Source organism: Neomonachus schauinslandi, chromosome 1 (genome assembly GCF_002201575.2).
Source record: "Neomonachus schauinslandi chromosome 1, ASM220157v2, whole genome shotgun sequence".
Taxonomy (NCBI): Eukaryota; Metazoa; Chordata; class Mammalia; order Carnivora; family Phocidae; genus Neomonachus; species Neomonachus schauinslandi.
The window spans coordinates 209,174,098-209,241,794 of record NC_058403.1 but is presented as its reverse complement, the minus strand read 5'-3'; the positions used below and the strand labels follow the sequence as shown (position 1 = coordinate 209,241,794).

Here is a 67,697-nt window from a genome sequence, read left to right as displayed (position 1 = left end):
GCAAGACTGGAAGCCAGACCAGAGTGGACCCTCCCGGGCCTTGTCAGCACACTCCCAGGCAGTTGGCTTGAAGCCTTGCACATTCCCTTACAAATGCCCTCTCCCCCAACTCCCAGTTCACCATCCTAGCTTCCTGCCCAAATGCTGCAGCCAGGTGGGGCTATTAAATGGTTCCCCAGTGAGCTTTACTTCCTGCCAAGGTCACAAGGGCTCTCACTGTGCGCTCTTCCTGGAATGCCACCCCCCCCCCCCGTCTTCTTTGAAAACTGACTCAAGGGGCGCCTGGGTGGCTCAGTTGGTTAAGCGACTGCCTTCGGCTCGGGTCATGATCCTGGAGTCCCGGGATCGAGTCCCACATCAGGCTCCCTGCTCAGCAGGGAGTCTGCTTCTCCCTCTGACCCTCCTCCCTCTCATGCTCTCTGTCTCTCATTCCCTCTCTCGCAAAAAAAAAAAAAAAAAAACTGACTCAAAAGCCACCTCCACCCTGAAGCCTTTTCTCCAGGATAGCTCATAGTAATATTAGTAATGTTGCCTAATGTTTTTATTGTGTGCTATGAGCCAGACACTGTTTGGAGTGCTTTTCATTTACTGCCACATGAACTCCTCACAGCACCAGGAGAACAGAAAGGGGTCGGGATGGGAGGGTGGGGTACCAGAGGCTCCCCACCCCCCATTTTCCAGGTGCAGGAACTGAAGCCACAGAGCTTTAACAGACTATCTCTAGTCAACCTGGAGAATGATGTGGTTGAAGACTCCGACTCCAGAGTTGGGCGGGTCTGGATTCACATCCTGGCTCTCGTTTGGTTCCCAGTCCTAGTGGTTATTCTTTGTGTTGTTCCCCGGGATGGGAGAGGCCGTGATGACAGGAGATGCGACAGGGTTGGGGAGATAAGCTCTCTTGACAGAGTTTGAGGATTAAGAGGGCAGAGGTGAGGGAACCCCCTACTGCCCCAACCTCCATAGGCAGCACTTCCCACCAGTTCCAGCCACAGTGGGCTCAAGGGAGACTCTGCAAGCCTGCCTGGGACAGGACACCCCCAAACAAGAATTCTGGAGAGGGTCTGGCCTCCGACTGAGGAGTTCATCACCCATACTCAGCCAGGGCCCCAGCGAAGTTACTGTGTCCCCAGCACCAACCAGGAAGAGCCACAGGACCAGAAAAGCACAGACTTTTCCTCTAGCAAAGGAGGCCCCCACCACTTCCCTAAGAACACTTAAAAAGCATATTGGAAAGATAGGTTTTCCTATTAAAACGGCAGCTGGGACCCAGGGCACATGCAGATGTTGTTTTTCCCAAACATGTGTCCTGGAGACAAGGCATCATATTATTCCAGACCACATGATATGAGTGGTAATTTTAGGCAGTGCATTAAATAGCACTGAACCACATGCTGAGAAAGTTGTACCCTTGTCCCATTTCTGACGTATTTTATTACCAAGGAGAGAGACTTACTCTTTCTTGCCCATACCTCTTTTTTTTTAAGATTGTATTTATTTGTATGACAGAGAGAGACACAGCGAGAGAGGGAACACAAGCAGGGGGAGTGGGAGAGGGAGAAGCAGGCCTCCCGCGGAGCAGGGAGCCTGATGTGGGGCTCAGTCCCAGGACCCCGGGACCATAACCTGAGCCGAAGGCAGACGCTTTACCGACTGAGCCACCCAGGTGCCCCTTGCTCATACCTCTTGAACAGTTTTCTCTCCCTCATCTCCCTTTCGTTTTTTAATTTTTAAAAAGATTTTATTTAATTATATGACATGGGGGTGGGGGGGGAGCATGAGCCAGGGGGAGAGGCAGAGGGAGAAGCAGACTCACCACTGAGCAGGGAGTCTGACCCGGGGCCCAATCCAGGAACCTGTGGTCATGACCTGAGCCGAAGGCAGATGCTCAACCAACTGAGCCACCCAGGCACCCCTCATTTTTTGAAAAAAGATTTATTTATTTGAGAGAGAGAGAGAGCAGGGAGGGGAAGGGGCAGAGGGAGAGAGAGAGACTTAAGCAGACTCCTCCATACTGAGTGCAGAGCCCAATGTAGGGCTCGATCTCACCACCCCGAGATCACCACCTGAGCCAAAACCAAGAGTTGGATGCTTGACCGACTCTGCCACCTGGGTGTCCCCCCCATCTCCCTTTCTATACAGAGCTCTGACTGAGAGCCTTCAGAAGGCAACAGGATCTGGCTAGAATTTTTCTTGCCATTTTATTCTGAAATTTTTTTTAACATTTAGAAAAATGAAAAGAATTTTATAGAAAATATCTAGATTTCACTATTAACATTTTATTTTATCACATATCCATCTCTCTAGCCACCCACCCAACCCTTTGATGAATTTCAAAGAAAGTTGAAAATTTGAAGGAATCTAGCATATAGCATGGTGATTATAGTTAGTACTTGAAAGTTGCTAAGAGAATAGAGATTAAATGTTCTCACCACAGAAAAGAAATAACTGTGATGTGATGGAGGTGACAGCTAACACTATGGGGGTAACCATTTCACAATATATACATGTATCAAATCAACACATCGTACACCGTAAACTGACACAATGTCATATGTCCGTTGTATCTCAATATAGCTGGAAAAAATAAAGTTGAAGACATCAGTCTACTTCCCCTCGAAACACTTCAGCATGCATATCATTAACCAGAGTTCAGTATTTGTTTATGGCTCTTTTTTTTTTCCTTCTAAGGTGAAATTTACATACAATGAAATACAAATCTTAAGTGTGCATTTACAGAGACAAAGGCATATGGAGGAGTAACCCACCTCTATCAAGGTTCAGAACACCACCATCACTGGAGAAAGCTGCCTCAAGCCCCTTCTCAGTCAATCCCACCCTTCTTGCCAGTGTGTCAACAGCTATTCATATGTTTTTCCCCCACCCGAAGTGATGGCCTCATTTTGGACCATCAATTATAAGCCAACATATCTGTGATAAGGAGGGACTTTGAAGGTAAGCTTGGTGAGGGTAGGGTAGGAATCTTTTTGTTCACTAGAGTATCCCAAGCACTTAGTACAACGGCTTGGGAGGTGGTAGGAGCTCAGTAAATATTAGTTGAATTTATAGACATATTTTCATGTCCAACTTAAAGGATAACTTATGCAGATGTGGTTAAAATGTGAAGAATTTACCCAAAACACTGCATGAATGTATATACTAGAGTTGGCTGTCCAGTATGGTGGTTATTACCCCCTGTGGTTGTTGAGCTCATGAAATATGGCCCGTCCTGGGGCGCCTGGGTGGCTCGGTCCGTTAAGTGTCTGCCTTCCTCTCCGGTCATGATCCCAGGGTCCTGGGACCGAGTCCTGCATTGGACTCCCTGCTCAGTGGGTAGCCTGCTTCTCTCTCTCCCTGCCGCTTCCCCTGCTCATGCTCTCTGACAAATAAATAAAATCTTTAAAAAAATGTTAAAAAAAAAAAAAGAAATATGGCCGGTCCCAACTGAGATGTGCCCTAAGCATAAAACAAACACTGGGTTCCAAAGACTTAGTACAAAAAAAGCAGTGTATATGCTTTAATATAATACTAATATTAATATCCTGCATTAATACATTAATAACCTGTATATCACTCACATGTTGAAATGGTAATATTTTGGTTACTGGGTTTGATAAAAATACATTTATTTTATTTATTTATTTTTTGAGAGAGAGAAAGAGAGGGAAAGAGAACAAGCATGTGGGGGGATGGGGAGGGCAGAGGGAGAGGGATAGAGAGAACCCCAAGCAGGCACCATGCTCAGCGTGGAGCCAACAAGGGGCTCAATCCCATGACCCTGGGATTATGACCTGAGCTGAACTCAAGAGCCAGGTGCTCAACCAACTGAGCTACTGAGCCACCCCGATAAAAATACATTTCTAAAATTCTTTTCATATGTTTCTTTTATTTTTTTTGGAGAGGGACGGAAGGAAGGGCAGAGAGAGAGAAAGAATCTTTTAGGCAGGCTCCATGCCCAGCTTGGCCCACTGTGGGGCTCGATTTTACAACCCTGAGATCATAACCTGAGCTGAAATCAAGAGTCTGACCCTTAACTGACTGAGCCACCCAGGTGCCCCTCTTTTTACCTTTTTTTTTTTTTTTTTTAGATTTTATTCATTTATTTGACAGAGAGAGAGCACAAGCAGGGGAAGGGGCAGAGGGAGAGGGAGAAGCAGACTCCCTACTGAGCTAGGAGCCTGACTCAGGGATCAATCCCAGGACCCCCAGGATCATAACCTGAGCCGAAGGCAGATACTTTACCCACTGAGCCACCCAAGCGCCCTTTTTTTAACTTTATTTTTGTGCGTATGTTTATTTTTCCTTTTTGTTTAACATGACTATTAGAAAAAAAAATTAAATTAAACATGTGACGCACATTATATTTCTATCAGCTGTCCGGATGCTAAAAAGTTCACTGTGATTCATGTGTGTAAGTATGATCAAGAAGGGTTCTCATTGTCTCCATTATCTGCTTCCAGAAGGATTGAATGAGGGTTTCGGTTTTTTGAAAATAAAAATTGAGACACACATTGTGAAATCATGAAGGAAATTAAAATCAGTTGTCAGGTGGTAGGACTAACCAGTGTTCTCAAAAGATCTGGGAGTGTTCACCCTCCACCCTGGGAACATATTTCTGTGGACTTTGAAACTGCCCCCTCTTTTATTTATTTATTTATTTATTTATATATTTTTTTTAAAGATTTTATTTATTTATTTGAGAGAGAGAGAGAATGAGAGAGAGCACATGAGAGGGGGGAGGGTCAGAGGGAGAAGCAGACTCCCTGCCGAGCAGGGAGCCCGATGCGGGACTTGATCCAGGGACTCCAGGATCATGACCTGAGCCGAAGGCAGTCGCTTAACCAACTGAGCCACCCAGGCGCCCCTGAAACTGCCCACTCTTTTAAAAACAAACTGAAGAACAAAGAAGAATGAAATGTTCTGAGGTTGCTTTTATTGCAAGGATTCTGCAAGCTCCTCCCGGGCGCCACTGGCGCCAGCTCATCCCACAGCACCCACACACCAGAGCACTGTGAGGGTACTGGGGGCCCACGGGAGCCCTGGTCCCCCAGCCAGTCAATGTGACTGAATCCGCCATCGAGGGCTGGCCTGGCTGCCCCCAAATGGTCCCCCTCTGTCCCTGACACCTCAGGCGGGCAAGGAGTGGGTCTCAACGCCTCTCAGTCTCATGCTTCCAGGAGTCTGTGCCCTGCAGCTCTGTCCTCAGAGGGCATCACCTGCAGCCCCCCACTCGGAAAGGGGGGCATCTCCGGTTGTGAGCGTCTTCTCTGTCCATGAGGCTCCAGATGGCCCCTGTTTTGAGCCCCTGCCGAGGCCGGGAGTGGCCACATGCTGGGCCAGAGTCAGAGTCACTGTCCTCTACGAGCCTGGGACCAGGCCCCAGGGAGGAGGCTAGGAGGCTGCTTCAGTCTCTGTGGGCTGGATCAGCATTGTGGTGGCCTGCAGTGGGTAGTAACGGCCCCGCCAGGTCTTCCAGAAGATGCCCTTCTTACGCTGCTGCCGCTGGGGTGGGACGGAACGGAAGTACTGGCCGTTGAGGTTGGAATGGCTGCAAGTGCCAAACCACCAGCCACCTACCGGGGTCGGAAAAAACAGAACCTGGTCTGGCTGGGGTCCCTGTGCCTCCGCTGGGACTGGGATGGGAAGGAGGCGAAGTGTCGGACCTTACAAACTTTAGAGGGGACGATGTTTCTAGTGATTGTCACACTGCGTCCTGAAGAACCCCGGGTTGTGACAAAGGAGTCTCAGGGGCTCTGGGCCCCCTCCCCTCCCAGTAACTACAGCTTTCACGTCTGTGACTGTGGCACATTCCTTCTCTGTACCTGGCACATGGCGACTATGTATTAAAGACTTGATATGATCATCCTCTGGTTCATCAATTTATATTAGACTGGCCCAAATGAATTACTGGTTTTCCATCAGTTCTGACCCACCAAAAAGCAGCCTCATAGACTTCACTTCACAGGGCCTAGGCTCTGCCTCGGATTTCATTCGAACAAAACAGGGTTTATCTTGGTGGCTTTGCCACACGCCAGCCCCTCTAGCACAAATGTCATCTCGAAATAATCCTATGGAGTGGGCACTGTGCTTACACCCATTTTAAAGACAGGCAAACTGAAGGTGGGAGAGGGTAAGTCAGTTGCCCAAAGGCACACAGCAAGTAAGGAGAAAAGGAGGCAGAGAAGAGATGGAATTTGGCCTTGAAGGTGGACAGGGATGCAGAAAGGCGGGCAGGGGAGGTCTTGCCCTTGTGGTGCAAGGGAGGGAAGGGACAGAGCTTGCTCACCAGAGAGGCTCTTGGCACAGTTCTTGTCCCCACGGAGGTCGTGGTCCTGATCCCAAGTGGAGAAGGGCAGGGAGAGGCCACTGGGCGCAGCAGTGGTGGCCCCCAGTTCATTGGCCACGGGAGCTGTGAGCTGTAGGCTATAGGCCGTGTCCTCACCGCCCAGGTGGACAGGGAACTGCAGTGACTCGGCATTGCCCTCCCAGTCCTGCAGCTGCACAGCCAGGCGGCTGCCACGGTCCCCCAGGATGCGGTGCACCTTCTCCAAGCCCAGCCAGAACTCACCTACCGGGGAGAGGCCAATCAGTGAGACAGACCCATCTCCAAGCCCCCTCCTTCCCCCAATGCCTCTGGCCCCACTGGAAACACCCACCTTGAGGGTCTCCAAAGCCAGCCTTGTAGGCTTCCCAGGGCTGGTTAAAGTCCACAGAGCCATCCCAGCGCCTCTGAATTACAGTCCAGCCTCCATCTGCCCAGAGAGGTGCAATGTCGTCAGGAGGACCCTTCTTGCAGGGGACCCGGACTCCTCATCTGACTCCCAAACCCCAAACTGCCTCCAAATCCGAAGAGGGCAATGTTCCTCTCATTCATCCCAGCAGGACTGGAGGAAGGTGGTCAAAGGTGGGCTGGCCAGTGGGCAAGGGGCTCAGCCTAGATCATTGTCCCAAGGACCCAGCAGGGAGGGAAGGGGCAGCAGAAATCTAGAGAGCTTCTCTGGGCCCACAGAACCTGGCTCAACCATGGTGGTGGGGAGCTGCATTTGATAGAAAGAGGACAAGGCCCATGGCATGATGCAGGGCTCCCCAGGGGGCCAGCAAATCCTACCTGAGGTCATCTTGCAGTTCACCAGGAAAGGCGGGGACCCCTGAGGCTGGATCTGGAACAGTCCACTTTGCCTCTCTCCATCGTCAAACAGCTCTTGGCAGTCCCTGGGCAGCCCTGAAGGGCAGAAAAAGAGAAGGGCGGAGAGATTGAGGCAGGAGGGTTCTCAGGAAACAGGCATGTTAGGGGCTGGGCAGTGGGTGACAGGAACATGAGGGGGCAATCCTGGGTTCACCAGGGCCCCCTCCTGGATGGCCCCTGTGCCATCCACCATCCTCCCACACTGCATTCCCACCTCCGGCCACACAGCCTTCCCTGCGCCACGCACGCTCCTGCCACAGGGACTTTGCATGTGCCAGTCATGCTGCCCAGGACCTTCCTCCGTCAGACCTTTGTTGCCTCATTCTAAAGATCCCAGCTTCTGGAAGGGACACCTTCCTTGACTCCCAGACCAGGCCAGCCTCCCAAAAGGAGCACGGAGGACTTCCCGCTCCCAACACTGGGGGGGTCATCTGGTGGTCTCTCTGCCACTGAATGAGGATTCCTTGGGGCCAGGGACAGAGTGGCTCTTTGCCCACAGTCTGGCACCAGTGCCCAGGCTGATCCTGACCCACAGCAGGTGTTTAATAAAGACTGGAGGAATGAGTGAGTGAGAAGCTGGGCCAGAGTGGGGAAGGTGGGGGGAAGCTGAGCAGAAGTGGCTCTGCTTCGTCAGGCAGGGGATGCCGAGGGCCTGGATGGGGCTTGCAGGGACAGAAGCCCCCGCTGGGTTCCCAGGAGGGGAAGGATTGATGAACCCAGGAGGAAAAGAAGGAGGGGAGGAGGGAGAGATGGCTTGGGCGGGTCCAGAGGCTGGGAAGTCCCCGCCCCCAGCCCAGCCAGGAAAGTAGGGGAAAGGTTGCCCCAGGGAAGGGAAGTCCATACTGGGGCGAGGGGGGGGCAGCTGGGAGGCTGGGGGCGGGCCCAAAGCGACTGGAGACGTTTTCCGGCCCCTGGAGCAGCTCCCCTTTCCCCTACTTTCCTCTCTTCCAATCTGGACGGCACCGGCCAAACCACCAATGTGGCTTCCATTAACACCAGCTGTTTGTCTCTCTAGCTCTGAACCTTCCCCTACTTGGCAGGGCTAGGCCCCGAGTCTGGGAGTCCCCAAACCCACGCACCCCCCCTCACATCCCCCAGCCCAGACCCATGCCTGCTGGCCTGTTCCAAGACCCCTCATCCCAGGGGGGAGGCTTGGGAGGGTGCACTGGACCCTTACTGGCTGGCACGGAGGAGGAGTGGGGGAGGGAAGTGGGGGGGGGGAGGGAGGAGGAGCCCTAAGACCAGAGGGATGACAACCAGCAACCAGCCTCTGGTGTGAAGGAGGGAATCCGAACTCTCACCCAGTTGGCTGCACATGACCACTGATGCCAGGCTGGGGTGATGGGGTAGGGGGACCATGGGGAAGCCAACCGCATCCGGAGCCCTGAACTTAGCAGGGGAACAGAGACACCAGGAGCTAGGAGCCTGGGTCAGACACACAGAGACAGGCTGCGGGAGACTTGGGGCAATCAGGGAGGCACAATAAAGGACCCAGAACGTGTGACAGTGGAAAAGGCCCATTTTCTTCAGGAATGGGGGCGTGGGAAGGGGGATAATCAGGGACTTTGGGACCAAGAGAGAGGTGAGGGACCAGGTGTGTGGGTCAGGAGACCTGGATTTGTAAGAGATTCAAGAGTGATGGGCGCCTGGGTGGCTCAGTTGGTTAAGCGACTGCCTTCGGCTCAGGTCATGATCCTGGAGTCCCGGGATCGAGTCCCGCATCAGGCTCCCCGCTCGGCGGGGAGTCTGCTTCTCCCTCTGACCCTCCTCCCTCTCATGCTCTCTCTCATTCTCTCTCTCTCAAATAAATAAATAAAATCTTAAAAAAAAAAGAGTGGTATGTCTGGCCAGGGAGATGGGGGTTCCCTGCCTTCACCCCCCATCCTAGATCTACACTCCAAGAGACCATGGGGCGCCCAAGTTCAGAGCCCCCCTCCCAGGCAGCCCTCTCTCTTCACCCAGTCAGAACCCCAGGATCCCTAGCTAGCACCCTCTTGTCCACCATTGTGCCCTCAGAGAAGGTTCCAACCTTCAGGAAGGTGTCCTTGCACTGCAACACCCCCTTCCCCACATTCCTGCAGCTCAAGTTCCTCTTGGACCCTCTTCCCCAAGCCCTGCTGCAGTTAGTGGCCAGCGAGGCTTTGGGGAGAGCCAATGGCTTGCCAGGAAGAAGGATGGGGTGGCCTAGCTGCTCAGGGGCAGGGATGAGGTGGGAGGTACTCCCATCAGCCCTTCACGGGAGAGACAAGTGAGCCCACAGGAACCCAGAGCCAGGGCCTCTCTTCTTCCCGGTAAGGTGGACCAGACCAGGAGGGGACCAGGAATGGCAAGTGTGTGTGTGGTGGTTGGGGGGAGGGGATTGCCAGAGGACAGCAAAAGACTGGGCACTCACTGTGCAGGCGGCTGATGTTGTGAGCAGGGCTTACGAGCTGTGCTATCTTGGGTAGCCTCTTCTTCCTGGCAGGCTTGGCCATCCCGTGGCCCAGGTGCTTGGCGGCCAGGAGGCCCACCTGGACAGGACAGGAGGAGGACATCAGGTCTGGCTGGCTCACGCTGCTTCACCTGGCTCTAAGTCCACACCCACAGGTCGAGCTTCGACCTCCTGCCCCACCCCGGGCAAGCACCAGGCACCTGGCTTTGCAGATCCTGTATTTTCATGTGCTGCTTCTCCAGGTGCCGCTGCTGCTGGGCTACCTTGTGGAAGAGTTGCTCAATCCTGCTGTTCTGAGTCTTGAGCTGGGTCTGGGAGAGCGTGAAAACAGTGGGGAGGACCCGGCCTTGTGCGGCAAGCCTCTCCATTGATCCACTCGTCCCTCCTTCCAATTCTCCCTCCCAGGGAACCCCGGATGCATCCCCGTCCCGCCCACACTGTTCAAGACCCTTAGGGGAGAAGTAGGAGCAGCAGTACCTGCAGACTGCGGAGGGTGTCGGGGGCAGCTTCGCCACTGGGAAGCAGGCCCTCGGGCGCGCGCGGGGGCGCTGCGGACCCCCCAGACTCCCCGCAGGCTGCCCCGCAGGCGCCCAGACGCCGCTCCAACGCGCCCAGCTGTCCCCGGGTGCGCTCCACGTGCTCACGCAGCCCGTGGCCGAGCTGCAGGAGCCCGTGAGCCAGCACGTTCACCTCGTCCCAGGACGCGAAGCGCGGCGGCTCGGGAGGAGGCGCCGGGCGGCCCTGCGCGCTCAGCAGCCCGGCGGTGGCCGCACACAGCATCAGGGCTGCCGAAGCCGTCGGAGCACAGCGCATCCTTCCGGGGGTGGCCTGGACTCGGGGACTCGGGGACGCGGAGGCGCGGGGCGGACGCGGGGGCTCGAGATTCGAGGGCTGCAGACGCGGGGGCCCTGGCGGAGACTCAGTCGCGTGCAGAAGCCGCAAGGAAGCCTCGGAGCACAGCCTCCAGCCCTTTGGGCTTGGCTTGTCCCCGCGACGCCCCCTTTTATAAGGCCGGTGCGAGAGGGAAAGGGGAGCCTCGGAGGCGGGGCGCAGGGAGTGCCGGGGGCGGGGCGTGCGGCCGGGGGTGGGGTTCTGTGCTCTCGAGGCGGCCGGGTAGTTATGGGGGTGGGGGTGCGCCTTGGGGGTGCAAAACTCTAGCTCCTCCCCGCCAGGCCCTGGAGCGTCTTCCCTGCCGACCATGGAAGACGTGACTCCCCGCGGCCCCCTTCCAAGCGCTGGAATCCCAAGCCGTCCACGTCGCACCCGCCGCGCTCAGCGGGGACTCACGGGGCTGGGGGTACTCCGGACCCCGCTCCCCAAGTCAGAAGCTGGGGAGAGGGCGGGGGGAGACGAATAAGCAAGGGCCCTGGTGCGCTGAGTCCAGCAAGGCCGGGCATGGAGCCCGGGACACCTCAAACACCCCCGCCTCCGGAGACTTCCCGGAGAACAGCCCAATACGGGGCTGCACCCCTTGGGAGCCGTCTCTGGGCTCCCACCCTCCTTCCCGCTCAAGGATTCGTCACTGCAGATGTGTTTGTGGGATCGTCTGACGTCTCTCATCCCACTTCCCACAACTGAGTGCCCTAGGGATGGCCCCGGGTCGATCTTGTTCAGACTCCAGCTCGGGGCTCACTCTCCATGTCCACCTTCTACCCCAGGGTCTGCAGTGTCTTCAGTCTCGGCCTGTATCACAGCAGACACATCGGAACAGCAAGAGCTGATACAGGAAAGAAGGGCTCCTCCTCCTCATTCATTCATTCATTCAACAAACAGTCCTCTGTTCTCCGGTAGTAATTCCCAGGCTAGTGGAGAGAGTCCAACACTCAGCCTGGGGTAGGGGCAAGGCTGGGACAAAGGAAGAACTAAGTGAGGCTGTGGGGCTGGACCATGTTCGTTCCAAAAGTCTAAGCATTCATTCAACAAACTTTTTTTTTTTTAAGATTTATTTATTTATGTTGAGAGAGAGAGAGAGAGAGAGAGAGAGAGTGCATGCTCCTGTGCAGGACCCTGCTGAAGTGAGGGGAGGGGCAGAGGGAGGGAGTCTTTCAAGCAGACTCCCTAATGGGCAACGAGCCCAATGGAGGGATCGATCCCACAACCCCTAAGATCATGACCAAGAGTAGGTTGCTTAACCGACTGAGCCACCCAGGCGCCCCTCATTCCACAAATTTTGACTCAAGTCCTCCCCCTCCTTCCCCACCAGCTCCACTGTATATCCTGTCAGGAAATTGAGGCTGGCAAAGAAAAGTCTGCATGCCAGGAAGAACCCTGGGCAGGCTGGCTTGGAGCACAGACAAGAACAGAGTTGACTCAGCAGGGCTCGGAGCCAGCTCAGCCTCTGGAATCTGAAACTTCAAGCCCCGGGGCTGACGTGCAGGTCACCACTCATACACTTGGCCCTGGCCCGGGCCAGATGCCAGGATGGCTGATCCCGGAAGCCGTGACAGGCCGACGGGAAGGGCAGGAAGGAAAGTCTCTTTGCAAGGAGTAGATCCAGACAGCCACCATCTGCCCTGGCAGCCGGCCTGTCCATCCCCCAGGCCCTGGCCTCTCTCCAAGTGGGTGATTTAAGTATCAGGGTGTGCTGTCTTCTTTCCTGGCTTCTGGCACTGAGAGAAATGATCAGTTACTTTCTCAACCTGATGCTGGCCTTTTCTCGATTCACTTTTCAGGGACTTCATCCTCTGTGCCATGTTGTGGAGGGCATAAAACATGCCAAAGCTCTTAGAGGCACCTGCTCGGAACATACTACAAAAGTAGGCTTGGGCGCCTGGGTGGCTCAGTTGGTTAAGCGACTGCCTTCGGCTCAGGTCATGATCCTGGAGTCCCTGGATCGAGTCCCGCGTCGGGCTCCCTGCTCGGCGGGGAGTCTGCTTCTCCCTCTGACCCTCCCCCACTCTCATGTGCTCTCTCTCTCATTCTCTCTCTCTCAAATAAATAAATAAATAAATCTTAAAAAAAAAAAAAGTAGGCTTGCTGACTGACAACTGTGTTCCTGGCAGCCGAGGGATGCCGCCTTTGTGCATAATAGCCCTGTGGTCCTTGCCTCCTGACACCCATGCCCTTCTATAGTTCATCCCCGTGGTATAACCAAGAGGATATTCTTGAAATGATGGTGTGTGCAACTTTTCTAGGTTAGCTCATGAAAAACCATGTGGCTTCTGTCTTGTTCTTGATTAGATCAGTTGTTCTGGGAGAAGCCGGCCTCCATGCTGTGAGGATACTCAAGCAGCCCTTTGGAGAGATCCACACGGTGTGATGAAGAACTGGACCCCTCCCCCGACAACGACCAACATCAGCCTGTCGACTATGCAAGGGAACTATTCTGAAGATTTATTTATTTATTTTTAGAGAAAGATGGGGGAGAGGGGCAAAGCGAGAGGGAATGAAGCAGACTCCCCGCTGAGCTCAGAGCCTGACATGGGGCTCCATCTCATGACCCTGAGATCATGACCTGAGCCAAAATCAAGAGTTGACGCTTGGGTGCCCAGGTGGCTCAGTCATTGGGCATCTGCCTTCGGCTCCGGTCGTGATCCCGGGGTCCTGGGATCGAGTCCCACATTGGGCTCTCTGCTCGGCAGGGGGCCTGCTTCTCCCTCTCCTACTCCCCCTGCTTGTGTTCCTGCTCTCACTATCTCTCTCTCTCTGTCAAATAAATAAATAAAATCTTAAAAAAAAAAGAGAGAGTTGACACTTAACCAACTGAGCCACCCAGGCGCCCCCAAGGGACTATTTTGGAAGCAGATCCTGCAGCCCAAATGATGCAGCCTCAGCTGAGATGTGTTAGCAACCTCATGAGACTCCAAGCCAGAATCAATATGCAGCTAACACTATAGATAACTAATACAATAGCCAATGATTAAATAGTGCCCGCTCTGTGACGGGCACTATTTTAAGTATTTTACATACATTCATTCACTTAGCATGCCTTATGTGGTAGGCACGGTACTGTTTTAATCTCCATTTTAAAAAAGAGGGGGCGCCTGGGTGGCTCAGATGGTTGGGCATCTGCCTTCTGCTCGGGTGATGATTCTGGGGTCCTGGGATCAAGCCCCACATCAGGCTCCTGGCTGGCTCGGCAGGAGGCCTGCTTCTCCCTCTCCCTCTGCCTCTCCCCCTGCTTGTGTGCTCTCTCTGTCTCTCTCTCAAATGAATAAATGAAATCTTTAAAAAAAAAAAAGAGGAGGGGCGCCTGGCTGGCTCAGATGGTAGAGCACGCAACTCTTGATCTCAGGGTTGTGGGCTCAAGTCCCACGTTGGGTGTGGAGTCTACTTAAAAACAATTAAAGCAGGGGCGCCTGGGTGGCTCAGTCGGTTTAGCTTCTGCCTTCAGCTCAGGTCATGATTCCAGGGTCCTGGGATCGAGCCCCGCATCAGGCTCCTTGCTCAGCAGGGAGTCTGCTTCTCCCTCTGCCTGCCGCTCTGTTGGCTTGTGCTCTCTCTCAAATAAATAAAATATTTAAAAATTAAAAAAACAGAAATTTGTTTTAAAGAAATTAAAGCAGAATTTTAAAAAATTAAAGAAAGAAGAGGAAACTGAGGCACAGAGAGGTCACGTGACCTGAAAGAGGCGGTGTGAGGGGGCTAGTCTCCCAGGAAGACTAGGAGCTTTTATTGGGCTTAACCCTGCTGCAACTGTATTCTGTTTTGAGTTCTGCCAGGGGCTGACAACGGGTACAGTTAATGCCACTCTCATGAGTCACAGTCCTGTCACCTGTCCACGTTTGCAGAAGCCAAGCCCCCTCTGCCATTTCTCCTCTGGCACCCACTCCACCCCTTGCCCATGTTTTAGGCACAGACCTTGCATGATCCTATACTGGGCCCCACTGCCAAACCCTGCCTGAAGACAGATATGCTTGCTTTGGTCTGCCCAGAATTTTGAATATCAGGAGCTTTCTAATGAAAATCTAGATTTTTGGTTTCCCTTGCAAAATTGGAAGGACCAGCAAGGGTGGTCTGCAGTCCTGCTTGTTTGCAATGGGCCGGAGCTGATGGGAAGCGGCCTCTTTGGCCAGGGCAAGCCTTCCAACCGTGTCGCAGCCGTGTGACACAGTCCCTTCCGTGCTCTGTCTTTTGCACATCCCTGAGGGCTTTGGTCATTGCCTTTGGGCTGGTGATTTTCCATTGCTAGTGCCAGTCTCAGACCTGGGCAAGAGGGGCTCCTAGGAGGGTACTGCACTTAAAGGGTGACCTCCCCCGACCAGGTGAGGAGTTGTGGGAGCAGGGATGTATTTACTGGAGCTTACAGACTCCCCTCTAGACCAGGGGTACAGAGTTTCCATTTAGTGTGCTGAAAAAGTTCTGGAACTATGTAATGATGCTGGTAATACATCATGAACGTACATAACTGAATTGCATAGTTTAAATGGTTAAAATGGGGACGCCTGGGTGGCTCAGTTGGTTGAGCATCTGCCTTCAGCTCAGGTCAGGATCCCAGGGTCCTGAGACTGAGCCCCACATCGGGCTCCCCGCTTAGCAGGGAGCTGGCTTCTCCCTCTCCTTCTGCCCCTCCCCCCTGCTCGTGCTGTCTCTCGCTCTCTCTCTCTCAAATTAATAAATGAATCTTTATTTAATTTAATTATTTATTTAATTAATTTAATCAGGCCACCCAGGTACCCTAAATAAAATAAAATCTTAAATAAATAAATAAATAAAATGATCAATTTTCCATTATGCATATTTCACCACAATAAAAAAAAATCTAAAAGAAATCTTGATAAGACAAAAAAGAAGTAAGAAACTTGAACCTGGCCTTTCATATGGTTTTGAAGATACATTTAATAAATATATTTAATAACTAGGACAGGTCATATTTTATTATTTGACAGGAGTTAATTAGTTCATTCGTTTCCTTATTATTGCTGTGTAACAAACATTCTCAGAACTTAGGGGCTCAAAACTACATTCAGGGGACTTGGTGGGGCAGTTCGTGTTGCTGGTGTCACTCAAGACTCGCCTGACCTCCACTGGGAACGGATGATCCAAGGTGAACATTTTGTGTCTGGTGGTTAGCTGGGGCTGTCGGACAGGACCCCTGGGTCCTCCTCTATAGAGCCTTTCCAGCAGGATTGACTGAACTTCTTGCATGGACAAGACAGTGTTGCAAGAGAATAAGACCAAAGACCCAACATTTTTTTTTTTTGAAAGATTTATTTATTTGACACAGAGAGAGAGACAGCTAGAGAGGAAACACAAGCAGGGGGAGTGGGAGAGGGAGAAGCAGTCTCCTGGCTGAGCAGGGAGCCCGATGCGGGCCTCGATCCCAGGACCCTGGGATCATGACCTGAGCCGAAGGCAGACGCTCAACGACTGAGCCACCCAGGCGTCCCAACCCAACAGGTTTTAAGCCTCTGCTTGGATCTCCTTTGCTGATGCCCCAACAGCCAAAGCTACACAAGGGTATGGGTATCACTAGGCATGAAGGATTGGGGGCCATTAGTGAACACCCTACCACAGTTAACTTGATGTAGAACTTCACATATTTAGATATATGGTATACAGATCTCCACTAGCACTCTTGCCCTGGCCTTGCAAATGTTGGAGGGGACTTCTCCATTGTACCAGAGACTCAACGCACATCAAGATCCTGTAATGGCCCTCACGGAGATCCCAGCTCTGGGGGCCAGACCCAGCTCTGGCTCGCTTTATACGTTCTGCAAATGTTACTTAATTACCTATCATGTGCCAAGGCCCTGTGCCATCCAGTGGGGATACAACCCAGGGCATGTCAACACAGTCCTGTCCTCAAGACTTCACAAATCGGTGGGGCGACCAGGGCCCTGGGATGAATTATCTACATGGAGTTGAGTTGCAGTCAAGTTGATATCATGTGACATTTTGTAGACATCTAATTAAATGTGTTAACTTTAGTATTGCAGACTTTTTTTTTCTTTCCAAATTTGCAAGAAAGTATGTTTTGTTTTCAAATCTCGAATGTTTTTGTAGGGGTTTGAAAAGAGCTTACGCTTTGGGGCGCCTGGGTGGTTCAGTCGTTAAGCGTCTGCCTTCGGCTCAGGTCATGATCCCAGAGTCCTGGGATTGAGCCCCGCATCGGGCTCTCTGCTCAGCAGGAGGCCTGCTTCTCCCTCTCCCACTCCCCCTGCTTGTGTTCCCTCTCTCGCTGTGTCTCTCTGTCAAATAAATAAAATCTTTGAAAAAAAAAAAAAAAGAAAAGAGCTTACGCTTTAAGCTCTTTTTGGAAAAGCTTGCCCGGGGAGACAGACCACATGACGCTGCAGTTTCTTTTTTTTTTAATCTTTAATTTTGAAATAACTTCAACTTATAGAAATGTTGCAAGAAGAGGTCATAGGCTTCCTGTATAGTCTTCATAGAGATTTGCCAATTGTTAACTTGTTCCACTAGATTTATCATTCTATCTATAAATTCCAAGAAGATGTTCTCTGAGCACCCATGTACCCAGCAGAGGGGACAGCCACTGCAAGGGCCTGGGGATGGGACTGTGCCTGGTGAGCCTTTGGTGAGCTGTGCTTCTATTTTTTTTAAATATTTATTTGGGGGCGCCTGGGTGGCTCAATCATTAAGCGTCTGCCTTCAGCTCAGGTCATGATCCCAGGGTCCTGGGATCGAGCCCCGCATTGGGCTCCCTGGGATCATGACCTGAGCTGAAGGCAGATCCTTAACGACTGAGCCACCAGGGCGCCCCTATACACACAACTATATTGAGAGATGTATATATCAAACATTTATGGAGAAAGACATACGTATCATACACATATTTATATGTAGAGAGCTACATATATAGATAATATACACAGAGATATATAATACACATATATACATAAATATATACATAATACACAAATTGTAGGGACATATTAATATACACAGATATATATGTATAACACAAACTCCACACATATATGGAGAGAGCCACATTTATGTTCAGAGACACACACATATATATACATATATATACACAGAGATATATAATACACATGCCCATAAATAGAAAATACAGATAGAGATATAGATATGGATATAATATGCGCACAGAGGGAAAAAGAAAAATGATATATACTCTTTCACACACATACACACAGGCATTGATTTTTTCTGAACGGTGTGAGTGTACGTTGCCGGCACGATGTGTGCCTTTGACTTCTGCTGAGAACAAGGCCACTCTCCTGGGCACTGCAGCATGGTTCACAACGTCAGGAAATGTGACCCTGACACATTGCCATTATCTAATCTACGGTCCATATTCCACCATGTCCCTTATAGCTGTGTTTTCTCTTGGGATCCCATCCAGGATCACATGCTGAGTTTTGTTTGTGTCTCTTTTGCCTCCCCTTAATCTGGACCAATCTTGTCCTTCATGGCATCGACATTTCTGAAGTCTACACACCAGTTATTTATAGAATGTCCTTCACTTTGCATTTGTCTGATGTTTCCTCCCGATTAGACATTTTTTGGCAGTGATATTTTGTCCTCTGTGCATATCAGGAGGCACGTGATGTCCGTCTGTCCCTTGCCAGCACTGTTCGTTGTGATTTTTAAAAATTTATCTTTTTATTGAGGCATAATTGACGTATAACATTATGTTAGTTTCAGGTATACAATATAATGATTCAATACTTGTATGTGTTGCAAAATGATCACCACCATACGTCTAATCACCATCCGTCACTCTACATAGTTACAAAATGTTTTTGTTTTTGTGATGAGAACTTTTAAGATCTATTCTCTTAGCAGCTTTCAAATGGTCACTACAGTATTATTAACTGTAGTCACCAAGCTGTATGTTACACATCCCCAGGACTTATTTATTTTATAACTGGAAGTTTGATTGAATAGTGATTATTTTAACTTTAAATTTAATCCTGGATGGTCAGTCATGTGAAGCATGTGAATCTAGGAGAGCCCAGGAAAGGGAACAATCCCACAAGATCAACCAGAGGAAGAGGGTAAGGAATGGATGGCCCAGGTTGGAGGGAGAGCATGAAAAATGCACCATAGCCTGGGACATGTGCCCAGTCCATCCCAGGCAAGCCCAGAGGGACAACAGGGGTGTGTATGCGGACACCCCAAGGGAGGCTGCTGGCCTCTGTCCAGGGAATGGCCCTCACCACCTCCAGCCACTGCTCATGCCCTTTCCTACCAGCCTCTGGTCACAGCCAGGTTGACAGGAGAGGTCAGCCATAGGGCAGGAGGCTCAGAGGCTCAGGGAAAAAAGGATGAATCAGATTGTGGGTTGGCCCCTAGAAAAGAATGGGGCAGGTTCCCCATCTGCACCCTGTCTCAGAGTTCCCCCAGCCTGGGAGCTTGTGTGCATGTGAACCTGGCAGCCAACAACTCTCAACTCACTAAGGAAGGAGTAATAACCATAAAGTGCACCTTTATTTAGTCCTCATCTTTGTACCGTCAGGACTGGTCCATATTACGTCAATCTCAAACAAGCCCTGGTAAGGACAGTGTTCCTTTCCCTTTCTGACTGTTGGGAAGACTGAGGTTCAGAGATGTTCAGATACTTAGCCAAAGTCACACAGCTTGGAAGAGCCAAGATTTTAATCTAGTTCTTTCTAGTTCCAAATCATTGAATCTTTTTTTTTTTTTAATCTTGCCATTTTTTTTTGTAAGTGGCAGTTTTGAAAGGGTACTGCATTTACATTGCCCCAAACCCAAAAAGTCTAAAAAGAGATGCTGGAGAAGTCCCTCCTTCCTGATCATGTGTCTACACAAAACTTTGTTTTGAGAATGTTTATCCAGGTTTACTACTCATCACTTTTGAGGGTTTTTTGTATGTTTACATATCCTCATTTAAAAAAATTGTTATGGACATGGACTCCTGGGTGGTTCCGTTGGTTAAGTGTCTACCTTTGGCTCAGGTCATGATCCCAGGGTCCTGGGATCAAGTCCCTAATCAGGCTCCTTGCTCAGCGGGGAGACTGCCTCTCCCTTCTGCCTGCCACTCGCCCTGCTTGTGCTCTCTCTCTGTCTTTAAAAATCTTTAAAAAAATTAAAATAATCAAAAACATATGTTGGCTAACTGAACATAATAAAAATAAATAAATAAATGAAAATGAAATAAAAAATTGTTATGGACAGAATGTTTGTATTCTCTTACAATTCATATGTGGAAAACCTAACCCCCCAATGTGATGGTATTTGGAGATGGGGGCTTTTGCAAGTGATTAGGTTATGAGGGTGGGTTCCCCATGATGGCATTGGTGCCCTTATAAAAAGAGACACAGAGAGACATATATGAGGATGCAGCCGGAACGTGGCTGCCTACAAGCCAGGAAGACAGCTCTCCCCAGGAACCAAATCTACCAGCACCTTGATCTCGGACTTCCCAGCCTCCAGAACTGTGAGAAATAAATGTCTGTTGTTTAAGCCACTCGGCCTGTGGCATTTTGTTACAGCAGCTGAAGATGACTAATATAGCATGTTAAAGTCGAATCGACATGGCCATAACATGGCGCATTTCAAGGGCACAACGTAATTGACAGTGACATATGAATATGCCTGTGAAACTATCACCATAATCAAGGTAATGGATGTATCCATCACACCCAAGCTTCCTTGCGCTTCTACCGCATCCAAGCTTCTTTGCATTTCTTGGGAACCCCTCCCACTGGCTCCTCCCACTTCTCTGTGTACTCATGACTTGCTTTCTGTCACTCCAGAGTATGTTGCCTTTCCTAGAATTTTTATACCAATGCCATCAGATAGAATGCCCTCTTTTTTTGTCTGGCTTCTTTCACCCAGCGTGTTTACTTTGAGATTCACCCCCGTTGGAAATCAGTAGTATATTTATTTTTAATGATAATATGGATCAATCACAGTGTCTTTATCCATTCATCTGTTGAAGGACACTTGGGTTGTTTCCCAATAAATAAAGTTGCTATGGACATTCATGTACAAGATTTTGATTGGATAATGCTTTCCTTTCTTTTGGGGGATTTTTAAAGATTTTATTTATTTATTTGACAGAGAGAAACACAGTGAGAGACGGAACACAAGCAGGGGGAGTGGGAGAGGGAGAAGCAGGCTTCCCGCTGAGCAGGGAGCCTGATGAGGGGCTCGATCGCAGGACCCTGGGATCATGACCTGAGCGGAAGGCAGACGCTTAACGACTGAGCCACCCAAGCGCCCTCTTTTGGGGGATTTTTAAAAAATATTTTATTTATTTATTTGAGAGAGAGAGAGAGAGAGTGCATGAGGGGGATGGGGCAGAGGGAGAGGGAGAAGCAGGCTCCCGCTGAGCAGGGAGCCCAACGCAGGGCTCAATCCCAGGACTCCAGGATCATGACCTGAGCCCAAGGCAGATGCTCAACTGACTGAACAACCCAGGTGCCCCTGGGGGAATGTTTTTTTAAAGATTTTATTTTATTTATTTTTTAAAAAAGATTTTATTTATTTATTTGACAGATAGAGAGCACAAGTAGGCAGAGAGGCAGGCAGAGGGAGAGGGAGAAGCAGACTCTCCACTGAGCAGGGAGCCCGAGGTGGGGCTCGATCCCAGCACCCTGGGATCATGACCTGAGCCAAAGGCAGCCGCTTAACCGACTGAGCCACCCAGGCGCCCCATAAAGATTTTATTTTTAAGTAATGTCTACACCTAACATGGGGCTCTAGCCTACAACCCTGAGATTAAGAGTCACATGTTCTACTGACTGAGCCAACCAGACGTCCCAGGAATCTTTTTTTTAAATTCACATTATAATTATTTTTATGTATTTATTATTATTTTTAAAGTAATCTCTACACCCAATGTGGGGCTCAAACTCATGACCCCAAGACCAAGAGTCACATGCTCTACTGACTGAACCAGCCAGATACCCCTAATTTCAAATTTTAATTTCAATTTGCCTAGCACTCCTCTTCCGTATTGCTCAGTTCCCTGCATAAAATCAGTGTCAAGAGTTCTTTCTCTATCCTTCTTGTGTTTATTTAGACAGATATAAGCAATGCATCCAAGACCTTTTTACACAGAACATAGTATATTGCATGCACTGTTTTGTATCTTTCTTCACTTGACATAAATCTCAGAGTTCTTATCAGTTATTTGCTTGGGTGTATAGTATTCCATTTATGTTTGTACTATAATTTATTTAACCAGGTCTCTAATCTTTTGCTACCACAAACCACGCAGTAATAAATAACCTTGCAGGTTGCCATGTTGCACTTTGCAATTAGACCTTCAGAATGAATTTCCCAAAGTGGAATTACTGGGTCAGAGGGCATGTATATTAGTAATTTTGATAAATATTACCAAACTGCCCTCCATGGAATTGGGCCAGTGTATGTTGGCACCAACAATGTATGAGAGCACTTATTTTCCCTCAGCATTGCCGATAAAATGTCTTACTAAACTTCAGGACTTTTGCCAATCTGATAGGCAGAAAATGGCATCTCACCATTTAATTATCATCTTAGCACAAGATTATCTTTTCAAATGTTTAATAGCCATTTCTATTTCCTTTATCCTTTTTTTTTTTTTGAAATTGGCATGTTCTTTTTCTTACTGATTTCTAGCAGCTCCTTCTCAGTCAGATTGTTTCTGGGATATGAATTGCAAACTTTTTTCAGTTTATATATATACATATATATATAATTGCATATATATGAAATATACATGTGTCTATATATATCATTTACATATATAAATTTATACTTAACATATAAATATATAAAGAATAAATTTATATGTTAACATACACTTATATATAAGTAAATATATAATTTTTCAGTATATATACTGAAAAAATATAAATAAATAAATAAATATATTTATTTATTTATTTATTTTAAGAAGGCTCCACACCCGACGTGGGGATTGAACTCCCAACCCTGAGATTAAGAATTGTATCCTCTACAGACTGACTCAGCCAGGCGCCTCTTTGTTCTGAATATATATATATGTGTGTGTGTATTTTGGTGCAAAAACTTGATTTTATTAAAGCATGGGGACAGAACCAGTGGGCAGAAAGAGCTGTTGCCTGCTCTGATATATTTTTGCCATAGAGAAGTTTTATTTCTGTGTGAGAGAGAAAGAAGAAACTTTTTTTTTTTTACTTCTGGGTTTTAAGTCACAGAAAATCTTACTTTTGCAAGATAATTCTCTCTTTTTTTTGTTAAACATTTATGGTTTTATTTTTATGCATAAATATTTGATTCAAACCACAACATTAAAAAAAAATAATCCCTATGCCCAAAGTAGAGTTGGGATCCAACTCACGATCCCAAGAGCGAAAGGTGCTCCCAAGAGCGAGAACCACAACATTGTAATGAACTAGTTACACCACCTCCTTAAACAATGATTTGTTGCAACGGTAACACTCAGGAAAAACCTAAGTGTTTCAACATTAGGGAAAAGACCTAGAGTGCAACACACTTTCAAACTGCAAGCTAGTTTAAGGAAGCAGCTCGTAACCTGGGAAAAATATAGGGTGTGTTAAATGAGAAATCCAAACTGCGTAACCAGTGGCATTCCAATTTCTCTTTCTAAGCATGTTTATGAAAAAGGAAGCTGGTGAGAGACACACAAACAGATGAATAACCTCAGGCAGGGCTTCTGTGGGCACATTCATTCACTAGGATATTTACTGATGCTGTTTCACAGAAGAGAGGAAGCCATGGACATCTTAATGGAAGTGTGCATCACCACTGATAAAGTTGCCTTGCTGAAAAATCAAACTTGAAGCTGAAAAAATGTCTAGAATTAGTTCACCATTCAAAATAATAACAATGAGGGGTGCCTGGGTGGCTCAGTCGGTTAAGCGGCTGCCTTCGGCTCAGGTCATGATCCCAGGGTCCTGGAATCGAGCCCCACCTCGGGCTCCCTGCTCAGCGGGAAGCCTGCTTCTCCCTCTCCCCTCCCCCTGCTTGTGTTCCCTCTCTCGCTGTGTCTCTCTCTGTCAAATAAATAAATAAAATCTTAAAAAAAACCCAACAACAACAATGAGTTACCTGTGGCTTACAAGCGCTTGAAATGTGGCCATTCTAAATTGAGATGTGCTCTAAACAAGATGCCAGATTTGGAAGACTTGGCTGAAAAAAGAAAAGAAAAGAAAGGAATGTGAAATATTTGACTAATTTTTTAAAAGATTGTATTTATTTATTTGAGAGAGAGAGAGTGATAGTGAGAGAGAGCACGAGCAGGGAGGAGAGGGAGAAGCAGACTTCCCGCTGAGCAGGGAGCCCAACGTGGGGCTCGATCCCAGGACCCCAAGATCATGACCTGAGCTGAAGGCAGACACTTAACTGACTGAGCCACCCAGGTGCCCCTGACTAATTTTCAACATTGATTGTGTGTTGGAATAATCAAATTCTGGATATGTTGGGTTAAAATTAAATGATCACAATAAATTTTACCTTCTTTGCTTTGCCTTTTAAAATTAAAGTGGCTAGAGGCTCCTGGGTGGCTCAGTAAGTTAAGCAACTGCCTTCCCCTGGGGTCATGATCTCAGGGTCCTGGGATGGAGCCCCATGTCTGGCTCCCTGCTCAGTGGGAAGCCTGCTTCTCCCTCTCCCTCTGCTGCTCCCCTGCTTGTACTCGCTTGCTCTCTCTTGCAAATAAATAAAATCTTAAAAAAAAAATCCAGTTGAGAAGGAAGTGGGAAAATGGGGGGAGATGAAGCAAGATTGGGTTGATAACCCCGTGTCTATGTTATATATATATATATATATATATGTATATACATATTTTTTTCATTGTGGGAGAAGATATATATCATAAAATTTACCATTTTAACTACTTTAAGTGTAGTTTAGTGGCATGAAGTACACTTCTCTATTTTTTTTTTTTTGGTTTTAAAATTCTCCAAAATAAAAGTCAAAATAAAAATTTCGACAGAGCAAATGGTGATCAAAGTAAAATATGCTGGTAGATCTCCTTTTGAGTTCCCAGGAGGGCTGGTGCAGCAATTTTTGTTTTTCTCTTTAGCTTCTTAAATATCTATAATGAATATGTTAATTTTTAGAGATCAGTTTTTTTATTAACAATAAGAAAAATTTAAGTTGGCATTTTTTGTTCCAAAGGAAAATTTCTTCGCAGATACTCGGCGCACAAGCGCCGCACCGCCCCCTGGTGGCAGACCCGAGAGCGGCCCTTAGGCTTTCCATTCCCGCTACTCCAGACCCGGGAGGGAGGTGAGGTGCTCCAGGCACCCCTTGTGCGCCACTCGGGAAGGCAGCGGGGCACCCAAGGAGGCCTCGGGGGCTTGGCCTAGGAGATGAGAGATTCAGAGGAGCAGTCAAAGGGGGAGATGTGGAGATGATGAGTAGCAACTTTCCTCTTCCTCCTCCTCTCTGCCCTTCCTCCTTCTTTATTGAAAACCTACTGTGTGCCATGCAATGGGGACAAAGGTCCTTGCCCTACCACGAGGACTTGACACAATAACAGTGTCTGAGGGACATACAAGTAAGGGAAATATATAGCATATTACATGGTGATGAATACTAAGGAGAAAAATAAATCCAAAAAGGAAATCATTGGAATAGAGGGATGCTTGCAATTTTTTTTTAAAGATTTTATTTATTTATTTGAGACAGAGAGAATGAGAGAGAGAGAGAGCACATGAGAGGGGGGAGGGTCAGAGGGAGAAGCAGGTTCCCCGCCGAGCAGGCGATGCGGGACTCGATCCAGGGACTCCAGGATCATGACCTGAGCCAAAGGCAGTCGCTTAACCAACTGAGCCACCCAGGCGCCCCGGATGCTTGCAATTTTAAGTAGAGCAGTAAGTCAAGCAGATATCTGGGGGAAGAGCAATCCAGTGCAGAGGCCCTGAGGCAGGAACGTGGCTGATGTGTTTGAGGAACATAAAGAGGATCCATGGAGAGAGAGAGAGAGGGAGAGAGAGAGAGATTTTTTTTCTCCCAGATATGACCCATCCTATACCTAAATACTTCAATTTATATTCCCTGATAAGAAAGACACTCTCTTACAAAGGGTTTCTCTGCCTTGTCACTGTTGACATTTGGGCTGGAGAATTCTTTACTGTGGGCGACTGTCCAATGCATGGTCAGATTTTTAGCATCCGTGGCCTCCACCCACTAGATGTCAGTAGCATCTGACTGTTACCCCCCCGCCAACTAATAATGTCCGCGGGGTAACAGAACTGCCTCCAGTTGAGAAACATTGCTTATACAACCACGGTACAATGGTCACAATCAGAAAATTTAATATTGATATAATATTGCTATCTAAACTACAGACTGTGTTCAAATTTTATCAATCGTCCAATAAGAGCCTTTAGAACAATGTTTATTTTCAGGGGCGCCTGGGTGGCTCAGTTGGTTGGGCGACTGCCTTCGGCTCAGGTCATGATCCTGGAGTCCCGGGATGGAGTCCCGCGTCAGGCTCCCTGCTCGGCGGGGAGTCTGCTTCTCCCTCAGACCCTCCCCCCTCTCATGTGCTCTCTTTCTCATTCTCTCTCTCTCAAATAAATAAATAAAATCTTTAAAAAAAAAAAAGAACAATGTTTATTTTCAGCTCTCTGGTCTAATCCAGCATCATGTATTGCATTTGGAAGCCATGCCCCCTGCTTTTCAAATTAATTAATTACTTAATTAATTTTTAGAGAGAGAGAGAGAGAGAGAGTTGGGGGGTGAGGGGCAGAGGGAGAGGGAGAAAGAGAATCTTAAGCAGGCTCCATACCCAGCACAGAGCCCGATGCGGGGCTCAATCTCACGACCCTGAGATCATGACCTGAGCCCAAATCAAGAGTTGAGTGCTTAACTGAGGCTCCCCGTTGCCCTTTTAACTTCCTTCACCTGGAACATTCTTTCTCCTTTACCTGTCTTTCGTGACAGTGACATTTTTGAAGATCATAGGCCAGTCATTTTATAGTATGGCCCTGTTTGGGTTTGTCTGACTTTTCCTCATGATTAGATTTGGGTTCTGCATCTTTGGGAAGAATGCTGCCAAGGTGATGAGGTGTCCTCTGTGCATGATATCAGGAGGCAGGTGATATTCATTTGCCCTTTTACCAGCCATTTTAACTACCTTCACCTGGGGCAGACCCTATCTGTTTCTCATCTGCAGCCTTACAATTTTCTCCTTTGTAATCAATATGTATTGTATGGGCAGATATATTGAAGCTATGCAAAGATACTGTTTCTCCTCAGACTTTCACCCATTAGTTTCTTGCCTGCATCATTGTCCACATTGGTTGCTTTAAATTGCTTTAAATAAATACTGGATAAGGACAAAAGGCTGCTTTTAACCTAGGTGTGAAGTGTATGAAATAACACTGCAACACACATTTGTGTAACTTTCAACCAGGCTAAGAAGGAGACCCAGCAGAAGGAGAGAAACTCCAGCACCACTTCTGCCTGGTGAAAGATACAGATTGTTCAAAGCTCAGGGGTGGGGCAGGAGGGCAGCAAGGAAGCCTGGGGGGATGGGGTCCTGGATTCACTGGACATGGATTCCAGAACTGTTCAGGTGGGGCAGCTAACAGGATGTGGACGGGCTGGATCTGGAGTCTGCAGAGGAGGATGGTGGCTGAGGCTGGGGAGTGGGTGAAAGGAGATACTGTCCTTCCAGACTCCCAACTGGCGCCAGTCAGCTCTCAGGCTTGGGGGAGTGAGTGTTGAGGGGTAGACACAGCCACTCCGGGGCAGCTGGACAATCCAGGCTGGGGTGCGGGCTGCTCTGGAGTTCCCAGGAGGCCCTTGATCTGGCAAAGGGGCTGAAAGTGGCTCCCAAGGGGTTCATGTGAGTCTGGAGTGGCCAGGGGCCCCCCTCTCTTCTCCTCTGGCTCAAGCCTCAGCTGGACAGGATGGGACAGAGAAGTGTCACATCTTCTACTGGAATGGTGTTCGGAATCTGGAAAAAATAATGCTTAACTTTTTTTTCTTTTAAGATTTTATTTATTTGACACAGAGAGAGACAGCGAGAGCAGGAACACAGCAGGCGGAGTGGGAGAGGGAGAAGCGGGCTCCCCGGCGAGCAGGGAGCCCGATGCGGGGCTCGATCCCAGGACCCCGGGACCGTGACCCGAGCCGGAGGCAGACGCCCAACGACTGAGCCACCCAGGCGCCCAATGCTTAACTCTTTGAGGAACTACCAAATCGTTTTCCAGAGTGGCTGTGTGCTATTACCCTCCCACCGGCAATGGATGAGGGTTCCGATTTCTCCACATTCTTGCCAACACTTCTTTTGATAATAGCCATCCTGGTGGGCGTGAAGTGCTATCTCCTTGTAGTTTTGATTTGCATTTCCCTAATGACTGGTGATGTTGAACATTTTTTCATGTGCTCACACAGCATTGTATTGTATATGGTATTCTCCCCTTTTCCACGGAGCGTATACGCCAAGACCCCCGATGGAGACCTGAAAATGCGGAACGTACTGAATCCTATATACTATATATACTGTATTTTCTCTTATGCGTATATACATATGACAAAGTTTAGTTTATAAATTAGGCACAGTAAGAGATTAACAATAATAACAAATAATAAAATAAGACAATTATAACAATATACTCTAATAAAAGTTGTGACGGTGGTCTCTCTCTCTCTGAAAATATCTTAAATTGTACTGTACTCACCCTTCCTTCTGTGATGATGTGAGGTGATAAATTACCTAAGTCATGAGATGAAGTGAGGTGAACGACATCGGCATTGTGATGTAGCGTTAGGCTACTATTGAGCTTCTCACCACGTTGGGAGGATCATCTGCTTCCTGACCATGGTTGACCGCAGGTAACTAAGACTATGTAAAGCATTGGGGCGCCTGGCTGGCTCAGTAGGTGGAGCATGTGACTCTTGATCTAGGGGTCATGCGTTTGAGCCCCACGTTGGGCATAGAGATTACTTAAAAAAGTAAAATAAAGAAATAAACCTTTTCCTTCTCCTCCTACTACAAAGAAGTCCTCCCCCCCGCAAAAAAAACCCCATAGAAAGTGAAACCGTGGATGGGAGGGGTGACTACTGTATCTTCTTTGGAGAAATATATATTGAAGTCCTTTGCCCATTTTTGAATTGGATTGTTCATCTTTTGGTTGTTGAGTTGTAGGAATTCTTCATATATTCTGGACATTAATCCCTTATCAGGTATATGGTTTGCAAATATTTTCTCCCATTCTGTGGTTTGTCTTCTCACTCTGTTGATAGTGTCTTATGATATTGTATGATTATATATTGTGATTATTACATATATTATGAACTATATATTAAAACATATGTTATAGGGTATGCACATTATATGTACATGTAAAATATAATATATATCCCCTCCAGCTCTGTTCACTAAAAAGTCTGGACACAATTATCAACCCAGTAATGAACATTCCTAGCACCCAAACTAATATACCTTCTCACCAAAAGAAACTAGAGTTTCTTGGAGTTTCTATCTGATGCAAGTGAGGGACAGAGAGCAAGAGCACTATCAAAGACCACTAGAGGGCGCCCTCCCCCCTCTCGTGCTCTCTCTCATTCTCTCTCTCTCTCTCAAATAAATAAATAAATAAAATCTTAAAAAAAAAAGACCACTAGAAACATTTTATTTTATTTTATTTTTTAAAAGATTTTATTTATTTATTTTGAGAGAGAGAGAGCGAGCATGAGCAGAGGGGAGGGGCAGAGGGAGAGGGAGAAGCAGACTCCCCCCTGAGTGGGGAGCTCCATGTGGGATTCGATCCCAGGACCCTGGAATCATGACCCAAGCCGAAGGCAGACACTTAACCAACTGAGCCACCCAGGTGCCCCCATTTGGTTTTATTTTAAAGATTTTATTTATTTATTTAAGAGAGAAAGAGCACAAGCAGGGAGGAGGGGAGGAAGGGAGAGGGAGAGGGAGAAGCAGGCTCCCAGGCAAGCAGGGAGCCCCACTCTGGGCTCAATCCCAGGACCCTGGGATCATGACCCGAACTGAAGACAGACACCTAACTGACTGAGCTACTAGGTGTCCCCACTAGAGACATTTGAAACAGGTCCCAACCTGCAAAGGCTCCCACTGGCCAGGTGGGCCCATCAGTGAGGATAACTACAATGGACTGAAACATGATGTGTTTAAATCCATAAACTTGTGATGACTTTTTTATTTTTATTTTTTTCCTTCTCTAAGTTTTTATTTATATTCAAGTTAGTTAATACATGGAGTAGTATTGGTTTCCAGAGAATTTAGTGACTCATCACTATATAACACCCAGTGCTCATCATAACAAGTGCCCTCCTTAATGCCCATCACCCCTCTAGCCCATCTCCCACCCACCACCCCTCCAGCAACCCTCAGTTTGTTCTTTATTATTAAGGGTCTCTCATGGTTTGCCTCTCTCTCTGTTTTTATCTTGTTTTATTTTTCCTTCCCTTCCTCTATGTTCATCTGTTTTGTATAAGGACTTTTTAAATTATTATTATTATTTTTAAGATTTTATTTATTTATTTGACAGAGAGAGAACTAGCGAGAGAGGGAACAAAAGCAGGGGGAATGGGAGAGGGAGAAGCAGGCTCCCCGCCGAGCCAGGAGCCGGACGCGGGGCTTGATCCCAGGACCCTGGGATCATGACCCGAGCCGAAGGCTGATGCCTAACGACTGAGCCACCCAGGCGCCCCTATAATGACTTTTTTAAAATAAAGATTTTATTTTTAAAGTAATCTCTACACTCAACATGGGGCTTGAATTTACAACCCCAAGATCAAGAGTTGCACACTCCACCGACCTAGCCAGCCAGGCGCCCCCATAATGACATCTTTATTTATTTATTTATTTAAAGATTTTATTTATTCATTTGAGACACAGAGATACAGAGAGAGAGAGAGCATGAACAGGGGGAGAGGGAGAAGCAGGCTCCCCGCTGAGCCAGGAGCCCAATGTGGGGCTCGATCCCAGGACCCTGGGATCATGACCCGAGCCGAAGACAGACGCTTAACCATCTGAGCCACCCAGGTGCCCCCATAATGACTTCTTTAAAAAGCCTAGTTCATCACCTTCAGAGGACGATGGGGAATGAATTCATTATTTTGAAGAGTGGTATATGAAGGGAAAAAAATCAAGCACTTGTCTTGCTTTTCTTTTCTTTTTTTTTTAAAGATTTTATTTATTTGAGAGAGAGAATGAGACAGAGAGAGCATGAGAGCGGGGAGGGTCAGAGGGAGAAGCAGGCTCCTCGCTGAGCAGGGAGCCTGATGCGGGACCCGATCCAGGGACTCCAGGATCATGACCTGAGCCGAAGGCAGTCGCTTAACCAACTGAGCCACCCAGGCGCCCATTGTCTTGCCTTTCTTATATGAATGTTCCACTGGGTAGCCAAATGGGATGCAAGGAGGAGCATCTGGCAGGGGAAGAATTCTAGATTATTAGTGAGGAAGAAAGGCTAGGAGGACATCACTGTGTTGCCGCCCCAGAGAACCGCTGGGTCAATGGCTGCTAGCCCCATGCCGGAGAGACAACTAAAGCGTGGGGCTTTGGTGGAAGACCCTAGCACACCCTGAAGTTGTGCCAGAGGAGCAAGCTTGAGTCTGACCCCAGGTCCAGACCCAACTGCCAATTTGCAGGGAATGTGGAGGACAGAGGAACACAAGTGTGGGATCAGCAATACCCGGGCCGTTGGAAATGCTCCAGGACAAACAGCCTGAGTTGAGCAATTGATTCATTGTAAGGGAAGGAATGGGTGGGTGGGTGGGGGGGGACGGACACGACACTGTGAATTAAAAGAGACTTAAAAGACATATCATTTCCTTTTTGGATGTGCAAGACTAAACTACAGTGTCTGCAGACCCCTACTTGGGTGACAGGCTATTCAGAAACAAAAAGCAGGAATTATTACAAAAGTCACAACGTTGGGGGCACCTGGGTGGCTCAGTCATTAAGCATCTGCCTTCGGCTCAGGTCATGATCCCGGGGTCCTGGAATCGAGCCCCGCATCGGGCTCCCTGCTGGGCGGGAAGCCTGCTTCTCCCTCTCCCACTCCCCCTGCTTGTGTTCCCTCTCTCTCTGTCAAATAAATAAATAAAATCTTTTTTTTTTTTAAGTCACAACAGTGGTTACTTTGTAGAGTGAGGAGTCACTGGGATTGGGATGTGGGGCATGGAGGGACTTCTAGGGTCGCTGGTGACACGCTACGTTTTGACCTGAGTGGGGGTTATCATGATGCTCACCTTCAAGCTGGGTTTCTCAAACTCAGCACTCTGGACATTCAGGCCAGATAATTCTTGGTTGAGGTGGGGGTGCGTGTGCCCTGCGTATTGCAGGATGTTTGGCAACATCCCTGGCCCCCACCCACTAGATGACAATAACAGCTCTCCCCCACCCCATCATGACAATCCAAAAATGTCTCCCAGATATTGTTGGATGTCCCCTAAGAACAAAATCACCCCTGGTTGGGAATGCCCTCTTCAGTACTTCCAAAAGCTATGCATTTGGTTCATGTGGGTTCCTGGATCTGACTCTCTGTGTGTATGTATTTTATTTTACAATAAAAACTACTTTTGGGCGCCTGCGTGGCTCAGTTGGTTAAGCGACTGCCTTCAGCTCAGGTCATGATCCTGGAGTCCCGCATCGGGCTCCCTGCTCGGCGGGGAGTCTGCTTCTTCCTCTGACCCTCCCGACCCTCCCCCCTCTCATGTGCTCTCTCTCTCAAATAAATAAATAAAATCTTTAAAAAAAAACCAAAACTACTTTTAAATTTCCAGTGGAGTTTTCATGGGAAACTCAAAGGACATCGGCAGGGAAAAAAAAAAAAAAGAAAAAAAAAGGCAAGGAAAAAAAGACAATGGAAATAGCCCAGGCATTTTGTAAAAAGAGGAGTATCAGATATTGAGCCATAGTAGTTAAAGCAGACTGGCACAAACAAGATGAATCTAGAAATACAATAAGCTCCCCATCTATGGAGCTTTGTACTTCTCCTTTGCATGTGCAGTTTGTCCCATTTGGAGCACAATTCTGTAAGTGTCACCAGTACCGGCTGCCTCCCTGGACCGTGAAATTCAAGGATCAGTCCCTCCCTGTCCCTCCCATCCCATCCTGTCACCCCCTTACCATAAACCTTACCTTGAAAGTCTATCTCTGCCTCTCAGCTTTGTGGCTCAGGATGGCAGGAACTGTGACCCCTCAGGGACCTGCACAGTGCCTGGTGTATATTAGGTGCTCAATAAATGCTAAATGAATCAGGAGATGGGTTAAAGAATTCAATCTAATTCAAAATCATTCAACAGGGGCGTCTGGCTGGCTCAGTCAGTAGAACATGCAACTCTTGATCTCAAGGTCGTGAGTTCAAGCCCCACATTGGGCATGGAGCCTACTTAAAAATTTTTTTTTTAAAGATTTTATTTATTTATTTGACAGAGAGAGACACAGCGAGAGAGGGAACACAAGCAGGGGGAGTGGGAGAGGGAGAAGCAGGCTCCCCGCAGAGCAGGGAGCCCGATGCGGGACTCGATCCCAGGACCCTGGGATCATGACCTGAGCTGAAGGCAGTCGCTTAACCAACTGAGCCACCCAGGCGCCCCTAAAAATTTTTTTTAATACTAAAAAAAAAAAATCATTCAACAAACATTTATTAAGCACCTACTGTGTGCCAGGAACCCTGGATGAAGCGGTGACCCAAATCAATCAGTTCCCTGTCCTATGGTGCTGACACTTTAGAGGGGGAGACAGATGGCAAGCAAGTAAACAAATAAATGTCAGAGATTCTTTTTGTTTCAGATAATGAAAGTAGCTATCAAGTTAATAAAACAGAGCAAGGGAAAAGACAGAAACTGGAGAGGGACCACATTAAGCCTTTAGGGGTGGGAACACACAGGTCGAGCCCTCCAGAATAGAAGGTGCCCATGTGAACATGTGCAGGGAAGAACATTTCAGGAAGATGGAACAGCTTGTGCAAAGATCCTGTGGTAGGAAAGAGCCAGGGTCCTGGCACCTCACCCAGACACTGGGACTTGAGTGAGCATCAGTCCTTCTAGCTTCCAGACGAAGGATCTGCCAAATACACAAATCCCATCAGGTTAGTCTCTTGCTGTCTTCCCATGGCTCCCTAGCGCCCAGTGGATCAAATCCAAGCTCCTTAGTCCTGCGCTGGGCGGCACTTGGCCGTCCCCCCCACGCCCCCGCCCCCGCCCCCTACCTACCCACCCTTCTCTGCCAGTAGGCGCACGGGGACAGTCACTTCAGGCCCCGCCCCCAGCCCCGCCCCACACTCGGGCCGGGCCAGCACCGCCCACCCCCGTCACCATTGGACAGCTCGGAAAGCAGCGGGTGCTGGTTGGCTGGCGTGGCCATCAGTTAGGGTCGAGGCCTTGATAACCCGTCCCCGAGCTTCGAGGGGGCGGGCTCGGGTGCGGGCGCGGCGGGGGCTGCGGCTTCAGGTAATGCGCCAGTTTTCGGGGCCACCGATGGGGGTTCTGGGAGGTATTAGGGGACGTACCGGGAAGGGGTACTGCGCCTCCTGCGGGCTCAGTGCCCTGCGATGGGGCGGGCTTCGTGTCCTCTGGCTGGGACCCCTCCCACACTGGGAGCCCCAGGTGGGCAGCGAGCAGAGCTGGGGACTCTGGATTCGTGAGATCGCCCTTCACCCGCCCTTAGGAGCCAAGTGGGCGGCTTGTTCGCCCCCTAGCGCCCCAACCGACTCCGGGACTTTCCCAGCGTCGCTCCTGGAGAGCTTGGGGACCTGGTTCCAGCCCCTCATTCTGGACCTGGGTGTGGGGGGTGATACGGAAACGGTGTTGGGGGGAGGGACGGACGGCCCCCGGGCCAGCAGACAATGGGTAGCGGATGGAACCGCCCGGCGGCGTTTCCTGCAGGAAACTGCTCTGTCTCTACGAGGCCCTCCCGGGGGTGGGTGGGTGGGTGTGTGTGTGTGTGTGTTGGGGGTGGGAGGTACATGAGTATCTCCCCCTTCCACCAGCATCAGCCTTCACCCCCACGTCAGGGGTCTGAGAATCCCGCCCCAACTGTAGGGGGTGCTACCATTCGGGGCCTCAAGCCGGGAAGAAACCCCTATCCCCAGGACTGGGATCCGCACTACCCGCCGAGTCCCCCACCCTTCGGGTTTCCTGATCACAACTCGGAGTCCCGAAATAGACCCTGGGGCGGGAGTGGGGGCGTATGGCGTCGGCTCTGATGGCCTAATGAGGGGGTCTCAGGCAGAGGATCCGATCTAGCTGACACCTCCCGTAGGGAGCAGAGAAGAGGGGAGGGCAGCCGCGCCCCCATTCTGGTGAGGCTGCAGACCCTGGAGCCGCCGCGGTGTGGGCCTGCTTCTTCCCCCATTAGGGAAACACGCAGGGGTAGGCAGGGATGCAGGCAGGGAGGGATGAACCCCCTCCGGCTTTCTGCCCCTGCCCTGGAGGGGAGGGCTGCTTCTAGAAGGCCATCAAGTGGGTGGCCAATGCAGAAACACTGGCAAAACCGCCTGAGTTAAAATCCTGCCGCTGCCTATGTGTGACCTCGGAAGGACCACTTAATCTCTCTGTGTCTCAGTTTCTCCATCTGCAGTGGGGTAAAGGATAATGATAAGAAAACTTCCCTCAGAGGGTTTAGCTAGGATCTTTTCTCTTTTTAAGTCAATAGCCATAAATTGCTTATAGTAGAGGGTGACCCATAGTAAATGGCAAAAGTATTGTTGTTGTTGTTGTTATTACTTAGCCCAGCGCCTAGCCCAGCTGCTCTAGCTGATTAGGGTCTTAGGGATGGCCCACCGCTGTTTTTTGTTTTTTTTTTTTTAAGTTCCCAGGGCCTCAAATTCGGGTGTGACCAGGTCACCAGAGGAGGGGGCTGAGCCCACTGAGTCACACTGCTGGCTGTGGGACCCAGACCCCTACGTGTCCCTGCTCACTCTATCCCAGGGCCCAGACCCCTAAGTCAGCCCAGGTTTTTTTCCAGGACACAACTCTTCCCTGGCATTTCCTGAAAACAAGTTGTGTGGCTGCCCTGCTGGCCTGCCCCTCTCAGCCGGTGTGAGGGGGCAGGAAACAGCTGCTTCAGGACTGGAAGGGGCCCTGTCTGCCTCGGGGTGAGGGAGGTTTTAGGGGCATAGGTCGGGAGTGGCAGAGTCCTCCAAGCAGTGGAGCAGGGGGTATTCAATGGCTGGTGAGTGTTAGCCACAGAGGTGGTCATCAGGAGTGCGGGAGGCTGGAGGGGGGTGATGACAAAGGTTGCCAGGTGGTTGGCACATTGAGCACGGGGTCAGGAAGAGGACAGATGGGTCTGGCAGGCACCTGATGGTGAGGCTGGGTGGGCAAGGGGTCCCTGGAAGATGGGCAGAGCCCAATCTGAGGGCATTTCCCACAGACAGCTGACCTATTTGCTCTGTGCCTTGGTTTCGCCATCTGGAAGATGTGAATGATAATATCTTCCTTGCAGGATTGTATGGGGGTTGCATTTAATCAGGTGGAGCACACAGTAGGCACTCGAGACAAGCTGCTTTCTCCTCCTCGAAGGTTTTTCATGTGGGTTCTTCAAAGCCCCATCTTTCCTACCGTGCTTTCTGATTGTCCTTGTTAATTATCACATGAGATGTGGCCCAGTCTCCCTCAGTTTCTTAGAGCCTCCGTCATGTTTCCCGAAGAGTCCTCCCAGCCCCACGTATAGCCACAGCTCTGACAACCTGGGTACTTATGGTTCCATTACAGACTCTTACAAGTCAGGAGCAGAACACCGTGGCACTCCACTAGAGACATCCTAGGGAGATCGGTATCCATTGAGTTGCATCCTTGGTGCATCTGGCCCACAACCTCTCCATCATTCCCATAAGGCTCTCACAAGTGACTTGGTAAAAACTCAGATGCACAATTATATTTTGTTTGCATTTCTCTAAGGAGAAAAGAATTCAAATGATCCTATGTTTGTTCTTTTTTTAATATGCAGAATCTGACCAGATGATTTTCTGATGAGCCCATGAAGGGCTTCCAACTCTCACCTTCTTCTTCTGAAGGTTCACACCTCATCCCTTTGAGCATCAATTTCTAATTTTGCCCTGGGACTGACACAACTTGGCAGGTCTGGAATGATCCTTCCCTGCCCCCACACCCAGTTACTCATGTTCTCTGATCACTCTCCTCCCTTATCCTCTTGATGCCCTTCCTGCCCCCTCCTCCCCAGCAGGCTGAGGCCTGGACGTGGAGATGCCCACATTCATTCATTCCAAAGTTTCAAGGCCTCTTGAGGGAGCAGGGAGGACAGGACATATGTGTGTGGGAGGGTGGGTGGGAGTCTGTTTACTTACTTAGAGTCCAGGCTGACTCTAAAGGGATGGGGCCAGCTCCATCCTCAACACCTCTGGGGACATTTTCCAGGGTGTGTCTTGCAGCTACTTCAGAAAACATGGCCAAGTTTGCCCTGAATCAGAACCTGCCCGGTGAGTGTGCAAAGTGGGATACATGTGTGTGCATGGATTGATACTTGGTGCCCATGTGGTTCCCACCTGTGGTTCCCACCTGTGCATGTGGCTAGAGAGCCCTTTCTAAAGGTCCATTGGAAATGTCACAGCCCTGCTTCAACCCTGCTTATGGTGCCCTATCACACGTGTAATATAATCCCAATGCCTCATTGCGGACCAGGGAGGCCCCCCACGATCTGGTCCCAACCCGCCTCTTCTACTCCTCTCCCTTCTTTCACTCTGTTTCGGGCACCCTCACCTCCACCTCACTGTTAACTCCTGCCCACCCTGCTCACTATATCCCAGGGCCTTTGCTCTGTTTTCCTTCAGGAACCTTCTGTCCCCAACTGCTTCCTCCTCGTCATTTCAGTGCTCGGCTTTTAAGTCCCTTCCACAGGAAACCTGCCCTGACAACTAGAGCCAAAATCACACACCTTCTCCAGTTATTTTGTATTTCATCTGTTATTATTATTAGCCCTAAGCATCATTTGGAATGATCATGTTTATTTGTCTCCTATAAGAGGACAGGGGTTTGTCTGTCTTGTTCACTGATGTGTCCCCAGCGCCTAGAAAAGTGCTTGGCACATAGTAGGTGGGTGGGATTGCTTGACTGTTTGGTGCAGATAGGCATTTGGTCCTCGGGCATGCATGTGCGCAACGGCATGTGTACAGGGTTTGCTGCAGGTGGAGCCCTGCAGGACTGTCTTGGGGCGGTGGGGGACGAGCTCTATCTGTCCAGTTTCTCCCGGGTCGTCCCCCTCTCCCAGCCTGACGCCCATAACACCCCATCATGCCTGCAGACCTGGGCGGCCCTCGCCTGGGCCCCGGCCCCACCGCGGGCGCCCGCAGCCCGAGCTCGCCCTACTCAGTGGAGACGCCGTATGGCTTCCACCTGGACCTGGACTTCCTCAAGTACGTGGAGGAGCTGGAGCGCGGTCCCGCCCCCCGCCGCGCCCCGGGCCCCCCGCCTCCGCGCCGCCCCCGTGTACCCCGGGCGGGCCTCGCTGGCGCGCGAAGCCCAGGCGCCTGGACCTCCAGCGAATCCCTGGCCAGTGACGATGGGGGAGCATCGGGCGCACTCTCCCCGGGCGCGCCCTCGGGGCTCCTGCTGCCGCCGCTGTCGCCGTGCGTACCCGTCCGTAACCCGCGCGTCGAGCACACGCTCCTGGAAACCAGCCGGCGGCTGGAGCTGGCGCAGGCGCACGAGCGCGCGCCCAGCCCCGCCCGCGCCATCCCGCGCAGCCCGCGGGGATCTGGCCGCAGCAGCCCCGCCCCCAGCCCCGCCTCCAACCCCGCCCCCGCCTCTCCCGGTCCCGCGCAATTGCAGCTGGTGCGCGAGCAGATGGCCGCGGCTCTGCGGCGCCTGCGCGAGCTCGAGGACCAGGCGCGCGCGCTGCCCGAACTGCAGGAGCAGGTGCGCGCGCTGCGTGCGGAGAAGGCGCGGCTGTTGGCTGGACGCTGGCAGCCGGAGCCCGACGGGGAGGCTGAGGCGCGCCCCGACAAGCTAACCCAGCTGCGGCGCCTCACCGAGCGCCTCGCCACCTCCGAGCGCGGCGTTCGCTCCAGGGCCAGTCCCTGGGCCGATGGCCCCGACGGGCCGGCTTCTAGGCGCAGTGAGGGCGCACTCGAGGTCCCCGACGCAACCGGGACCCCCGACGGGGCGCCGCAGACGCGGGAGGCTGGCGTCCAGGCGGTGCCCGAGACCCAAGACGCTAGGGCCCAGGCGGTGCCGGACACCCGGGAGGCCAGCGTAGACGCGGCCCCCGAGACCCTCGAGTCGGACGCGTGGGTGACCGAGGCGCTGCTGGGGTTGCCCGAGGCCGCCGAGCGCGAGCTGGAGCTGCTCCGCGCCAGCCTGGAGCAGCAGCGCGGGGTGAGCGAGCTCCTGCGCTGCCGGCTGCGCCAGCTGGAGGAGGCCCGCGAGGCTGCCGAGGAGGAGGCAGCTGCGGCGGCCCAGCCCCAGCCGCGCGAGGCTGCCACCCAGACCCCGTGGGGTTGTGCCGCAAAGGCCACACAGACCGAAACCCTCGCCGAGGCCCCTAGCCTGAGTCAGGAGAACCCGTCGGGACCCACGGATGGGGACAGAGCCGTGGCGCCTGCGGGTGAGTCTCAACCCCTGCCTAAGCCCTGGCTTGATGGCTTCTGGATTCGAACTCAGTACCCTCATCTGACCCGCCAGGCATCCTCAAATCCATCATGAAGAGGAGAGATGGTACACCTGGAGCCCAGCCCAGTCCAGGACCCAAGAGCCTGCAGTTTGTTGGGGTCCTCAACGGAGAGTGAGCACTTTACCCCTCCCCATGGCAGCATCTGCAGGGACATAGACTGGGGTTTGAATCCTGGCTCTGCCCCTGACTCGCAGTGTGGTCTTGGAAAGCCTATTTCTTCTTCTGTAAAGTGGGGACAGACACTCCCACCTCGCAGGACGCAAGAATGAGCCCACAGGGGAGGCTCAGCGGCCGCCTCCCACCCTGCCCCCAGGTACGAGAGCTCATCCAGCGAGGACGACAGCGACAGTGACAGCGACAGCGGCAGCGAGGACGGTGCTCCTGAGCCTCCAAGGAGCAGCTCGTCCGGGTATGGCAGCGGCAGGGATGTCGGGGACGACAGTGGCAAGGATGCCCTGGACCCCGAGCCTGAACCGGAGCCCGAGCCCGAACCCGAACCCGAACCCGAGCCCGAGCCCGAGCCCCAGCCGGAGCCCCAGCCGGAGCCAGAGGCAGAACCTCAGCCTCGTGCGCAGGGGAGGTGAGCGGCGTTACGGTCACGGAGTGGGGACGGGGGCTTTCTTTCCTGTCCTGCGCGCACCCCCCCCCCCCAGAGCCTCCTGAGCCTCTCCCGGCCACCTTGATAGGTGCGAGCTGAGCCCGCGTTTGAAGGAGGCGTGCGCAGCGCTGCAGCGGCAGCTGAGCCGGCCCCGCGGAATCGCCCGCGATGGCGTGAGTGCCAGCGAGAGCCCTTCACACATGGAGTCGCGGGCCCCATCGGGGACCTCCCCTGACGCCCTCTAGGGGAAGCCCATCGGATTTCGTAGAGTTGGGGGGGGCGGTCCCAAGTTCCACCCCTTGGCGCTTAGACCTCCACTGATCTCAGGCTCTCCAAAGGGATCTCCGCCCAGGGAGAGCGCTGAAGTTTTCCCTGTTTCCCCCAAAAGGGTGCGCCCCAAGCCCCAGGCCCACCCCCATACTCCGCAAAGGCAAGCGCTCACCGCCTTCCTCCACTCTGGGTTCTCCCACAGGCTCTTTCCCAGAGGGGAGGACCCCCGCTGGCTTGAGCCTGAGACCCGCACTGGCTGTACTCCCTCCTGCAAAAGGGTGCGGCCCACGGACCCCCTCAGACAAGCAGCGACCATCCTCCCCCGCCTCGATTCCTAGCCCCGCCCCCACGCCCTCCCTGCCACCACAATCCGGACCATCTCTGACGTCTTTCCTCCGGTCCCGGCAGGGCGCGGCGCGCCTAGTGGCCCAGGAGTGGTTTCGAGTGTCCAGCCAGCGGCGCTCTCAGGCGGAGCCCGTGGCTGGGGTCCTGGGAGCGGTGGCGCGCCTGGGACCTGAGCTCCTGGCGCACGTGGTGAACCTGGCAGATGGCAACGGGAACACAGCCCTGCACTACACCGTGTCCCACGGGAACCTGACCATCTCGAGCTTGCTGCTGGATACCGGTCAGCACCTTCCTCCAGGGTCAGAGGATCCTGGTGTCCTGGGGAGATTGTCAAGGGCCTTTAGACCTCTCCACTTTGAGCTCTACCCTGACACCTGCCTCTCACTTTGCAGGGTGCCAGAATACCCGGTTTTAAAGTTAGGTAGACCTAAATTTAGAGGACTTACTTAGTGTCACCAGCCTTAGCTTCCTCATCTGGGAAATGGGATGCACCACCACCCTCCCTGGGCAGCTGTAATAACAGGTGTAGAATAGCGCCAGGCACGCAGGAGGAGGCCAGTCGGTGGTCACCATGCATTCTGTCCCTGAATCTCCAGTCCTGATGCTCACCTCAGTCCTAGGCCCCAATACCCAGCCACCTGCCTCTCCCACTGGTCAGGGTTCTTACCACCCTCCCAGGCTGGGCCACTGTGCCCTGTCCTCCACCCCCACATCCTGCAGTGACTCCATTTTACACGTTTCTATCCCCTGCCACTTGCTTGCTCATTTCCTGCCCCAACTTTCCCCCTCTGGAGCTGAGATACCACACCCAGGTGTCCCTGAGTCCACAGACATGTATTAAAAACCTACTAGATACTAGTATGGTGCTGGGGTGGGGGTGGGCCACTCACATACAGCTACTTTCCCCATGGGACTCACAGCAGAGGGGACAGGGCAGTAGACAAACTGCCCACCAAGAGCCCTCCTGGGTGTCATCCTTCAGGTCCAGTATCTGCTGGGGCCTGCCCTTGGAGGCTTCTCACTCTCACTGCAGGTCAAGGCAGGTCCCACTGTTCCCTCCCTGACCCCACTGCCCCCAAACACACAGGTCTGTCCCATCCCTGAAGATCTTGGTGACCTGCTGGACCAGGAGCTCAAGCTTGGGAGGAGGGGACAATGCATGATTCAAGGCATCTGCCTTAAAGGGGACTGGGGACTGGGGCAGGCAGGCATGGCGGTCAGTCACAAGAAGCCCAAGCCTTCATGGACACCTTTTATTCCTTGCATTCAACCCCCCACCCCACCCCCCGGGCTCCAACTCCCCAGACCTTGCCCTGGGCATTCTAGTTCTCACATCGATCATTCCCTCTGCCCCTGTCTGCTTGCTGCCATGTCCCTCCCCTCCCCCAGGGCCCTGAGACCTTAATGTACTCCCCAAATAGGGGCTGTTTCCTTTCACCTCCCTGGCACACAGGGGCTGGACGCGACTGTGTATCCTTGCCCCTCATCTCCACCTCCAGAACTTTTCTCCTTCCTCCCTCAGCCCTACCTTGGAGCCTCTTATTGATCAGACCCCTATTCCCTCCACCGCCTCTTTTGGCTTCTCCCTCCAAAGTGAGATCACTCTTCCCTCCCGGGGCCAGCTCTCCTTCTTTGCACAGGAACCCTCACCAGTTTCAGTATCCTCATGGAGCATCACTCTTACCTCCAAGCTTCTCAGTTCCTTGACCCCCCTCCTCCCATCACCTTGGCCTCTGCCCTACATCAGCCTTACACTTTTTTTTTTTTAAGATTTTATTTATTTGACAGAAAGAGACACAGCGAGAGAGGGAACACAAGCAGGGGGAGCGGGTAAGGGAGAAGCAGGCTTCCCGCTGAGCAGGGAGCCCCATGCGGGGCTTGGTCAAGACCTGAGCGGAAGGCAGACGCCCAACGACTGAGCCACCCAGGTGCCCCCAGCCTTACATTTGTAAAGTCACCCCAAGATCTTGATGTCACTGTAACCATGCCCCCTCCACAGTCTCGTCTCTTCTCTCACCTCTCAACATTTCGGCTCTCCAGTTGCCTGGCCCTAACAACGCTTGGCCCTCACAGGACCATTGTCTGTTGCTCCCCCTGCCTCCATTTTACTGCCCGCCCCCCAGTCCCCTTGCTTCCTTGTTCACCCTCTGTCATTAACTACTCGTTTATGTCCCCTTTCAAACTCCTCCCCACGGCCCTCCTCTACCTCACCCTACTTGCGTGGCAGGCCCCAGCACGGAACACAGTGATGGTTGAATGAATGAGCAAGCTCGCATGAGGGTATGGCTGTGAGCCTGTGCCTTGTGGGGAGAGGGGGAGTGGAGATGGACAATTATCAAGTAAAAACATGAAACAATTACAAATCGGGATCAGGGCCACAACAAAACATAACTAGGTGAGGAAATCAAGTGAGGTGATCCTTTGGCTTAGGAAGGCCTCGGGGGAGGGGAAAGGAGAGGGTAGGGGCAGGTGGGGGGTGTCCTGCTAGCCTGCAGAGACCCGACTCTGGTTACTCCTGTGTGCCCCTCCCCACCCAGCACACTCCACCAGTGTCACAGAAGCTTGTGGAAGCAGTGAGCACCTAGAGGGCAGGCCACACAACTAGGAAACCCGCCCTCTTCCTTTAGATACTCCTTAACCCTTTTTCTCCCCAGTCCATTGTCTGAGTCCCTCTCTATAGGGCATCCACTCCATGACCCTGATCCAAGCGCCCCTCCCCAAGCTTTTGTAGCCTCGTGGAACTTTCCAAACAGTGGGGGACAACAGCATCAGTCACTTTGGTAACTGGGCCCAGAGTAGGTGCTGTGAGGGACAGGCAACAGCCAGTAACCACAGTGCTCCTTTCCTTGAGCTGCTGTAACAAAGCAGCACAACGTGGGTGGCTTAAGAAAATGGAAATTCATTTTCTTGTAGCTCAGGAGGCCAAAATCCAGGTTGGCAGGCCTGGTTCCTTCTTAGGAGTTCAGAGCAAAGCAATCTGCTCCATGCCTTTCTCCTAGCTTCTGGTGGTTGCCTGCAATCTTTAGCATCCTGTAGCTGATGGCAGCTTCTCTTCTCTGCCTGTCTGTGTCTCTTCTAAGGACACCAGCCACACTGGATAGGGCCTACCATAATGACCTCACCTTAACTTGATTACATTTGCAAAGACCCTATTTCCAATTAAGGTCACATTCATAGGTACAGGGTAGGTAGGACTTTGTATCTTTTCCGGGGGGGGGGGGGGGGGGAAACAACTCTATTTGTAACACAGGCTTGGAGGAGAAAGGGTTCCAGAGGAAGGGACAAAAGTTAGGGAACAGCCTCAGAACCCATGGTGGACAATGGCCTGTATTTCAGGAGAAATGGGGAGATGTGGGAGGGTTTTAAATAGGTGGCTGGGCCAAATTTCTCTTGATCTGCTGCATGGAAACGAGTGGATTTGGACACCAGAGTGGACCAGTTGACATAGCTTTTTTTGTTTGTTTTTGGGGAGGGGGCGGGGACAGAGGCAGAGGGAGAATCTTAAGCAAGTTCCACTCCCAGCGCAGAGCCTAACATGGGGCTTGATCTCACGACCTGAGCCAAAAATCAAAGAGTTGGACGCTTAACTGACTGAGCCACCCAGGTGCCCCAAGTTGACCTAGTTCTCTGGGGGGTGGGGGGCCAATAATTGTGGCTTCGTGGGTGATAGCCACAAAAATAGGAACATCGGTTTATTGAGGTTGTACTATGTGGCAGGTTTTTTTCTGTGTACTGGGGGATACAACAGAAAACCAAACCAAGTCTCTGAACCAGCTTGCAATAAGCACACTTGAGCAGAACCCTGAAGGGGAGGGAGCCACGTGGCTCTTGGCTGGGAGCACCTTGGAGGCAGAGGAAACAGAGAATTCATAATCCAGTTATCACCCCCATTACATTGATGGCAAACCTGAGTTGTGGGGGGAGAAGTAAACCAGGCTGGGCTGAGGGTGTCAGCTTCTTGGTTGACTGACTACCCCCCACCCCCACTCTCCCAGGGGTCTGTGAGGTTGACCATCAGAATCGGGCTGGCTACTCAGCCCTCATGCTGGCTGCACTCACCTCTGTGGGGCGAGAAGAGGACATAGCCGTGGTTCAGAGACTCTTCCATATGGGCAACGTTAATGCCAAGGCCAGCCAGGTGCGTGGACATTTCTTCCCTGGGTCCCAGTCTGCTAGAGTCCCTTCTACTTTGGGTTTGTCTCTGACCTCCCTTTCTCCAGAGCCCTCCCCAGCCCTGTCCCCTTCTTCCTCCCCAGACAGGACAGACGGCCCTCATGCTGGCTGTCAGCCACGGGCGCCAGGACATGGTGGCGGCCCTGCTGGCATGTGGGGCAGATGTAAATGCCCAGGATGTGGATGGGGCCACAGCGCTGATGTGTGCCAGCGAGTATGGGCGCCTGGACACGGTCCGGCTGCTGCTGGCCCAACCAGGCTGCGACCCGGCCCTCCTGGACAATGTGAGCCGCCATGGGGTTGACGTGGGGATGGCAGGGTACCCATGCCTTGGTCCAGGGACCTGACTGTCCCCATTGTCCCTCAGGAGGGCACCAGTGCCCTGGCCATTGCCTTGGAGGCTGAGCAGGACGAGGTGGCCGCTCTGCTGCATGCCCACCTGAGCTCGGGCCAGCCTGACCCCCCTGTGAGTGCAGCCCCTAGCCTGGGGAAACCAAGCCTCCCAGCTGCACGTTGGGTTCAAAGAGGATACCAAGTGTGCCCCAGGAAGGAGGCCTCCCTTTCTGCTCCCCTGGGGAATCAGCCAGGATTGAGAACCCGGGTTTGAAACTCTTGCACGTGGCTGGGATCTGATGTTCACCCTGCAAAATACCCGTGAGACACACCTCCACGTTACATGAGCCTGAGGTCTCCAGAGCGGAAGTGCCCTAAGATCAGACTAGAGCTGTTAGACCTAGCTCAGACCTTCCCTGTCAGTGGACTCCCGCTACTGCCTCCAAGAGGCTTCCACCAAAGAATAAGGGACCCTCCAGAGTTAGGGAGGGGAAGTGGGGTGCAGGCTCCCTGCAAGCCAGAGTTTGCCAGAAGCAGGGAGGAAGGAGGGAGGGCCAAGCCAGAAGTAGAATACTCGGTTTACCTCCAAGAGAGAAAGGCTTATTCTCTTCTATAAAACAAGTGCCAGGCTGTTCTCAGTATTACTTAAACTCATCCAATCAGCCTGCCATCCTGCACTCTCCTGTAGAGATGTGGGGAAGGAGAGCTGGAGGTGCCTCTTCCAGGTCAGATGGAGGCAGAGGCGGATTCAAAACCAGGCAGCCTGGCTCCACTGTAAAAGGTGGAGTTCCTCCTTAAGTGTGATCACAGGGTAGAGGGACAAAACCTCCACCAGGTCAAATATCCCTGAGTGAAGGGACTGAAAGAAACCCTAGCATCCTGCCCACGGGTGACGGACAGGACCCTCCCCCACCTCTCTCCCCAGCCAGCCCTTCAGCCCCCCATGGCTGTGCCTGGTGAAGGAGAATGCAGTGACCACAGAGAAGACCCCCAGCCTCAATGAGCAGCCTGGCTCCCTGGACCTGGATTGGGAGAGTCTGTTCCGTCCTCCACCCCAGCCTCGGGGGCACAGCAGGGGCCAGGGTTTGCTATCCAGATGCTAGCCCTGGGCCAAGAGAAAGGCCTGGATGGCTCAGTGTTCAGGAGAGGCTCACCTTGGACCAGCAGGGTGAGGAAGGGGCTGAAAAGTGACAAGGCCCCTGAGTCCACCCAATTCCACAATAAAACATTACTAACTCAACTTGTGTCTTGTTTTGGGGACACATACACATAGCTCCCCCTCCCCCCAAGTCACTGGAGGACAAAGGGTGGGAGGGGCTCCCTCTGGAAGATTTTATAAGCCTAGTGACAGCGAGACAAGATCCCGAGTTTACATACAACATAAACGCTTTATTAACAATCGCAGATCATCCCTGTGAGCCAAGTGGTCGACCCAGACATCCAGGACCCTGTAAACAAACCCAAACATGAGATTCTGAAGGGACACCCAGCAACTGGCAAACTCCCACCCCCATCTCGCAAATCTCAGTAGACTCTTTCTACACTTCCCACCCCAAGAGCCTCTCACCCATGGATTTGGCGAAGCCTTCCTACCTCCACCAAGGGTCTAATGGGCCTGCTGTTTCCCACCCCTGTCCCGCACTCACCAGCCACAAGTTCAGCGCAACCTCCGAGCTTCTCGCTCTGACTCCAATAGGGTGAGCACGTCCCCCTCGCGCACGGGGCCTTTCACGTTGCGGATGATGGAGCGGCTCGTGTCGTCCATGAACTCCACGCGCACCTACGGGACCCATCGGGAGGACGCAAACGAGTTAGGGTCAGCCGCGGATAAGCACCGCGGGCTGGGCAGCAGGTTTCGATTCAGAGGACGTGCTGGGACCGGCCCAGAGATACTTAGAAAGGGGACTCCGTCTGGGAGGCAGAGCCGAGCCAGGAAAGAAGCCCAAGAGAGCCAAGTCGTGGAGAACAAAGTTCTCGAGCGGCAAAAGCAGTCACCAGGAGGGAGAGCTGCAGCTCTGGTCCTGTTCGGAAGGGGAGCACACTCGGCAGGGCATGGAGCCACAAAGAGGTCGTAGAACGGGCTAAGCCACGAGAAAAAGCAACGTCAGAGCCTGGGGAGTGAGGGCGACGGAGCTCAGACCCGGTGGGCAGGGCCCTAGTGAGGTCTCGGGGCACTCCGGGAGCCCTGGGATATAGGGACTCCGGTTCTCAGGGTACAGCTGGACAGGCAGTCAACAGGGCTCAGATCCCGGGGCGTCCCCCCCAGCGCGCTCACCTGCGTGCACTGTCCTTGCGAGCCGGTCCTGCCCAGAACCTTGGTGACCTGGCGGAGAGAAGCTGGGATCAGACCTGGGGAGCCCGACCCCCCCACACCCCATCTCTCTTCATCCCAGCCCCCAAATCAGGACGCCCACCTCACCCTGGCCAACTTGATGGGCTGCACACGGCTCGTGTCCATGATGGCGGCGCGGCGGCGGTCTGGCGGAGAGGGGTCACGTGCTCCGAGAAGAACTTTTATACTCCATTCTAGCCCCTCCAGCTCTCGCGAGACCATCAACGTTCTTCCCAGCAGCCCTCGCGGTAGAGAGTCGCCACCGTCCTTCAGTGCAAACGGAAGATGGCGTCCGCTACCCGCTTCATCCAGCGGCTGCGGAACTGGGCATCCGGGGTGCGCGGGGCTGAAAGGGCCATACGAGGCGGGGAGGGGGGGCTGTGGGCTCCGTGCGCCTTGGACCCGCTCCCGCTAGTCCCCTTCCTCCTGCACCCTTGGGCCTGAGGCTTTTAGTGCCGAGATCCCCCTAGGCCGGAATCCGTGTCTCAGCCCGGGACTCCTAACCCGTGACTCCTTCAGCCAACACACCCACCTCCACCCCAGCCCTGGACCCATTCTGGCCTACTCCGGGACCTTCTTAGCCCTGTATCTTGTGGCCCCGGGCCTAGATTTCCTTTTCACCTCCAGGGCCCATATCCCTGTACCATCCCTGTACCATCGCCGACCTTCCCTTCTCCACCCTTGGGATGCCTCTGTTCCCTCGCCCTCTCCTCTCCTGGAGTGCCCTGCGGGTTGACCTCCTTCCTCTCCTCCCACAGCACGATTTGCAGACGAAGTTGCAGCTGCGCTACCAGGAGATCTCCAAGCGGTGAGCCAGCCCCGCTCGCTGCCCACATTCCGTCCTTGTCCTGTTACTGTTACATCAAGAACAAAATTCGTATTCCGTTACACCCCCTTTGCGCTAGGCCGGAATCTTGCCTCCGGTCCCTGGCAGGATGTGGAAGCAGATGTTTGCTTTTAACTTTCCTGTACTCAGAGCCGGCTGCGCGTGGAACAGTCAGGTTAGACATGAATTCAGCGCGGGGATCGTGTAGCTGTTCAGTCCTCAGTGTGGTCCTGCCAGTTGATGTTATCTTCTCCAAGCTACAAATGAAAAAAATGTGAGGTTCAGCGAGACAATCATTTGCTTAAAGTCACTCAGAAGCTAGAAAGTGACAGCTGGGATTTGAACCCAGAAGTGTCTTGATTCCAAACTCATTTATGTCCAAAGATTACTTAATATTTCCAAGCCCCTGCCATGTCCTCAGGGATACCAGCACCAACAAGAAAAGTTATTATCCTCATTCCTTTCATGGAGCTCAAGTTCTAGGAAGAGTGAAACATAGTAGGGAAATAAACGCAACAGGTAAAAAGTATTCTGGAATTCTGTGAAGACAAAATGAAGTAGAGTAAGCTGGAGGGTGGCTACCTCAGGTCAGGTGGTCAGGAAAGGTCTTTTTTTCTGGGATTGACGTTTGAATCACCTGAATAATAAGGAGCCAAAGGGTAATTATTGAAAGAATATTTGGGACAGAGGGAACAGTACACGCCAAGGCTGTTGAGGCCCGACAGAGCCAGAAGTAGGAAGGAGGCCAGTGTGGCTGGAACAACACATGGAGCAAAAGAGGGATAGCCGTATATTGGAAGTCAGAGGAGTAGGCAAAGGTAAGGCAGCCATTGAGGATTAGCATGAAAGGAAGACAACTAGCATTTGAATAACCAAATTTATGTGAATGCCTACCTGTTGTAACTAATTCCAAATATCAGAAGTTTGAAATTGCTTTCTATCCAGGGTAATTGGTGGGCCAGTTGAGGAAACCCGTTTATAAAATTTCCAACCTCCTTAGGGTAGTCGCGCCCCCTAGTGATTCATGTGTGTCTGTTGGGCACCTGATTCTTAACCCTTCTGCTAGGTGGCAGAAAGCTATGGCCACACCCACAGGGGGGGTCATCTGCACTCCAGAAGTTAAGCAAATTCTGGGAGTTAGCAATGGCCTTCTGGTTTCGGGGTATGATCTCCCCAGAAGCTACCCAGTCAATGGATTTTAGAGCAAGTTTTCGCGCAGCCATCTTGAGATCCTTCACCGACCCCGGCGGCCCAGAGACCACAGCAGCAAGGAACGGACCAGAAGTTAAGCAAATTCTAATTGCCCATGGGATATTGCCTTTTTTTTTTTTTTAAGATTTTATTTTTAAGTAATCTCTACACCAAACGTGGGGCTTGAACTCACAACCCGGAGATCAAGAGTCGCACGCTCCACAGAGCCAGCCAGGTGCCCCAAGATATTGCTTTTATTTATTTATTTTTAAAAAGATTTTATTTATTTATTTGACAGAAAGAGAGAGATAGTGAGAGCAGGAACACAAGAAGGGGGAGTGGGAGAGGGAGAAGCAGGCCTCCCGCAGAGCAGGGAGCCCGATGCGGTGCTCGATCCTGAGACTCCGGGATCATGACCCAAGCCGAAGGCAGACGTTTAACAACTGAGGCACCCAGGCGCCCCTATTTATTTATTTTATTTTAAAGATTTTATGTATTTGACAGAGAGAGACACAGCGAGAGAGGTACACAAGCAGGGGGAGTGGGAGAGGGAGAAGCAGGCTTCCCTCTGAGCAGGGAGCCCGATGCGGAACTCTATCCCAGAACCCTGGGATCATGACCTGAGCTGAAGACAGACGCTTAACGACTGAGCCACCCAGGGGCCCCTATTTATTTATTTTAAAGATTTTATTTATTTACCTATTTAGAGAGAGCGAGAGTGTGCGCACACACATGTGAGCTGGGGGCAGGGCAGAGGGAGCAGAAAGAGCATCTCAAGCAGACGCACACTGAGTGCAGAGCCTGACGGAGGGACCCTGAGATCATGACCTGAGCTAAAACCAAGAGTGGGACACTTAACCGACTGAGCCACCCAGGTGCCCAAAGGATATTGGTTTTAATTTTAATTTTTATATTTTTATGTATATTTCTCATTTTTTTAATACAATGGCTATCACTTGTTTTAAGAAAAACTCGAGTCCTGGCAAAACAGTTACCAGACAAATTATTTTAAAACATGGTTGAATGAAAACCTGATGATTTTATGATTTCTCCTCTATTTTTTCGGCCTTTCCTCTCTGCTATGTTTTCCAGGGAGGCTTCTCTTCTTTTGAGGTTAGTGTTTCCATTTTAGGCTTCTAGCTTCTTTGTAAATTCACCCTAGGTTTTAGCCCAACCCAGGACAGAGCTCTATTCACTCGTCTGCCCCCACCCCCTACCCCAGCTCTGGCTATAGTGTTGGCGACCAGGCAGGAAATGCAGGGACCTCAGAGGACAAGGTGCTCTTTGAGTAATAAGCCTTGATCCCAGTAAGGTTCTTCAGAGAGTTCCTGAGATAACCAGAAACCCAGGAATTCTGGAGCCTGGCCTTTGAAAACAAAGACCCTCAGAATAAGCTAAGTCTGGGGCTGTTGCCCAAGCATTTATACAGTGACTACTGGATATGAGGTGGGCAGAGCCTCAGACCCTGGCCTCTTCCTTTCCTGAGCTCCTGCAGGTGGAAGTGAGGCCAGATGCAAGCTTTGGGCCATGGTGGAGTGGGAACAGGCCTGGGTGTCCAGTCTGGGCTGCCCCCTTCCCTGAGAAGCCTCAGAAAAGGTCCTCCATACATCTGGGGCATATCTAGGCCTTGCCTTCCAGCACCTTCACATTCAAAGCAGAGACTGCTACCTGCTTCAGGGCCTTGGATCCTCCCTACCCGTACATCCACGACAGTGTGCCAAGGGATTCCCCTGGCCTGCAGCCCAGTGACTGAGGCGGCTGAGGCCAGCCTAGCCAGAAAGAATGACTTTCTATTAGGGGTGCCTGGGGGGCTCATTCAGTTAAGCGTCTGACTGGGTTTCCGCTCAGGTCATGATCTTGGGGTTGGAGATCAAGCCCCCTGTCAGGCTCTGTGCACAGGGTGGAGTCTGCTTGAGAATCTTTCTCCCTCCTTCCGCCCTGCCTTCCCCTCTCCCCTCCCTTCCCCTCCCTTTGGGTGTGTGCGAGCATGCTCGCGCTCTCTCAAATAAATAAATAAAATCTTTTTTAAAAAAGTGACTTTCGGTTAGCTTCAATGGTGGTGTTCTTTTCCCTCAGAACTCAGCCTCCTCCCAAGCTCCCTGTGGGCCCCAGCCACAAGCTCTCCAGCAACCACTATTACACTCGTGATGGCCGCCGGGAAGCCATGCCGCCCTCAATCGTCATGTCCTCACAGAAGGTATTGGCGTCAGGCAAGCCTGCAGAGAGGTGAGGACATCATAGCCTGAAACGAGCCCTTTCTCTTGCTTGTGCTTTTCAAGGTCCTACTTACTGAGCCATCAGCTGTGTCAGGAACTGTGCTTCCGGGGCTTTTCAGGGGAGAGCTCTTTGAATCCCCACCCAGCCCAGGGTAGGGGTTGGGCCTCAGCCAGGGGAGTGTTTCCTACAAAGCAAATGAAGCTCCAGGCTCCCATCAAGGGCTCTGGGAGAAGACCAGGTGTTGTTTTTGTAGTGTTTGTTTTTTTTTTAATTGAGGCGTAATTGACATATAACATTATGTGAGTTTCAGGTGTACAATGTAAAGATTTGATATTTGTGTACATTGTGAAATGATCACCATAGTAAGTCTTATTTACACGTTTTTTTCTTGTGATGAGAACCTTTAAGATCTACTCTTAGCAACTTTCAAATATGCAAGAGTATTGTTAACTACAGTCACCATGCTGTACAGTACATCCCTGGGACTTATTTATTTTATAATGGGAAGTTTGTACCTTTTGGCCCCCTTCACTCATTTCACCCACCCCGTACCTGTCTCCTGCCTCTGGTGACCATCAGTCTGTTCTCTGTATCTTTGAGTTTGGTTTTTTGTTTTGTTTTTAGATTCCACACATAAGTGAGATCCTACAGTATTTGTCTCTGATTTATTTCACTTGGCCTAGTACTCTCAGGGTCCATACATGTTGTTGCAAATGGAGGATTTCTTTCTTTTTTTATGGCTGAAAAGTATTCCATTCTGTGTGTATACGTGTATTATGTATGTGTATATATACACACACACCCCGCACATCTTCTTTGTACTCTTCTTAAAGAAAGAATTGTATTTTTTTTTAAGTAGGCTCCACACCCAACATGGGGCTTTTTTTTTCTAAGATTTTTATTTTTTATTTATTTCTTCATGAGAGAGAGAGAGAGAGAGGCATAGGGAGAAGCAGGCTCCCTGCAGAGCAGGGAGCCCGATGCAGGACTTGATCACAAGACCCTGGGATCATGACCTGAGCTGAAGGGAGACACTTAACCGACTGAGCCACCCAGGCACCCCCCAACATGGGGCTTGAACTCACGACCCTGAAATCAAGAGTCGGATGCTCCACCAACTGAACCAGCCAGGCGCCCCAAAGAAAGAATTGTATAAATCTCAGGCCCCTTAAAATCGGTTTGGTCCCTGGCCTCAGGTGCCTTCTCTTAAATAAATGGGGACGATAACAATATCTACTTTAGGGAGTTTATCTCAGTCCACTTGGCTGCTATGACAGTATCATAGACTGTGGTGGCTTATAAACAACAGAAACATATTTCCCACAGTTCTGGAGGCTGGGAAGTCCAGGATCAAGGTGCTGGTAGATTCCATGTCTGGTGAGGGCACTCTTCTTGGTTCACAGATGGCATTTTCTTGCTATGTCCTCACATGGTGGAAGGGTTAAGGGGTGTCTAGGATCTCTTATAAGGGCACTAATCCCATTCATGAGGGCTCCTCCTTCAGGACCTAATCACCTCCCAAGTGCTCTACCTCCAAATACCATCATCTTGGGGGTTGCAGTTTCAACATAGGAGTTTGGGAGAGACAAAACATTCGGTCTATAGCAGAGTTGTTATGAAGGTTAATCTTCATAATTAACATCTGTAAGGTTTTAGAATGGAGTCAATGCCATGCCTGCCTACTTACCTCTCCACAAGTTAGGCAGTGATGGCCCCTGTTGGAGAAGAGGAAATTGAGGCACAAAGAGGCCACGTGACCTAACCGGGTCACACAGCTAGTGGGGAGCAGAAGCAGGATTTCAAACCAGTTTGCTCAGACCCCAGTGGTGTCTGGGCTCTACAGCCAGTTCATGGTGTGGTCTGCAGCCAGTGTTTTGGCTTTGTTGAGCCTCCGTTTCTTCATCTGTAAATCAGGGGTGGGCTTGCAGTGTGACAAGCTCTGTAAGGTGATGAGGCCAGGTAGGGCCTGCTGTATAGTTAGAACTTGGTGAATGGTCCTTGTTACCTTCTGATTCGCCAGAGTCCAGCACCAGACTGGCACACGACCCAATTCTCCCCAGACTCCCTCACTTGCCCCTGGGATGCCTGCATTTCCTAGGGAGGCTGCTTCTGCCTCTTCCACCTCCTTCAGACTCCTGGGAGGGTGGGAGGCCCTGGAACCCCTGCTCCTGGGAGCGTCCTCCACAATGAGAGCCTGCGCGCCCACCTCCTCTCCCTTTGGACTTAACCGTGTGTGCAAGCCTCTCCAGCCCTAGGCACCAGGGGCTTGGGTGTCTCAGGAGGCACCTGCCTTGGATTTGTCGTCACAGTGTCTTTCCTTGGGGCTCACTCTGGGCCAAACGGTGTATTCTTCTTCTTTTTTTTTTTTTTTAAGATTTATTTTTTTATTTTAGAGAGAGAGTGCTTGCATGTGCATACACACACAAGCAGGGGGAGGGGCAGAGGGAGAGAGAGAGGGGAAGCAGACTTCCGCTCACTGGGGAGCCTGATGCAGGGCTCAGTCTCAGGACCCTGAGATCATGACCTGAACCGAAACCAAGAGTCCTACGCCTAACCAATTGAACCACCCAGGCGCCCCAAAAGGTGTATTTTTCAATTGCACTTGACTCTCAGCCTCATTAGACTATGGCCTGGTCTTAGCGCTGTGCTGGGGCACATGCCAGGCCTGCCACGTGGCAAGTGCTCAGCACCCAAGGGAGGAGACAGCAGTGGGCACATGTCGCCTGATTGCTTGGCCCTTTTGCCAGTGTCCTGTTTGGGGGCAGCAGGAATGGGGTGCTCGTCCACCCTGGGGCCACAAGTGGGAAGGGGTGCTAGAGGAGGAGCCCAACTATTTATGGCTGGCTTTGAGCTCAGGAGCCAGGGCAGGTTGACTGGGGGTTCACATGGGGGCTGGGGCAGGAAGGGGGCTGGCCAGCTCCCAGCAAGGGTTGGCTGACCCTTTGGGGGACCCTGGTGAAGGAGTTTGGGCGCTCTGAAATACCCTCACTCGGGCCTGCAGACCCAGAGTCTCGGCAGGCGTGGTCTTGCTGGGCACAGGTGTGGGCTCCCTCAGATCCCTCCTCGCTGCTCTCTGGAGACCCGGCCCTAAGCAAAGTCTCTTTTCCCTTCCAGCTCGGCTGCAGCTGCCACAGGGAAGAAGGCTGTGCCCCCAGCTCCTCCCATGAAGAGGTGGGAACTGTCCAAAGACCAGCCTTACCTGTGACTCTGCGCACCCCCACCCCCACCCGGGGCACCTGGCTGGGCCCTCAGGGCCACCTGATGCTTCCCCTCCTTGTATTCCTTCCCGGGAGAACGTGACCTAACTTAACGACAAATACACCTAGCTCTCCAGTATCACTTCCGTTCTAACTTTTGAAGCCCCTACCACTTACCTGGTTTTCCTGGTGAAGTCTCTTCACTCTGCCAGCACTCCAGGGGCAGGGGAGGGAGCAGGGGTTCGTGAGCTTCAGGGTGACACGCTGCCATTGGGCACCGAGTCTGATGCCATGGCGTCCAGGGGCTCCGGCATTGTCACCATCCCTTCCCTGGGGGCCTGGCTAACCTAGAGAGCAGTACACTGGGTTCCAGGGCCTGTGGGTGTTTGGGGGGGCACTGATGGTGAAGGACTGCGGGGCTGAACACAAGCTGCTCCCTTAGGTTTCTCAAGAGCTCCTGTTGCCGTTGCTCATGAGGACACTGGCCAGCACCCCTCCACCGCCGCCCCCATCTGACTGTGAGCACCCTACAGCTTGGTGGGGGTGACCAAGGACAGCAGGGCAACTCCCAGGGGAGGCTCACCTAGGACAGGTGAGGGAAGGCCTTCCTGAGCCAGAAACGTTTCTATGTGGGCCTGGGGAGCGAGGCGGGGTGAGCCTAGGAAAGGAAGGGGTTGGACCTTGTGGAGGAATGAACAGTGGAGTGAAAGCCAGAAAAGAAGCAACCCAAGTCTGGCCGCAGGGAATGGGGAGCCATGTAGGGACCTCAAGTGGACGTGTGTCATGGCTGCCCTATGGAAGAACCCCACAGTCCTTCAGTAGGCAGAAGAGATGTGTGATGATCAGAGTGTTGAGACTGCCCTGCTTTCTGGAAGCGCAGAGCAAGGCAGGAAAGGGTCCCAGTCCCAGGCAGGATGTATCCTGGAGCCCCACAGTGGGCCATATAAATGCTAAAAGCTCATCTGGGAGAAAACCCTGGGCTGCAGCCCCCAGGGCAGGCTTTCTGGAGGAGTTGGGACTCTAATAGGAGCAAAGGTTGAGTCAGATTCAGAAAGGAGATTGGGAGGGAGAGGAAGTCTGAGGGCACAAGGAAGGCAGCCCTGAGGGCTTCCACAGACTGCAGGTAAGATAACGCCATTGAAGGTTTCTGAATAGTTCTTATGCACAGACTTGAAATTTCACAAGGGAGTGGGGGTGGGAAGGAGGTCTGATACCTGAGCTCTGCATGCTAGGTACTGTTTTGAACGCTTTCAGGATCTCAGCTCCTTCGTGGAGCAATCCCGCCACACCCCCTCGGCAGAAAAACAGGAATGGAAGGACAAGAACTAGCTCAGGCTCACTGAAATTGAACCTGGCAGCTGATGAGTCTGCCTAACTACTACAAATCCATGGCTTCTTCAGCTTTTATCCCTGCACCCCCGAGACCTCTGAGCCTCAAAGATGGGACGCTCCCCACCCCTGCAGTGCACAGTCCTGTTTGTCACCTTTCCACCTGCCTCTGCACACCTTAGCCTCTTACCCATTTCCCCGGGGAATCTGGGAGGTTTTGAAACAACAAAAAACCCCACCACACACACATATAATATACACTGTCCAAAAGCAGCTGTAACTTACAACATTTTCAAATAGTGAAGCTTGCAAACAACCTGCAAACAGAGCCCCTTGCGGGAAAAACCTGGATGCTTTAGTGTTGCTTCCCAGGAAATGGGGGGGTGCGGCGGGGGTGGGGGTGGTGGTGGTAAATGCTTGCATACCTAACACTGAGGGACTGCCACTTGTCTGGGGTTCTGCTGGCCGTCCGACCCGTTGCTTCTGAAGGCAGAGCTATCTATAAAATATTTATTTTCTTTTTTTTTTTTTTTTTTTTTTTTTTAAAGATTTTATTTATTTATTTGACAGAGACAGAGACAGCGAGAGCAGGAACACAAGCAGGGGGAGTGGGAGAGGGAGGAGCAGGCTTCCTGCTGAGCCGGGAGCCCGATGTGGGACTCGATCCCAGGACCCTGGGATCATGACCTGAGCCGAAGGCAGTCGCTTAACCAACTGAGCCACCCAGGCGCCCTAAAATATTTATTTTCAAGAAAATAACAGCCTCTGATTGGCTAGAAGGTTTGTATTTTATGTGCTTATTGGTTGAGCCTGAGAAGAGAAAGCCCATGGGCTGCCTTTGCACATCTTGTTCCGGAAGAATAATACCCACCTACCTGTGAGGAAGACTGCAGGAGGCAGTGGGCGTGGGTGAGCGCATCCAGGTGCGAGGGACAGGACCCTTGATGAAAGCCAGGACCTTCTGGAAGTGTTTCGTTCATTTATTCACTAAATATTTAAGAGCCTACTATTGTGGCAGACGCTCTGCTAGGCACCGGGGATGCAGTGAACAACACAGCATTCCTGTCCTGCGGTGACCTTCTAGTGAGTCATCAGACACTAAGTCAAAGTAAGCAAGGTAGAAAAAGCTGGGTGCACAAGGGAAGCGGGAGGAGGGAGGGGCTGCAGCCTGCCTGAGGGGAATGGCTGCCATATTAAATATGATAGTAACATTTGCTGCAGGATGCATGCAACACAGTCGATACTGTAAGTAGACAGCGACGAGTTCGTTTACATCCCCACAGTTTCTAACTTCAAATGGGCCCAACATCTTTCGATACACCTTGTCACTGGGAAAAGTGGGTTAGAGCCTCATATTGTGGGTCCCCTCGTATTCGGATGTTTACGGTACTCTTAGCCGCGGGCGCCGCGGATCCTCGGGGCGTGGGCCCCGCCCCCGGCCGCGGCGCGCGTGCGCGAGGATAAAAGCGAGGACCCGTGGGCGCGTGGTCAGTGTCAGAGCGGGGGCGGTGCGGCAAGTGGCTGCATGGCGCAGGGCGGAGTGCGGCGGATAGCGGCCCTGGGCCTGGCCCTGCGGCTGCTGCTCGGCTTTGGGCTGGGCCTGGAGGCCGCCCCGACCCCGGTCCCGATCCAGTTCTTGGCCCAGGCCCCAGGTGAGTGAGCTCCGCGCACCCCGCGCGCGCGCCCCTCGGGCGGCCCGGTCCCGCCCCGCGCGCCGGCCGCGCCTCGCCATTGGCTGTGCCGCTTGTTCGTCCCGGACACTCCCCCGGCACGTGGCTGGAGACTCTGGCCTGCAGGGAGCCCGGCCTGTGAGCGAGCTATCTCCAGTGGGGGACGGTCGCCTGGGTGGCTCTGCCTGCTCACACCCCACTCCTGCTCTGCTTTGGCGGACCTCTTTGTCACCTCCAAGCCGCCCTTCAGCCCAGCGTGGGCAGGAAGGCTCGTTGTAGCTCTGGTTGTCCGACCTCTGTGCATGGCCGGTCACCTGGCGCCTCTTGCAGCAGCTGCGCCCCTACACCCTTGTCCGACCCTGAGGCCATATGGCTGAGTTTCCTGGGCGACCAGCCCCCGCCCTCCCCATCCCTGCGCCTTCCTCCTCTGGCCTTAGAGAACAAAAGGTTTCTCTCCCTCCCTGTGACCCCAGGCCCTTGGACACCTGCTCCTGGGCCTAAGTGATCTTGATGGCCCTCTCTGATGTTCCCAGAGGCAGCTGGGTAGGATAGAGTGACCTCCCTGTAGGCACAGGTGACCTCCCTTTCAGCTGTGAGTTCCTGTCTGATGTGGTCTCCTGCCTCACCCCAAAGCCCCTGCCTTTACAGGCTAAATGTTCCTGGTTCTTTTAAGGAGGCAGGACTCACTTTAACCAAGTACCAAACTCAACAAGTGGTCTCCTCTCCTCGTGACACTGAGATAGGGACTCCTAGCTGACACTGAGATAGGGACTCCTAGCGTGCTCCTTTTACAGGGGAGGGAACTGAGGCTGGGAGGGAAAGTCACTGGTCACTTTTCACGCCTGTCTGGCCCCACAGCCCTAGGAGGCCTGGTCTGCTGTGCTCTGCCTCCCACTTTCCAGGAAGAACACACTCCAGGGAGGGAGGTCTGGAGGTTGGCAGGGCTGAGAATGGCTAGGCTTGGAGAGGAAGCCGCACCCAGAGACCGCCAGACGCCCCCCCCCCCCCCAAGTGGGTAGGGAAGGAAGCCAGCTCCAGGTCTGGCCACAGCTCTTCCTGGCTTCAAAAGCTCAGGGACTGTGTGGGCCACAGGTATCATTGGGCCTGGAAGCCTGTGGAGGGACTGGCGATGGAGAGAAGGGGGTTTGGGGGCTCAGGCCCTCGGAGTAAAGGTGGAAGTGGCAAGAGTACCAGGATCGACTGGAGTGCCACTAGGTTGGGGCCAAGCAGGTATTTGCACCCCCCTCACTGAGCCCAGGAAGAGAGCCTTAAAGGCCATTCCTTTCCTCAGTCTGTCAGGCTCCCTTCCTGCTGGCCCACGTTCTAGGCCCTTCTGTGCTCCTCCAGATCAGCATGTAGCCCGAGCCTCACTACCTGGGGTCTAGGAAGGCTCAGATCTCAATCAGGACACAGCCTTGATCCTTGTGTGACTTGTATCTGTACCGCCCTGGGCTTGCAGTCAGTACCGGCCCTTATCTTCACTGAGTGTCCAGTCTTTGTGGATACCAGTTTGAGGACCATTGTTGTAAGTGGAAGGCAGGGCTTCAGGCATCTCTGAGAGGTGCATGAGACCCTTTCCAAGAAAGAAGCTGAGATCTGAAGGCTGAGGAGGAATCACCAGTTGCAGAGTGGGGGGAGGAGAGGAGGCACTGGGCCAAGGATCAGCACAGGCAGAGTCCCTGAGGTGGAAACGAGCCGGACTCTTGGAGAACAGCGAGGAGTCCAGGACAGAGGGAGCTGGATGAAGAGGAAGAAGGAGGGAGGAGGTGAGGTCCAGGAAGGGTTCACGGCGGCGGGGCTGGGCCAGGCCTTGCGGCCACATAGACAAAATAGGGATTTGGTGTGAAAGGGTCAGGGGACCAGGGTATGGTTTTGAGCAGAGGGGAGGGCAAGGGCAGGAGACTGAATGATGTGACTCAGTGAGGTCCCCAGTGTCCAGATGGAGATGGGGACGGGGCCTGGTGAGGAGATGGCACATTCAGGATGGGGAAAGTGGTCGGATCTGGAAGGAATTTAGGAGGTGAGTGGACAACCCTTAGTAACTAAGTAGGTCCTCTGCCCAGGGCCTCTGTTTCCCATTGGCTAAGCAGGTGGGATATAACAGGCCCTGTTGACCCAGACCATGGGCCCGGTCCAGGGCAGGTTCAGAGATGGCCCGTACCCCAGTCTGTTTAACCGTGGATTTTGGAGGGCCTCTTGGGGAGACCATCTGGCCTGAAGCCTGGTAAAGACTCAGATCAGTGAGACCTGGGTTCATACCTGGGCTCTGCCACCAGCCCTGCAGCCCGGGGCCTTGCCTCTCTCCTCAGTGCCTTCTGCAGCATGGGGATGGCAGTAGAACCTGCCCTCCAAGCCTCCCACGGAGTAGGTCCTCAGCAAATGGTGGCTACCAGTGTCATTCCAACGCCCTGGGACCTGGCCTGCCTCCTGGTGGTCGCAGTCTGTAACCACTGTGCCCCTGGTAGTGGGGGGCGCGACTCGGGCCTCCCAGACCTCACTTGAGTGCATCTTGCAGGGTCGTGCCCGCCCACCAGCTTCCAGTGCCGCACCAGTGGCTTCTGCGTGCCCCTCACTCTGCGCTGCGACAGGGACAAGGACTGCCCCGACGGCAGCGATGAGGAGGAGTGCAGTGAGTAGCCGCGCTCCGGGGGCGGGGATTGAGGGGGCGGGGCCGCGGGAGGGGAGGTGCTGTGTGAGGGGTGTGGCCTTCAGGCGGGGGGGGTGATAATGGGGCGGGGCCTGAGGATGGGCAGGACTTACAAGAAGAGGTGGGTTTACTGGGAAGCGGACTTAGCGGGGGCCTTGGGAAGAGGGGCTTTCAGGGAGGCCAGTCCTTGGCAGGTGGAGCTAACAACAGGGAGTCTTTAGGATGCGTGGGTTTTCTAGGGTTACCTGTTTCTGGAAGGCCGGGTGGAGGGGCATACTGCAGCACTGTTGGGTGGGTGTTTGGCATCTGACTGATCTTGTAACCCCAGGAATCAAGCCTTGTGCCCAGGACGGAGAGTGCCAGCCACCCACTGGCAGCCCCTGCCCTTGTGACAACGTCGATGACTGCCCAGATGGCATCGTGGAGAATGTTCACAACTGCAGTTCCCAGCCCTGCCCGGCGGGGGAGCTCCGCTGCCTGCTAGGCGGTGCTTGCATCCCACGCACCTGGCTCTGCGATGGCCATCCGGACTGTCCCGCCTCCAGTGACGAGCTTGGCTGTGGTGTGTGTCATGGGACCTCCGCCTGCCTGGAGGGGTGGGGAGGGCTGGGCATTAGATAAAGACACCTGACACCTTCCGGTGGGTGACCAGGCTGAGGGTGTGGACGCTTGTATCCTCCCGTGCCTGCATCCCCATGGGGGCAGTGGAAGATGAGCCCCAAGGCCCCCCAGGCATTTGGAACACCTGTTCGTGTCCGACCCCACCCCCATCCTCAGTGCCCACTCCCTAGCTGCTGAATGCCTGGACTTATTGCAGGAACTGAGACTCTCCAGGAAGGGACTGCCACGTCCACGGGGACCCCTGTGACCCCGCACAGTGTCCCTTCTCTCAGGAATGCCACAACGAGCCCCATTGGGGACCAGGATTCTGTACAGTCTGGAAACCGGAGTGCTTGTGGGGTTATCGCGGCTGCGGGTAAGATGACCAGGCCCTCCCACTACTGGGGCCTGGGGAGGGGATAGACTGCAGACGCCCTTTCTCTGTGTGGCTGACTCCTGCCTGTCTGTCCCCCGCAGTGGTGCTCAGTGCCGGTGTGGCTGCCATCTCCCTGTTCGTGCTGTCCCGGCTCTGTGCCCGGGGGTGCCTGCGCCCGCTGGGGCTGCTGATGGTTGTGAAGGAGTCCCTGCTGCTGTCTGACAGGAGGACCTCACTGCTCTGAGGATGAGCTCTTGCCACCACAGCTGGTTCCTGAGCAGGGCCAGCTATGAGGACATGTACCCCCGCAGCTGCTGGCGCACCAGCCCTCAGACGTGGGTCCTTCTGGCCGGGCAGCACCCGGACCTGAGCTCCTGAGCTGGCCCCGGAGAGGTTGGGGGTGCCGGGACCCTCCCCCTGGATTCAGGGAGCCTGGGTGGGGAGTACGTCACAGCTGGAATTGAGGGGCTGGCCCCAGGCTGCTCCCAGGGGCGACCCCACACGTAGACACTCCTGCTGCCCCCATCTAAAGGTGCTGATTAAAGTCGCTTCACATCGTCTGCCTGCCTTTGGGCCTCTGTCTCCCTCTGCCTGGGCAGCCAGTGGTCTCCATTCCAGCCCCTCCTCCATGGTGGACGTGTCCCGAGAGAGTGGGACTCGGGGACCCAGCCCTGGGCGCTCCCTCGACCACTCTGCCTCTGGCTTCCTGGCGCAGCGGGGTGGTCTGTATTACCCGCCGGCTCCTGTGCAGAGGAGAGAACTTGGGCAGGGCCCCCCGGAGTCCTGGGGGGCCGCCATCCATCAAGGCTTTTTCCTCTTTGAGATGTAAGCTGGGCATCCCAGGGTTGGTCTGGGCTCCACCCAGTTTTAAAATGTAGGCTTGATTATTGTGCAGGTGAGGGCTGCCATTGAAAAGACAGTTCCCAAAAGACGGTGGGGCGGGGGTGCACACTACACCACACACGGGAAGGAAGCACAGGGTCAGGAGGCAGAGGAAGGAAAATGTGGGCAAGAACCTTTATTGTGGTTCCCGTGAGAAGGAACGGGTGAGGCAGGGTAATCGGGTTTGGGATTGGCTAATTTGAATAATCCCAGAGGGCTCTGGGGCAGTGCTGTCTGTCCCATAGGTACCAGCTTGTTGACAGTGACACCACTGGCTAGGAACGCCTGGGGCATCCGCCTGGGTCTGTGCTCTGCGTGGCCAGCCCCCAGAGACCTTAATCATCTGCAGCCAATGCTGTGGCTGGGCCGGCCCTTGTGGTTCTTGTCGCTGGACATACTTCAGCAAAGGCTATCTGGGAACTTCGAGGAACGAGGGTGATGACTCACAAGTCCTCACAAGAGGGCACATGGCCCTCGCGGGCCACACAGCGAGATCACAGGTAAAGAGAGGCAGTGTAGACCTGGGGCTCTGCCTCTGTTAGGGTCCCAGGGTGGGGTGTCCAGGATTTTGTGGGTTCACTCTTTACTGGTGAATTTATTTTTTTTAAGATTTTTTTTATTTATTTGAGAGAGAGCAGGAGCGGGGGGAGAGGCAGAGGCAGAGGGAGAAGCAGACTCCCCCTCTGAGCAGGGAGCCCGATGCGGGGCTCGATCCCAGGACCCTGGGGTCATGACCTGAGCCGAAGGGAGATGCTTCACTGACTGAGCCCCCCAGGCGCCCCTTCACTGGTGAATTTCAAGCATAAGAAGATGAATTGGGGCGGGGAGGGAGAAGTGGGGTCACTTGGGCAGTCAAGTATCTAGGGCACCCAGGGCTTTCGGAAAGAGGGAGCTTCAGGGGCCGGGCAACTGAATTCCTTATCTGGCGGTGTTGCTCAGAGCTGGGTCTTACTGCTGGCGATAATGTTTAATCTGGAGGGACACTGGCAATCAGCTTGATGTCAGGAGCTGACGATGCACTGTCCCCAGCTGTCTGGCAGTGGGCCCTGGGTGATCAGGGCAGCAGGATCCTGGCTCAGCGTGTGGGCTCTGGACGGATTGGTTTGCACGTGAAATGTGCACTCCACTGGTGAGCTGTTTGCTGTCTCTGGGAACTGGCTAACTCCATGAGCGACAGTGCCTCCTGGTCAGCAAGGCCCCGGATGTGAGGGACAGTCCCTCCCGGTCAGCGAGGCCCCGGATGTGAGGGACAGTCCCTCCCGGTCAGCGAGGCCCCGGATGCCAGAGCATGAGGAATACAGAAAATCTAGATCATACGCACCCTGACTGCTGGGTGTTAAGGGCAAGGTTCTTACCTAATCCTCATTTTCTTCATTTCCAAATGGCATGGCCAGGGCCCCCTGTAGCCTCCTTTGCCAGGGCAGGACCTTCCTGACACCCCTGAAGCTGACCTGGGTGTCTTGCCCCCGGCCGGGCCCATGCAGCCCACTGCTGGGAGAGCACCCAGGGTCCCATGTAGGGTGTTGGGGCTCCCATATCTGGCAGGCAGGAAGCTGGCCCCTGACGATGAGACGCTGGGGAGGGGTAGAGTGAGCAGGTGTACCGGGGGGGCTTTTTGGGGGTGGTAAAGTTTGGCTTTGGGGCCCCACATACCTCTCAGTGTGGGGAAGGTGGTTGAGGTAGGTTTTGGAGTCTGGGCCTTGGGCAGCATATGGGGGTGCTGAGCGCTCCGTCAGGCAGTGCGGGTGGGGGGCAGCGGGAGTGAAGGCTTGGGGGGTGGGCTGCAGCGACTATAGGGGTCCCATCTCCTGGGGTACAAGGCCTTCTCTTGGCACCTGCTCAGCCAAGGTATACTGAGGCAGAAGGAGAACATGGGCTTCTTCCCGCTGACAAGAAGGAGTCCTACCACAGTGTAGGATTTTCTTGTTTTTATGTTTTTCTCCCTTTTGCTCAGGCAGGGTCAGCGTCAGTGGGTCAGAGGGCGAGGGGGAGGGTAGGAAGCCACTTGTCACATGCCACCTAAGCAGAGGTCTGGCTCCTCCGTGGGCGTCACGTGGACTCGGTGGAGCAAACCTCCCCCACGGGTTGGCTGTCATGGGTGCTCTTCTGTTCCACGTATCAAACGGTGTCCTCTGGGGGGTGGCTTGGACGTCAGCATCTAGAATTTCTCTGTCATGTCTGGTGCCTTGGGATGGCCGGGCAGCAGGACCACTCCCTCTCTCTGTGGCCCCCTGAGCAGGACGGCCTTCTCTCCTTCGTGGCAACTCAGGGCTCCTCAGAGTGCAGAGAGGAGACCACCAGATCTCCTCCAGCTGGGTCCTGGAACTGGGCCAGCGTCACTTCTGATGCATTCTGTTGCTTCCATGGAGTCCCAGGTCAGCCCAGATGGCGTGGGGACCACACAAGGGCGTGAACCCCGGGAGGACCCAGATTGCGGTGCCATCCTTGCAGACCAGCTTCCGTGAAGGGGGCAGAGGGCATGAGCTGGGGACGGGGCAGGCAGGGGTGGGGGGCTCCCTGTCCCCTTGAGCCAGCTGACTATTGTGGGCCCATGGCTTTGCTCTCGGGGACAGCTCTGTCATCTGCACGCTGGGACAAGCACAGGGACAAATGTCTGTTGCTCTGAGCATGCTGGGGTTTCAGCTACCTTTGTTCCTCGGAGCGGGGCTTGCTCTGCTGTCCCGTGCAGTGAGTCACTTCCAGGAAACTGCAGGGACGGTCCAAGGTGTAAAGTGGGGAGGGTGTTTGGGGAGCCTAGGAGGAGGGGGCAATGGGCCAGGGCAGGTGGCTGGGAGGGGGTGGAGCAGGGCGGGGTGGGGCTGCAGGTGAGGATGGGGAGCAGGATGGAGGGGTGTGTGTGTGTATCTGTAACTTGCCATTCCTTTTTTTTTATTGAGGAAAAATTCACATTAATCAGTTTAAAGTGGACAACTCCTTGGCATTTAGTACACTCACAGTGTTGTGCACCTAGTTCCAAGACCTTGCCATGCTCCCAAAGGAAGCTTCCCCCATTAGCACTCACTCCCCATCTCCCTCCCCCTATCCCCTGGCTCCTAATAACCCACTTTCTGTTTCTGTGGATTTGCTTGTTCGGGATATTTCATATGGATGGAATCCTACCATAGGTGGCCTTTGATGCCTGGCTTCTTTCACTGAGCATCAAGTTTTCAAGGGTCTTCCCCCAATGTTTCCTTGTGCCCCTTTTTATTACCACCCCCCCCATGACCCAGGCAACGATTGATTGGCTTCTGACACTATAGATTTGTTGCATTTCTATTTTTTATTTTATTTTATTTTATTTATTTATTTTTTTAAAGATTTTATTTGTTTATTTGACAGACAGCGGGAGAGGGAACACAAGCAGGGGGAGTGGGAGAGGGAGAAGCAGGCTTCCCACGGAGCAGGGAGGCCGATGTGGGGCTCGATCCTAGGACCCTGGGATCATGACCTGAGCCGAAGGCAGATGCTTAACGACTGAGCCACCCAGGTGCCCCTACATTTCTATTTTTTAAAAATATTTATTTAAATAATCTCTACACCCAATGTGGGGCTCGAACTCTTGACCCCGAGATCAAGAGTTGCATGCTCTTCCAACTGAGCCAGCCAGGTGCCCCTTAATTGCATTTCTAGACTCATATAGTAGGTAGCCTGTTTTATCTGGCATTTTTTACCTGACATGCTTATTTTAAGATCTGTACATATTGTTGCATGTACTAAAAGTTAACTCATTTTTATTGCTAAGCCGTATTCCGTTGCATGGCTGTCCCACACTTATGTACCCAGTTCCCCTGTTGATGGATATTTGTGTCCTTTCCAATTTTTTTTTAAAGAAGAACCTGCTGGAAGAATTTTTTTTTTTAAGATTTTATTTATTTATTTGACAGAGAGATTGAGCATGAGCAGGGGGAGTAGCAGGCAGAGGGAGAGGGAGAAGCGGGGAGCCTGACATGGGGCTCAGTCCGAGGACCCTAAGATCATGACCCGGGCCAAAGGCAGCTGCTTAACTGACTGAGCCACCCGGGCACCCCTCCTTTCCAATTTTTTATTATTACAAATAAACCTGCTATGAACATTTAGGTCTAGCTTTGTTCATCTGCTCTTATTTCTTTTGGTTAAGTCCCCCAGGAATGGGGTGGTTGCATCACATGGTAGGTATATATTTAATTTAATTTAATTTAATTTGATTTAATTTAATTTAATTTAATTTTTAAAAGTAGGCTCCATGCCCAACAAGGGGCTTGAACTCACAGCCCTGAGATCAAGAGTTGCATGCTCTACCCACTGAACCAACCAGGCACCCCTGTATATTTAATTTTGAAGAAACACCAAAATGCCTTACTCACTTTCCCTCCCCCAGCAATGTATTTATTCTTGTCCCTTCACTTGCTATGGGCAAGCTTTTAAATTTTAGCCATTCTAATAGGTGTGCAATGATGTTACACTGAGCCTTTTTTTTTTTTTTTTAAGATTTTGTTTATTCATAAGAGACAGAGAGAGAGAGAGGCAGAGGGAGAAGCAGGCTCCCCGCCGAGCAGGGAGCCCGATGCAGGACTCGATCCCAGGACCCTGGGATCATGACCTGAGCCAAAGGCAGACACTTAACCATCTGAGCCACCCAGGCACCCTGAGCCATTTTTTTATTGACGTGAAATTCATGTAACAGAAAATCATTTTTAAAGCGAACAGTTCCATGGCATTTAGCACACTCATAATGTTATGCAACCAGCACCTCTAACAGGTAGTATGTGAATCTTTTCATGGGCTTGTAGCATCTCAGAAAATATCTACTTGGGACTTTGACTGGGATTGCATTGCATTTCTAGGTTAATTTGTGGAGGAGAACAAATATTCATTGAGCACCGACTGGGTGGCAGGCATTGTAGCTGCTGGAGACTGGCCTTGAACCAAACAAGGCCCCCTCCCCCATGGAGGGGAGTGAGTGGAGGTAGGGTGAGGGGGCAGATGGTCAGCTACTAAACCCTACTAAACCAGTGCGTCGGTGTCAGATGGTGCTAACTTCTGGGGACTAAGAACCAAAGGAGGAGGGATGGGCATGCTGGGTTAGGGGAAAGAAGGGTCACTGTCTTTATATATGATAATCTAAAGAGGCTTCCAGAACAGAGAGACATTCAAGTAGAGACCCAAAGGAAGTAGATGAACTGTGCAAGTATGTAAGTGGAGAGCATTCTGAGAAGAGCAGACAGCAAGTGCAAAGGCCCTGAGGCAGAAGTGTGTTCCAGAAACAGGAAGTCTGGAGGGAGTGTGGAGGGGGTGGTGCAGTGGTAAGAGATGATGTCAGAGGGTGGGGGTGGAGAAGCACAGAGTGAGTGTAATGAGATGGGTCCTTTGGGAGATTTCAGCAGAGAGGCGCATGCTCTGACTTAGGCTTTTAAGGGTCTTCCTGCAATGAAAAAAAAAAAAAGCCCTCTTTAAGGAAGTGATTTATTTAACTGAAAGCTTCTGGCTCAGGACTATGTTTTCTCGTTTGTTTTGTTTTTGCCAAATTGGTTTAATAACAGCAGCGTCTAGGTACACTTTGTTCTGAAGCAACAATTATGTTAATTTGTAATGCAGAATGAAAAACCATGCTGGGGAAGAAAGGGATCTTTCTGATACTTTCTTCTATTCTCATTACAGTGTGA

At 52.1% G+C, this 67,697-nt stretch overlaps 5 protein-coding genes across 8 annotated transcripts; 3 read left to right on the top strand and 2 right to left on the bottom strand.

Annotated features, from left to right (window-relative positions):
- Positions 1 to 4,980: 4,980 nt before the first annotated feature.
- ANGPTL4 (angiopoietin like 4) lies at positions 4,981 to 10,637 on the bottom strand. 2 transcript variants are annotated; one of them, XM_021705296.1, is made up of 7 exons: positions 10,092 to 10,637; positions 9,815 to 9,925; positions 9,576 to 9,693; positions 7,106 to 7,219; positions 6,654 to 6,749; positions 6,284 to 6,565; positions 4,981 to 5,570 (listed from the first exon to the last, which is right to left on the bottom strand). In XM_021705296.1, the coding sequence occupies exons 1-7, from the start codon at positions 10,425 to 10,427 to the stop codon at positions 5,389 to 5,391; spliced, it is 1,239 nt and encodes a 412-aa protein (XP_021560971.1). In that variant the 5' UTR covers positions 10,428 to 10,637; the 3' UTR covers positions 4,981 to 5,388. The 2 variants fall into 2 exon arrangements, with proteins under 2 accessions (XP_021560971.1, XP_044774216.1); XM_044918281.1 differs by lacking the exon at positions 7,106 to 7,219.
- A 23,222-nt stretch (positions 10,638 to 33,859) lies between these two features.
- Positions 33,860 to 46,028, top strand: KANK3 (KN motif and ankyrin repeat domains 3). The gene is made up of 13 exons (XM_021705340.2): positions 33,860 to 33,890; positions 36,156 to 36,295; positions 36,391 to 36,522; positions 36,819 to 36,880; positions 37,702 to 39,003; positions 39,081 to 39,180; positions 39,383 to 39,649; positions 39,756 to 39,840; positions 40,346 to 40,562; positions 44,278 to 44,420; positions 44,539 to 44,739; positions 44,823 to 44,921; positions 45,714 to 46,028. The coding sequence occupies exons 4-13, from the start codon at positions 36,847 to 36,849 to the stop codon at positions 45,789 to 45,791; spliced, it is 2,526 nt and encodes an 841-aa protein (XP_021561015.1). The 5' UTR covers positions 33,860 to 33,890; positions 36,156 to 36,295; positions 36,391 to 36,522; positions 36,819 to 36,846; the 3' UTR covers positions 45,792 to 46,028.
- A 128-nt stretch (positions 46,029 to 46,156) lies between these two features.
- Positions 46,157 to 47,271, bottom strand: RPS28 (ribosomal protein S28). The gene is made up of 4 exons (XM_021705025.1): positions 47,208 to 47,271; positions 47,064 to 47,111; positions 46,435 to 46,568; positions 46,157 to 46,236 (listed from the first exon to the last, which is right to left on the bottom strand). The coding sequence occupies exons 1-3, from the start codon at positions 47,244 to 47,246 to the stop codon at positions 46,446 to 46,448; spliced, it is 210 nt and encodes a 69-aa protein (XP_021560700.1). The 5' UTR covers positions 47,247 to 47,271; the 3' UTR covers positions 46,157 to 46,236; positions 46,435 to 46,445.
- NDUFA7 (NADH:ubiquinone oxidoreductase subunit A7) lies at positions 47,250 to 54,691 on the top strand. 2 transcript variants are annotated; one of them, XM_021705024.1, is made up of 4 exons: positions 47,250 to 47,456; positions 47,879 to 47,928; positions 51,214 to 51,363; positions 54,469 to 54,691. In XM_021705024.1, the coding sequence occupies exons 1-4, from the start codon at positions 47,406 to 47,408 to the stop codon at positions 54,557 to 54,559; spliced, it is 342 nt and encodes a 113-aa protein (XP_021560699.1). In that variant the 5' UTR covers positions 47,250 to 47,405; the 3' UTR covers positions 54,560 to 54,691. The 2 variants fall into 2 exon arrangements, with proteins under 2 accessions (XP_021560699.1, XP_044774210.1); XM_044918275.1 differs by having other exon boundaries at positions 47,440 to 47,928.
- Positions 54,692 to 57,293: 2,602 nt separating this feature from the next.
- On the top strand, positions 57,294 to 61,727 carry CD320 (CD320 molecule). 2 transcript variants are annotated; one of them, XM_021705328.1, is made up of 5 exons: positions 57,294 to 57,532; positions 60,066 to 60,179; positions 60,526 to 60,759; positions 61,015 to 61,173; positions 61,275 to 61,727. In XM_021705328.1, the coding sequence occupies exons 1-5, from the start codon at positions 57,406 to 57,408 to the stop codon at positions 61,415 to 61,417; spliced, it is 777 nt and encodes a 258-aa protein (XP_021561003.1). In that variant the 5' UTR covers positions 57,294 to 57,405; the 3' UTR covers positions 61,418 to 61,727. The 2 variants fall into 2 exon arrangements, with proteins under 2 accessions (XP_021561003.1, XP_044774208.1); XM_044918273.1 differs by having other exon boundaries at positions 60,054 to 60,179.
- Positions 61,728 to 67,697: the final 5,970 nt, after the last annotated feature.

Bases quoted from the DNA above. Each gene is read 5' to 3' on its own strand.
- ANGPTL4 (XM_021705296.1), bottom strand. From the start codon at position 10,427: ATGCGCTGTGCTCCGACGGCTTCGGCAGCCCTGATGCTGTGTGCGGCC. The intron at 7,220-9,575 runs GTGAGTGCCCAG...TCTGCCCTTCAG, and splicing joins CAACATCAGCCGCCTGCACA to GGCTGCCCAGGGACTGCCAA. The intron at 6,750-7,105 runs GTAGGATTTGCT...CTCTCTGGGCAG, and splicing joins GAACTGCAAGATGACCTCAG to ATGGAGGCTGGACTGTAATT.
- KANK3 (XM_021705340.2), top strand. From the start codon at position 36,847: ATGGCCAAGTTTGCCCTGAATCAGAACCTGCCCG. The intron at 36,881-37,701 runs GTGAGTGTGCAA...TCATGCCTGCAG, and splicing joins CCTGAATCAGAACCTGCCCG to ACCTGGGCGGCCCTCGCCTG. The intron at 39,004-39,080 runs GTGAGTCTCAAC...CTGACCCGCCAG, and splicing joins CAGAGCCGTGGCGCCTGCGG to GCATCCTCAAATCCATCATG.
- RPS28 (XM_021705025.1), bottom strand. From the start codon at position 47,246: ATGGACACGAGCCGTGTGCAGCCCATCAAGTTGGCCAGG. The intron at 47,112-47,207 runs GTGAGGTGGGCG...TCTCTCCGCCAG, and splicing joins AGCCCATCAAGTTGGCCAGG to GTCACCAAGGTTCTGGGCAG. The intron at 46,569-47,063 runs GTGAGCGCGCTG...TGGGTCCCGTAG, and splicing joins CGCAAGGACAGTGCACGCAG to GTGCGCGTGGAGTTCATGGA.
- NDUFA7 (XM_044918275.1), top strand. From the start codon at position 47,807: ATGCCTCTGTTCCCTCGCCCTCTCCTCTCCTGGAGTGCCCTGCGGGTT. The intron at 47,929-51,213 runs GTGAGCCAGCCC...CTTTTCCCTCAG, and splicing joins TACCAGGAGATCTCCAAGCG to AACTCAGCCTCCTCCCAAGC. The intron at 51,364-54,468 runs GTGAGGACATCA...TTTCCCTTCCAG, and splicing joins TCAGGCAAGCCTGCAGAGAG to CTCGGCTGCAGCTGCCACAG.
- CD320 (XM_044918273.1), top strand. From the start codon at position 57,406: ATGGCGCAGGGCGGAGTGCGGCGGATAGCGGCCCTGGGCCTGGCCCTG. The intron at 60,180-60,525 runs GTGAGTAGCCGC...TTGTAACCCCAG, and splicing joins CAGCGATGAGGAGGAGTGCA to GAATCAAGCCTTGTGCCCAG. The intron at 61,174-61,274 runs GTAAGATGACCA...TGTCCCCCGCAG, and splicing joins TGGGGTTATCGCGGCTGCGG to TGGTGCTCAGTGCCGGTGTG.